The sequence below is a fragment of the Nicotiana tomentosiformis genome, chromosome 4 (assembly GCF_000390325.3).
Source record: "Nicotiana tomentosiformis chromosome 4, ASM39032v3, whole genome shotgun sequence".
Lineage (NCBI taxonomy): Eukaryota > Viridiplantae > Streptophyta > Magnoliopsida > Solanales > Solanaceae > Nicotiana > Nicotiana tomentosiformis.
In genome coordinates this window covers 132,627,340-132,699,428 of record NC_090815.1, presented here as the reverse complement: position 1 = coordinate 132,699,428, position 72,089 = coordinate 132,627,340, and the positions used below count along the sequence as shown (strand labels likewise).

At 39.3% G+C, this 72,089-nt stretch overlaps 2 protein-coding genes and 2 long non-coding RNA genes across 4 annotated transcripts; all 4 read left to right on the top strand.

Moving 5' to 3' along the window:
- Positions 1–15,013: 15,013 nt before the first annotated feature.
- LOC138910538 (uncharacterized) lies at positions 15,014–16,396 on the top strand. The gene has a single exon (XM_070201781.1). The coding sequence runs from the start codon at positions 15,014–15,016 to the stop codon at positions 16,394–16,396; it is 1,383 nt and encodes a 460-aa protein (XP_070057882.1).
- Positions 16,397–16,835: 439 nt separating this feature from the next.
- On the top strand, positions 16,836–19,885 carry LOC138909127 (uncharacterized). Its single transcript, XR_011415668.1, has 2 exons — positions 16,836–19,127; positions 19,673–19,885. It is a non-coding gene; the product is annotated as an uncharacterized lncRNA (long non-coding RNA).
- A 2,115-nt stretch (positions 19,886–22,000) lies between these two features.
- Positions 22,001–29,716, top strand: LOC104096755 (uncharacterized). The gene is made up of 5 exons (XM_070200273.1): positions 22,001–22,922; positions 26,940–27,435; positions 27,539–27,676; positions 27,755–27,933; positions 29,319–29,716. Exons 2-4 carry the CDS (start codon positions 27,217–27,219, stop codon positions 27,815–27,817), a joined length of 420 nt encoding a protein of 139 aa, XP_070056374.1. The 5' UTR covers positions 22,001–22,922; positions 26,940–27,216; the 3' UTR covers positions 27,818–27,933; positions 29,319–29,716.
- Positions 29,717–30,171: 455 nt separating this feature from the next.
- LOC108945249 (uncharacterized) lies at positions 30,172–31,763 on the top strand. The gene is made up of 3 exons (XR_001969385.3): positions 30,172–30,470; positions 30,678–30,759; positions 31,531–31,763. It is a non-coding gene; the product is annotated as an uncharacterized lncRNA (long non-coding RNA).
- The last annotated feature ends 40,326 nt before the right edge of the window (positions 31,764–72,089 follow it).

Below are 72,089 nucleotides of genomic sequence, written 5' to 3'. Positions count from 1 at the left end.
TGCCAGTATCAACCAAGTCAAGGTCACCTAGGTTCATCATTCTTCCTCCTTTTATTCCCTACATTCCTACTCTACTCTAAAAAGAAAACAAAATTACCCGGTTCAAACTACATCCCATGGAAAAGAACCGAGGCACAAAGAAAAACCACAGGGGATTATTACTATCTACAAAGATACTATATATATATATATATATATATATATATATATATATATATATATATATATATATATATATATTTTTTTTTTTTTGAATAAATAAACTAATAAATAAACTGATAGTTACTCCATATAGATGAATTTACTGCTATTTTATGCCATTAATCCAGTGAATATATTAGTACATTCATCCATACATCGAACATAAATCACCCCCACCCCACACTTAGGACTGTGCGTTGTCCCCAACGCACACAAACAAGGTAAAGTAGGGTGAGAAGGACTCCCTTAAGTCAAGGTGGAGGGCTCATCCGCAGTCTGTGGAGGAGCATCTGCATCCATAGCATTCCTATCATCAACAACTGGTGCTGATTCTGTATCAGGTGTTACAGCGACCTCAATAGGCCTGTTGAGTGGAGCCTCGGTGACTATGGGAGGAACAGGAGTGGATGGTCCGGCAGTGGATGATGCAATCAGCTGGGAGATGTCTGTACCTACACATTGAACCAGAGCTCTGAGGAGTAATGATATCTCCTTCATCATCGTGGCCTGCTCGGTCTGAACTCGGCTTAGATCCGCACGAGTCTGTCTCAACTCATCCCTGGTGGCACTCAACTCGACACGAGTCGCTATCAGCTCAGCCCTGTTCTCTTGCATATCTGCTTGCATATGCTCAAATAATTGTTGGACGGTGAGCTTAGAAGACCTTCCCTTGTTCGGCTCTAGAACATGAGTGACATCATATGGTCCTGGAGCTTTAGCCTCAATGTCGTCATTCTCCTTGTCCCATAGTACTCCCCTCTCTGTTAAAAAAGCCGTTAGGGTATTAGCAAAGAACAGCCTCCACTTGTAATTCATCCTGGTTCGCTGCATTTGATCATGCATGATGGCTCCGAAGTTGAGTGGTATCCCCTCTAATAAAGCATATAATACGAGTGCGCGGTAACGAGGGACATCAGTTTTATGTTGGCATGGCAGCAGTCGGTTACAAATGAAATTTAGAGCCACACGTGCTAACGCACTCATGAATTCCTTTGCTATAGAGTGGTACTCCATACTCCCATGCTTCCATTCTGCATCCTTCCTGGTAGGGCATAGGACAGACTTAATGTGTGCATAATCTGGTGTTTTGCATATGGCGTCAAACCTGTCAGTGAGTGTGTGTGGCACCCTTAAGAAGTTATTCAGAGCTTCAGCTGACACATTAATATCTACCCCTCTTACTCGCACAATGTTTCCCCGTGCGTGACGCCAATTGGCGTAGAGCTCTCTAACAATGGTGAGGTTGGCTTTGCCATGACCTTTCAGAATGGGTCCCCATTTTTGCACCTCTCGAATTGACTTGAGAAACTCTGAGTACTTTGTCTTAAGTGGTCCGATGTTTATCGGCTTTTCCGGAATGTACTTCTTTGAAACCAATATCTTCTTATAGGCTCGGAATGCCTTCTCATTAACAAAGTATTTCTCCCAATCAACTCGGTCTATGGGTTCACCCTCGTCTTCATCACTCATGTTGATCTGTAGGTGGTCATTGTCCGAATCGGAATCGGATTCAGATTCTGTAGTAATCTTCTCCTTCCCTTTATCAGTTGGAGCACTCATTCTCGAAGCTTTTCTTTGGTATGTCACAGGCTCTCGTATCTCTATTCCTTTGCTTGGTGTAATACCCTTCTTCACTGTCCTCCGGACCAATGTTTCCTCCTCCTCTTGCTCTGAATCATCACTTAACTGCCTAGGCAGCAGTTCCATTTCCTTCTCCGTCCGCTTCCTCTTTTTCTGTGGATTTGGACCGCCCGCTGCCCTTCCGGTAGGCTTTTTGGGCGGTTGCTTGTTACCATCTTTGTCTTGTTGCTTGGATGGTTTACTCGCTGCTGTCATTTTACGAATCTAAGTACCTGCAATGCAAAGAATTCAACAATTAGCAGATGAAACAGCGAAGTTCAGCTTGAAAGCAATTGCGACAGCTTGCAGACTTCAATTTATTCGTAAAGTCATGCCATTCACTCTTCATGGAATTGTAGCTCATGACTTTCAGCAAGTATGTGATAACTCTCTTCAAAAACTCAATTTCACATAGCCCCTCACTCGACCCCACACTTATTCTCAAGCATACACCAATGTTGCTCGGTTACTCAGACTTCACCGACGCCTAAATTTTTCTCAGGGACAATTCGTCGAACATGTGGTATGCAACAAGTGTGCCTAGTTCATTCTATCAGTTGAGCAGTGCAACTACCCTCCCAAAGTTGGACGAGATGAAGGGAATTATAGTTTATCATCTCTCAACCATTACAACTACCAAGAACGACAGCCCTAAAAATCTTGAAATTGCAAAACCTACTTGTTGCTACCATTGAAGGAGGGAGGAGAGACGAATTAGGAGAGAAGCCAACGGAAGAACGAAGAGGATGATGCGTACCTGTCGCGTTTGAGCTTATTGCGTTACAATTTCGATGAGAGAATTCTGTTCTGCGTTCGTAGGCGTCGCCAAAACGAGACGAGTGGATGCGTCGCAAGAAACGTTTTTGTTCGAATAGGTTATCTTAAGATGTGTTAAAATATATATTACTTACCTGTGCGTGCGAGCTTTGACGCGACGCATCCCCTTGTCTTCCTTCAAAAATTTTCGGACGCGATACGGGCGCGATAGGCAGACTTCACTGCCTTGAGCAATTGGCCCGTCAAAATAAATTTTTTTTTTTGCTGAGGGGGACGCGACGCATCCGCCTCGTTTTCTTGAATAAAATCTATGTCCTACGAAAAGAAAGGAGAAAAAAAATTAAAATAAAAATAAAAAACTAACTAACTTGGGTGGCCTCCCAAGAAGCGCCTGATTTAACGTCGCGGCACGACGCAACATGTTCTTCATGCCTCCACTAAATCCATTGTGGTCTTGTGACGTGCAATGTCACCACCCCAATAGTGTTTTACTCTTTGGCCATTTACCAAGAATGTCGTATTGGACCCCTTATCACACAATTCTATCGCACCATGAGGTTTCACACTAACCACTTCAAACGGACCCGACCATCGAGATTTAAGCTTTCCTGGAAAAAGCTTTAGCCTTGAATTAAACAGTAGAATTTGTTGACCTGGTTCAAACTCACGATGTTGGATATGCTTATCATGCCATCTTTTGGTCTTCTCTTTATACAATTTGGCATTTTCATACGCATGCAATCGAAACTCATCAAGCTCGTTGAGTTGTAGCAATCTCTTTTCACCGGCCAAGTCCATCTCCATATTTAGCTTTTTAATCGCCCAATATGCTTTGTGTTCAAGCTCGACGGGCAGATGGCAGGCCTTCCCATAAACCAACCTGTACGGAGAAGTGCCTATTGGGGTCTTGTACGCAGTGCGATATGCCCATAATGCGTCATCCAGCTTCCCGGCCCAGTCCTTTCTATTCATACTTACTGTCTTTTCCAAAATCTGCTTGACCTCTCTGTTGGAAACTTCTACTTGACCACTCGTTTGGGGATGATAGGCAGTGGAAACTTTGTGCTTGACTCCGTATTTTGCAAGAATATTATTCAGCAGTTTGTTACAAAAGTGAGTTCCCCCGTCGCTTATCAACACTCTTGGGGTCCCAAAACGTGTGAAGATGTGCTTCTTTACAAAGCCTACCACAACTTTTGCGTCGTTAGTAGGAAGAGCTATGGCCTCTACCCACTTAGAAACATAGTCGACCGCCACCAAGATGTATCTGTGTCCGTTAGAATATGGGAATGGTCCCATAAAATCAATCCCCCAAACATCAAAAAGTTCTACCGCCAGTATATTTTGCAAGGGCATCTCGTGCTTCCTCGTGATAGTTCCAGTTCTTTGGCATCTATCACAATTTTTAACGAAGGCATGTGCATCCTTAAACAATTTTGGCCAATAAAAACCTGATTGTAGCACTTTTTGGGCGGTTCTATCCCCGCCGTGATGACCTCCATATGGTGACGCATGGCAGTCATGTAGTATAGCCTTCATCTCTTCCTCAGGAACACACCTTCTCACCAACTGATCTGCACACTGCCTATATAGGAATGGCTCATCCCACACGTAGAACCTTACATCATGTAGGAATCTTCTTCTATTGTCAGCTGTCCATTCTAGTGGCGTTACCCCACTTGCGATAAAATTCACATAATCTGCATACCATGGGGCTTCACCTGAGGTGATTGCCAATATTTGCTCATCCGGAAATGTTTCTTTAATTGACCCTCCTTCAGCTACATGGTTCCGGCTCTCTAATCTGGACAAATGATCGGCCACTTGATTTTCTGTCCCTTTTCGATCTCGGATCTCTAAGTCAAATTCTTGCAAGAGGAGGACCCAACGAATCAGCCTCGGCTTGGCGTCTTTCTTTTCAAATAGGTATCTGATAGCTGAATGATCTGTGTAGACGATGACTTTGGTTCCCACTAGATAGGATCTGAACTTGTCAAACGCCCACACCACTGCAAGCAACTCCTTTTCAGTCACTGTATAATTCATCTGAGCTGGATTCATAGTTTTGCTTGCATAATAAATGGAGTGAAAGATTTTATCCCTCCTTTGCCCCAACACCGCTCCAATTGCTATGTCACTTGCATCGCACATCAACTCAAATGGTTGTGCCCAATCGGGGCCAATGATAATTGGTGCAGTCACCAATCTTCCCTTCAGCTCCTCAAATGCTTTCAGACATGCATTATCAAACTTGAAGGTAACGTCTTTCTCTAGAAGCCTGCACAAAGGGGAAGAAATTTTCGAAAAATCTTTAATGAAACGACGATAAAAACCTGCATGACCCAAGAAACTGCGAATGCCTTTGATGGATGTCGGCGGGGGCAATTTTTCGATCGTCTCCACCTTTGCTTTATCCACCTGTAGACCATCTTTTGAAACCTTGTGCCCCAAAACTATACCTTCACGTACCATGAAATGGCACTTTTCCCAGTTTAGCACCAAGTTCGTCTCTTCACACCTAGCTAGCACTTTATCAAGGTTCATCAAACAACTATCAAAAGAACATCCAAACACAGAAAAATCGTCCATGAATACTTCTACATATCTTTCAACCATGTCAGTGAAAATAGCCATCATACACCTTTGAAAAGTCGCAGGTGCATTACAAAGACCGAAGGGCATTCTCTTGAACGCATACGTGCCATAAGGACATGTAAATGTAGTTTTCTCTTGGTCTTCTGGGGCTATAGCAATCTGATTATACCCCGAATAACCGTCCAGGAAACAGTAGTATTCCTGGCCAGCTAATCTATCAAGCATTTGGTCAATAAAAGGCAGGGGAAAGTGGTCTTTCCGGGTGGCATTGTTTAGTTTTCTGTAATCTATGCAAATTCTCCATCCAGTTACAGTTCTTGTAGGAATTAAGTCATTATTTTCATTAACTACTACGGTTATCCCCCCTTTCTTCGGCACACATTGAACGGGGCTTACCCATTTACTATCAGAGATTGGAAATACAATACCTGCATCAAGCCACTTAATCACTTCTTTCCTTACCACTTCTTTCATGATTGGATTTAGTCGGCGTTGGTGTTCTACACTCGGCTTGTGTCCGTCCTCCATGAGGATTTTGTGCATGCAGAAAGCTGGACTAATGCCTTTAATGTCAGACATTGTCCACCCAATTGCTCGCTTGTGCTCACGTAGCACCCTTAATAGCTTTTCTTCCTGTAATTTAGACAAGTGAGCAGAAATAATAACAGGTAAAGTGTCAGAACTTCCCAAATAAGCATATTGAAGGTGAGGGGGTAGGGGTTTAAGTTCCAAATTTGGAGCTTTTTCAATTGACGGCTTTGGTGGGGGGCCACTTGGCCTATTCAGGGGCTCAAACGGGATTATTCCTTGCATGTAACCACATGATGTATCTAGGATTCCCTTCATCTCCTCAACCTCATCATCCATCTCCAAGCTATCAAACAGCATGATTGCTTTTTCTAAACAGTCGCCTAGATATACACTCGTGTTAAGAAGTTTCTCATCCACCTCCACCACAGATATCATAGAGAGCTCCTCATAGTGGCGGGGGAGTTGGATTGCTTTGTAGACATTGAAGACTGCCTCCTCGTTGTCCACTCTCATAATCATTTTCCCTTCTCTCACTTTAATTATTGCATCGCCAGTAGCCAAGAGAGGTCGTCCCAATATGATTGGAACTTGTTCATCAGCCTCGAAGTCTAGAATAATGAAGTCAGCTGGGAAGATGAATTTTCCAATTTGCAGCAGCACATCTTCAATCACTCCTTCGGGGTAGGCTATGGACCTATCAGCTAATTGCAACATCACGGTGGTTGGTCTCGGAGCTCCCAGACCTAATTGCTTAAACAAGGATAACGGCATCAGATTTATGCTTGCACCCAAATCACACAGAGCACGTCCCACGTTAATATTACCGATTTGTACTGGAATAGTGAAGCTGCCAGGGTCCTTAAGCTTTTGGGGAAGCTTGTTTTGGACCCTTGATGTGCACTCCTCAGTAAGTGCAACCGTCTCGAACTCAGTCAATTTCCTCTTATGAGCCACTATGTCTTTTATGTACTTAGCGTACTTTGGAATTTCACGAAGTACATCCACTAATGGAATATTTAATTGAACCTGACTCAACATGGAGAGAAATTTGTTGAACATGCGATCGTCATTCCTTTTCTGCAATCTTTGGGGGAAAGGTGGTGGTGGCCTTGTAACCTCCATTCGCTCTGAACTTGCATCATCTTCCTTTGACTCTTGTGTTGCCTTAGGTGTCAACTCCCCCCAGGTATAGGTTTTTCTTTTATCTTCCTTGGCGCTTCCTCTAGTTCCCTCCCGTTTCTAAGTGTAACTGCATTAATTTGAGGGTTCTTCTCTGTATCACTGGGAAGTGAGCCTGTAGGTCTAGTATTTTGGTTTGCTGCTAACTGCCCCATTTGCCTCTCAAGATTTCTGAAATCGGTCCTGAGCTGTTGATTGTCTAGTAACAACTTTTTCAGCAAGTCATTCGTACTTTCTTCCATTTGTTGGGGTGGCTTCTGAGGTTGAGTAAAATTCCCTTGAGGCCTATACTGATTCTGTTGACTTCCGCCCCATGAGAAGTTAGGATGATTCCTCCAGTTTGGGTTGTAAGTGTTCCCATATTGCGCATGTTGATTCATAGGACCTCTGTTTTGTTGTCCCACATAGTATATAGATTCAGGATTCGTGGGGCACATGTCAATCATATGACTGTCTCCGCATAGTTCGCAACAAATAGACATCTGCTGTACATGTTGCATTTGTTGTGTTGTCATTCTATTCATCTGATTTGCCAATTTTGCTATATCGGCTCTCATGGCGGAAAAGTCATCAAGCTCAATCAAACCGGCGGCCTTCTGTTTAATTACCCTTCGTGAATCCCCCTCTCCTTGCCAATTATGGTCATTAGCAGTGAAATTATTTAGCAGGAGTTGTATTTCACTATACGGTCTTGCCATGCAACTACCCCCACAAGCTGAGTCAAGATTCATCTTTGATGCTTCATCTAACCCATCAACAAAAGTGTGACCCAATACCTCATCAGTTTGACAATGATGCGGGCAGTCTCTGAGTAGTTTCTTGTATCTTTCCCAAGCTTGACGAAGTGTCTCGCCATCCCGTTGTTGGAACCCAAGAATTTGGCTCCTCAACGACTTTGTCTTCTTAGTTGGGAAAAACTTGATCAGGAATTTCCTTGCTAGATCATCCCAAGTGTGGATAGAGTTCGCGGGCTCCTTTTGCAACCATTCTTTAGCTTCCCCCAACAGTGAAAAAGGGAATAGTGTCAGCCTGACATAGTCCTTGGAGACGTTCGGATAATTGTAAGTGTCCGTGATTTCCAAGAAGTTCTGAATATGCCTCTGCGGGTCCTCATGAGATAGACCCACATATTGTCCTGTGGACTGAATCAGCTGTACCATGTACTGTTTGAGTTCAAAATGCCCAGTGATATCAGGCTTCACAATAGCCTGAGTCATATTCGCAAGATTGGGCCTTGCGGCTTCGATTACCGGACGCTCTTCATTGCCTGCCATATCTATTGGCTGTGGTTGGATTGCGATGTCCAAATCTCTTTCTATTCTCGTTCTAGCTTCGTGTTCCCTTCTCACTCTATGTAATGTTCGTTCGATTTCTGGATCAAGAGGAATGAGGTTGTTTGCACTTCTACTCCTCTGCATTCGAGAGTAAACCCTGCGTTGACACAAACCAGGCAAACTGAAAATTAAAACTTGAAAACAAATATCTAATAAAAGCTTAACTTAGTCACGTAGCTAATTTCTAAGTCCCCGGCAACGGCGCCAAAAACTTGTTGCGACCAAACACACTCACGCAAGTATACGCGGTCGTCAAGTAATAAAGTGACTAAAAGTCGGATGTCGAACCCACGAGGACTTATGATTAGCTATTAACTAAATTAGCCTATCTTAATTATCTAAACAAGAATTAAATCTAAAAATATTTTATTCTAACTAATTAAATAAGAAAAATATAAATAATAAACTTTGAACAGAGAAAGAGCAGATTTTAATGATATCAATGTAATGAAAACGATCTAGGGTTATGGGCTATCTAACAATTCTATTGTATTCTTCAATTGAATTGACCGACTAATTTATCTAGCTTATTGGTTGACAGGGTTAATATTGCTCATAAGAATCTGTCGAGTTCTTACTCGCCTATTCAAGCTAACCTAACGCCTATATGTCTATGGAGTTAGAATCAACAAGAACGCATTTATAATTCCTGTAAATCAACCAAGCAAGGCAATTAGGTATATGTCTATCCTAACCACGAATCCGTTCCCCGATGCCCGAGTTCAAGAACTTGCCCTACTCAATCCTATATGCAATATAGAATTCCCACTTTCGAGTTCAATTCTAGATTCGTAGATAATATTCAATTAGTGATCAAGCAATTAAATAATTAAGTGCAAGATTGAATAAATAAACTAATATGATAAATCAAGAAGTCAAAATCAATATCCGAATAACAATAGTCATGAAAGAACCACAACCCTAGAACGTGAAGTTTAGCTCCACATAGACATGGTAGCCAAACAACAAATCATACAAAGAAACATAAAAATTACTAAGTTTGGTAGGAGAAAGATGAAACTCGATGAATTCCGGCCTCCACAGCTTTGTCGTGGCTTTTTCCCCCTTCCCAATATGTTAGATAACCTAAAAGAGGCGTTTGTAGCTTATATATTGCGTACAAAAGTCGTGGGCCAAAGCTCTCCTATTCCTAGTCCAATTCGGCTTCAGGGATTGATGCTAAGGTGGATGCGACGCATCCAGCTTCACTTCTACTTCCCAGTTTCGCACGCGATGGCGGACGCGATGGCCCAACTTCACTGCTAAGGTTGCATGCAGGATGATGTTTTCCTAGGTTGGATGCGACGCATCCAACCCTTCTTCCTCTAGCTAAACCACCTTTTCTTCATATTTTGCACTCCGAACACCTTAAATCGTCACACATAACTTAATTAGTCATCAAACCAATAATTACACCATGTTGGGTGTTTTAAAGATTAAATAACATCAAAAAGTGGTTAAAGCATGGGCAAAGTAACATCAACACACATCGAAATATGCCAAACATCACGAAACACTAGAACCAGCAAAGGCACCAGATTTTTCTAAGTCCAAATTTCTTCCCGTTAAGCATCTGAAACATACCCGAGGCCTCCGGGACCTTGACCAAACATACCAACCAATCATAAAATACCATACGAATTTAGTCGAGCTCTCAAATCCCACCAAACAACGCTAAAATCACGAATCACCCTCCAATTCAAACTTAAAGAACTTGAAACTTCAAAATTCTACAACCGATGTCGAAACCTATCAAATCACGTCCGATTGACCTCAAATTTTGCGTACAAGTCATAATCATCATTACGGACCTACTTCAACTTCCGGAATCGAAAAATGAACCCGATATCAAAAATTCCACTACCGGCCCAAAACTCCAAAAATTCGACTTTCGCCATTTCAAGCCTAAATGAGTTACGAACCTCCAAAACACAATCCCGACACGCTCCTGTGAGCACCTAATTTTTGCCCTAATATAAAATTACTCCGAAAAAATCCAAAAAAAAATAGCTTTAAATTATTTTTCTATATTTTTACTTAGTTTGCTTTGTACGTATTCATATTTGATGTATTTTTAAGTTGCATTTTAAATCCTAAAGAAAATACAAAAAATATTTTTAACTTTTACATTTTTTAGATTTTAAATGCATAATCAATTGCATTTGTAAAACACTAAAATACCAAAAAAAATACATTAGTAACTCTACATGCATTTTTAGGCTAGTTAATAAATTAGGTCATTAGTCAATTAGTAAGTAAAATATATATAATAGTTTAGCCACACAAATTGATTTAGTCAAGCTCATTTCTTTAGAAGCCCAATTTCATGACCCGCTTGGCCCAACCGTATCCCCCTTCTCTTTAAAACACCCATTTTTTCAAACCTTAAAAAAAGAGGAGAAGAGAAGAGACAGACGAGCTCCCCCCCCCCCCAAATTTTTGGGAAGAACCCGAGAGCCCCCTAAAAAAAGCTGCGCAGCGATCTTCTTCTTCCTCGATGACCCTTAAAACCCTCCACTGAAATCCAGCTGAAACAAGCAAAACACACCTACTACAGTCACAAAATAGAGGAGTTTTGAATTCTTTTGCTTCTTCTTAAAGGTCAGGAAACCAAAATCAACAAAAAAATCAAACCTTAGGCTACCCGAAAATACTTTGTCGATCAGTATCCAAAAGCACACAACCTCTCATCCTTAAGCTCCATTTCTTGCAAAGCTTTGGCGGAATTCGAAGAGGTGCTGCCGAGGTCTTTGGCGGAATTCGAGTTGCCGGTGAGTTTTGGTTTGTTGGTCTCGGTCGAAATTTTCATTCCAGATTTTGTTCGAGTTTCAATGGCATAGATTTCATTCTATTGGAGTTTTAGCTTTGAAGCTTTGTCCGGTGTTTGTCTCTGCTGTGAAGCTTTGTTAAAAGAGCTTTGGTTCGAGGTATCCATTTGCGGTTTTCTGTCCAGTCGATGGTTCGTGTTTGAGTCAAGTTACATTGATGTCCATTTTAGCCGCCACCCCGTCCCTCTTCACTCTTTTATCCTCACTCATACACACACTCATCCAATATCAGCTGGAAGTCCTTGAGAATATATAGAGAATACCTGGCTAGATTTGAAAGTTGAGTTTCAGAAAATTAAGAGAAAAGTACCAGAAAGCAAAAACAGTAAAATTTCAACCAAATACAATTAAAAAAAAAATGTTGATTCCAAAGGATTCTTCTATGTCATTTCTGGATTCTTAAGCTGGATATCTTGCCTGTTGGAAAAAGCTGTTTCTGCTGTAGCATTATAGTTGAGCTCATTTTCGATTTTTCGACCTTTATTTGGTTTCAATTTCCTCTCCTGTGCTATTTTCGAGGTAATCTTCTACTGCCTCATATGGTTTCTTCTAATGTACTGAGATTTGAGTTTTCTCCAGAACTATTCTAGCGTGAGATTGTTATCTTTATCTGCTGTTACTAGTTAGATTTATGCACTTCAATTAGTTCTTAGCACGAAGTAAATTGCTATCTACTCAATGTCTGAAATCACGGTTGATCCCTGATGCATCTGCTATTATTGTTTGGATTCAGTGATTTTGAATTTAGTTTTAACACAATAAAATGCTTATGAACACGATGAATACATATCTATAGATTGGGTCTGGTGTTATGAAGTATAAGCAGTTTGTTTGGTTTGATTCCAGCCTCTGTTTAGCATTCTATGCTTGAAAGGAAAAGGGAAACCAAACATAGATAAAATCAGTACCTCATTGATGGATATGGAGAATGGGAGCGAAAGAACATTAACTGAGATTTAGCTTTTAGTTGAAGTGGCGTAAATTGATCGTATTTTCATAAGTAATCATAGAATAGCCTGGATGTGTAATCTTAATTCTGAATTAGTTTTGTATTCTTTTGTTTCCATTTCATTACCCTTTTGGTTGAAAACTAATACACGAACATGTAGGCTCTAACGTAGTAATTAATCAGTGTATGCGAACAAGTGCAAGCAATTGATTGAATTAAATATGCCAATTCTATGACTGTTCGTAATGATCAGTTCTTTATTTACGACAACTAATTTTCATAACCTATGTATTTGCAAGAATCTCAAACCTTAGAAGAATTATCGACTCTTAAACATCGTAGCTTGCTTTAGGCGCGATCAATAATAGATCATCGAGGTTATGGGTACGGTTTCCGTGGCATAGTCACGATACGTAAACCAATTTGAGTATGCGTTTCACGTGACTCGACCTTACCACTTCAAATAATAATAAAAATTAACATGTTGTAAATCGCGGGTGCGTTTCACGTAACGCTATTCACAATGTGTACAAAAATAATAAGTGCGCGACATCGCGACTTATTTAAATAATATCCATAAATATTAAAAAATGGTTAAAAGGAATAAAATGCACAATAGGTTCAAACATGTAATAAATCAGATAATTAGGCCAATTAATAATAGTTGAGCGACCGTGCTAAAACCACGGAATCCGAGAGTGCCTCACACCTTCTCTCGGGTTAACAGAATTCCTTACTCGGTCTTTTGTGTTCGCAGACCATAAATAAGAGTCAATTTCCTCGATTTGGGATTTAGAGTAAACCGGTGACTTGGGACACCATAAATTATTCCAAGTGGCGACTCTGAAATAAATAAATAATCTCATTTCGATTAATGTCACTTTAATTGAAAAAACTCCCCTATCCCATCGGGAAAAAAGAGGTGTGACAGCTCTGGCGACTCTGCTGGGGACACGAACCCAGAACTTTTGGTTCAGTGTTCAGAATTCGAGCTAAGATGACTGTTATACTTGGCTTTTACTTATTATCTGATTTTTACATGTTTGAGCCTAATGTGCTAAATGCCTCTTTTTACCGTTTTGATATTGTTTGAACTGTATATAAACTGTCACGAAACCATTCTCCTCTCTTAGTCTTCTAAATCTTCTGGGAAGTGCGCTTCGCGTGGCTTCTTTTCTGTTAGAGTCATATCCTAATTTTAGAACGAGGTTCGGATAAGTTGCAAAGCCGGTGAAGTTTCTGTATTCCCGGTACGCTGCCCCCCCTCTCCCCCCAGCTCGAGTTGTCCGCTCGGGTAAGCCAGGTCTAGAACAATATACCCAGGATTTAAACTTAGAATAACATTGTCTCATACCGGATCCCTAGTAGAAACGTTTGTTTGCATCACGTGCATTTGACTTTGGGACTCAACACAAGTGTTGGGTCTGTCCAGGACAGGTGTACCCAAATTAAAAGACCATCCTGATGCATTTTACGTGCTACTTGTGTATTCATTTGTTTCGGCTTGCATGTTGACTGGCTGCTAGAATATGGAAAGAAAATAAAAAAAAAAAGAGGAAAAAGAAAATGAAAAAGAAAAAAAATCAAGAGTGAGGTAGGATAGAAAAATGCCCGGTTTTGATAATCTCGATATTCAAATAGTCTCGTTACTCTGCCAAAGTTTCAAAAAAAAAAAAAATCTTTTCAAAACAAATCATATCTTTCTACGCATCAAAATTGGTAGAACTACGCGGGTCTGATTCTCACCGGATGTGAGATACGTAGGCAAACCTAATCGGTTCCGGCCCCCAATTTTCAAAAATCTAAAAATATTTTCCTTTATTTTCTTCTTTAGAAAGTCTTTCTTTGACGCCCAATTTTTTAAAAAAATTCAAAAATATTTTTCTTTAATTCCTTCTTTAAGAGTATTTGTTTTTTAGAAAATCCCAAAAAAATATAAAAAAATAAGAAAATTTTTAACCAAAAAAATATTTTATTTGCAGGAGTCTTTTATTAGAAAGAGAAAACAAATGAAATCAAAATCCAAAAAAAAAAAAAAAAAATCTACATTATTTTTAGAAAGTCTTTCTCCCAAAAATCCAAAAAAAAAACAAACCATCAAAAGCCAAAAAATATTTTTCTTTCTTATATAGAAGTCCTTTCGGAAAAAATTAGAAAAAAATAAATCAAATTCCAAAAATATTTTCTTTCTGCAATTTATAAGTCTTTCTTTCGTAATTTTGTTTAAAAAAAAAAAATCAAAATCCAAAAAGAGTTAGTTTATTTACCTTATTTCTGATCCCCCGAACTACGCACGATCTGATTCATGTTCCCACATGATACGTAGGCAACCCACATCAGGTTCGATCGACCAAAAAAAATATGAAAAAATGAAAAAATGAAAAAAAATGATGATGATGACAATAAGGACCGAATGAGTCCATTCTAACGTGTCTCTTATTTTGAATCATAGAAGAAAGTTTGAGGTGGTCGGTTTGTGGCAAGCTGGCAACACAAAATCCAAAGAAAAAATGTCATTGACAACTGACATTGAAGCTGTTACGAGTGGTCAAGAGACTCAGGGTCAGAGGGTTCAACAAGAGTCTACTATGGTTGAGGAAAATAGAATACTGAAACAACAAATGACTGAAATGTGCCAAGCATCAGCCAATGGTCAAGGACCACCCCTTTCTTATGTTTTCCCAAAATTCACACCCATCTCGACTACTACCGCTCATGTCTCATTGTCTGATCGATCATATCCATTTGGGTTCAGTCTTTATCCCAACGGCATGACTACAACTGGAACTTCTGTTGCGCGCTCCCAAAGTGTGCCATTGACAACCAATCAGACAATCACTGTTGTTATGCCCGTTTTCACTATCCCACAACCAACAGTGGTACAAAAGAAAAGTCATGAGTCACAATTTGCTACCCATCAAGAACAAAAATACCATTCTCCTGAGTACCACTCGTATCTATTTGATCTTCCTTCAAAGATTGAGAAGCCTACCCGAAAGATGGCACAAGAAGAAATGACCCAAAGAGTGAAAAGCTTAGAACAAAAGTTGAAAAACATGCAAGGGTCGACGTGTCGGAAGAGTATTGCCTTCAAGGATTTATGTATGTTCCCCAATGTTCGTTTGCCACTTGGTTTCAAGATCCCAAAATTTGTAAAGTATGATGGACACGGCGACCCCATAGCTCACTTGAAAAGGTATTGCAATCAGCTAAGAGGTGTTGGAAGAAATGAAGAATTACTAATAGCTTATTTTGGGGAAAGCCTGACAAGGGTAGCCTCTGAATGGTTTATGGATCAAGAAACCTCTCACTGGCATGTCTGGGATGACATGGCCCAGGCCTTTGTCAAACAGTTCCAATACAACATCGATATCACCCCAGACGGCAATTCCCTTTCAAACGTGAAAAAGAAACCAACTGAAAGTTTCAGGGAATATGCCATTAAATGGAGAGAGCAAGCGGCTAGAGTTACGCCACCCATGGATGACCACGAGTTAATCACTGTTTTCCTTCAGGCTCAAGAGCCAGATTATTTTCAAAACATGATGTCCGCAGTGGGCAAATCCTTCTCGGAAGCAATCAAAATTGGGGAAATGGTTGAGAATGGCCTTAAGACAGGCAAAATTATAAGTCAAGCAGTTCTCAAAGCTGCAACTCAGGCTGTCCAGATTGAATCTGATAATTTTAGTGACACAAATGAGAAGGATGAAGAAACCATGATGACAATAAGGTCGAGAAGAGGTCCTAGGAGAACATCTCGAAGGTATGAGCAGCCTCATCAGGTTTCCGATGATTCCCCTGAGCACTACTATCCACCTCAGAACCCACAATACTCTATTGCTCCACTTCAGTATGTTGTCCAGCCACCAAGACACCCCAGAAGGCGAGCACCAGCACCACAAAATTTCCACCAACTTCCACAAAATTTTCAAGTGCCCTATAACCCACATCCAAGCCAGGGGTATAAAGGGGAACAAAGGTTGAAAGATAATTTTACACCAATAGGAGAGTCCTATGCAAGTATGTTTGAGAAATTAAAGCATTATGACATGATTGCACCTATTCCTCCAAATTATGTGGACCCACGTACAAGAAGCTTTGATCATTCTAAAAGATGTGAATACCATTCCAATGCCCAGGGGCACAATGTTGAAAGTTGTCGGGATTTGAAAAGAGAAATAGAAAGGATGATCCAGGAAAAACTGATTGTGATCCAAGATAATGACACCCAGAATATCACGCAGAATCCTTTACATGCACATGATGATGCACACTTTATAGGGATGATATGTGGTGACATGGAGTATGAGAATCCTCTTGGGAACTTGCCGACTGAAATTGGAGAAGGCCATGGTGATTCTGATGAGCAAATTTGTGGCTAAATGTCAAGCTTAGCAATTGAAAAGTCATTCCCTCATCACTAGGAAGGAATCTTGGTAGCTTGTTTTGATATCTTTTCTATTATCTGGGTTATTCTAGGGTGTGATCCAGATTTTATTTGTTTTATTGAGTCAAACCCTTATATCCCTCTATTTTGTTTGTGTGAGTCTTGTCTGTTCGTTTTATTGCTATTTTCATTAGCCGGGTTATTTTAGGGTCGTAACTCGGATTTCAGTTTGTTTGTCTTATTGTCAAATCCTTCTATCCGTTATTCAATGAAATACAGTTTGTCTTTGTTTCATTCTATGCTTAGTTCTTTCGCCGCTAGTTCTAGTGACATGACATGCATTCAGAACTTTTGGCCAGATCTTAGAAAATTGATTTAATCTTGAATCGGATAACCGAAAAAGAAAAAAAATTGAGGTTGAACAAAGAGTCGAAACACTTTGGAATTAAGCTCGAGTAAGTTTTACCTTCAAATCATGGTGAAGATCGATTTTGGGAATGAATCAATTGAAGTTTATTGGTAAGTTTGACATTAAGGGATGGAAAGTGTCTTTCGACCACGATAAACCAAGAAGACAAACATGGTCATCAATGCGGTGATCACGAAAGTATGCTATGTTTGGCGTTCTCGAGGCTGGGAGGCCCTTTTTCTGCTACCCAAATACTTTATACCTTTTGTTACACCTTTTGAGCCTGTGTTATTTTCTTGATCACCCTATTTTGGAATCAAGTTTAGAGTCAAAAGTCAAAAAAAAAATGAAAAGAAAAGTTCATGCTCCCAAAGTACAAACTGGGAAACTCTTAGAAAGTTCAAGTGAAAAAGAAAAAAAGAATATTCGAAGGTCCATGCCCCTAGAAAATAGAAGCTGGGACAGTTTGTTTTGAAAACAAAAAAAAAGAGAAGAAAGAGGGGAAAAATGAGAAAAAAAAGAAAGAAAAAGAAAAAGAAAGAAAGATGAAAAAAAAATAGTTAGTTCAGAGGTTTGAACTACGTTAGACCTGATTTCTTTAAAAGGGATATGTAGGAAGCCTTACACGGTTCGGTCCAACCAAATAAGAATTCAAAAAAAAAAAAAAAACCAAAAAAATTCTCAATATCTGAAACTGGGGCAAAGATTTTATTTCACTTTTGAAAGAGTCGATTCCAAGAGTTGTAAAGTGTACAACCCATCATATTGAGTATACTTAGAGCCTCCATGCCGACCCATCTTTCCAACCCTATCCAAAAACCTTCCAAATAAAGACCTCTCGATATGCCTTCAAGAATGCCAAGAAACGCATGCAAAGAGCAGAAGTTGTCACACGACGTGGAACACTGTCGAGTTGCTCACACAAAGAAAAAAAAGAAAAAAAAAGAAAAAAAAAGAATAAAAAATGAGAGAGTCTTACTAGTGAAAACCCTCACGGGCACTGTAAGATGACGGTAAGCAGAGATGAATAAATGAGAGAGACTTGTTGGTTAAACCCCCTAGGGGCACCGCTAGTCGAAAGTGAGTCATGGAGTTGATGCAAAGGATTGGCACGAACAAGCCCGACTTCAAAGGTCATAAGAATGGTAAAAGGGAAGATTGGATCAGTTTGATAGATCAGGCCGTTAAGTCCAAAATGCATGTCATGATCATTAAGGCTAGTTACCGCAAAATAAAAAAATAAAAAAACTCTTCCTTCTGTCCTTCCGACAGGGGCATTTCTTGTTAATACCGTTTCTTCGCACCATTGTGCCCCTTCACTTTGAGTCAGTCCTTGTCAAAACAAGCAAGAAAAGATTTCAAAATCTGCTACCAGGTTTTCAGTTGCACAAAGTAAATTTGGCAAGCACAGTTAGGTGTTACAGTCAACATGCCTTGAGGATTCATGCAAAGGCTTCCCCCCAAAATACCCTTGTCAGCCTACTTGGCTAAAGCAAGCAGAGATAACCTCGAGGTTAATCAGGGGCTCGGGCTCTCTGTAGTACTGAACAAGGACTATGAAGTGTGCACATCGTGCAAAAGGCTCTTACCAGTTGTGATTCTCTCTGACAGACAAATTGCTCCAAAAGCAAAGCCATTCAAGACATCAGAAAGGTTATCCAAGAAAAGAAATCTCTTTTTTTGAGATAAGGCTGATTGAGCCACAAAACACAAATGGCATTGGGAGCGAAACAATCAGGGTTGATGCAGAAAGTAAGGGTCCCTTGTAAGGAACAACAAAGTCTCCCAGCAGTGCAGCCAGCTACCAATGCAGTCAGTCTTCCAAAAGTTGGATGATCACAAAGTCAAGCCACCCAAGACTCAAGGCCGCAAACCGACCACCACTTTTAAAACTGACAAAATTTTCTTTGTTTGAAACAGGAACAAAGTAGTGCAAGGAAGTTGGTTCAAAAACAAAAAGAAAAAAAGAAAAGAAAGAACAAAAAGAAGAAGAGAAGAGCCAACAAAAGGAAGTTTCTCAAATCTTTGCCTTTATCTGTCTTGCTAGTGTGCATAAAATGTTGCCATTTCTCTTCTCATTTTTCCTCCTAGGATAAAAAGTCTTAGTCTGATGGATTTTCTCCCAATAAAAATCTTAGTCTGATGAATCTTTCTCCTAAGATAGAAAACCTAGTCTGATGAAGTTTCTCCTAGGATAAACGTCTTAGTCTAATGAATCTTTTTCCTAAGATAATAAAAAAAGACCTAGTCTGATGAATTTTCTCCTAGGATCGAAATCTTAGTCTGATGAATCTTTCTCCTAAGATAGAAAATCTTAGTCTGATGAATCTTTCTCCTAAGATAATAAAAAAAGACCTAGTCTGATGAACTTTCTCCTAGGATCGAAGTCTTAGTCTGATGAATCATTCTCCTAAGATAGAAAACCTAGTCTGATGAATTTTCTCCTAGGACCGAAATCTTAGTCTGATGAATCTTTCTCCTAAGATAATAAAAAAAGACCTAGTCTGATGAATTTTCTCCTAGGACCGAAATCTTAGTCTGATGAATCCTTCTCCTAAGATAACAAAAAGACCTAGTCTGATGAACTTTCTCCTAGGATCGAAATCTTAGTCTGATGAATCATTCTCCTAAGATAGAAAACCTAGTCTGACGAATTTTCTCCTAGGATAAACGTCTTAGTCTGATGAATCCTTCTCCTAAGATAACAAAAAGACCTAGTCTGATGAACTTTCTCCTAGGATCGAAATCTTAGTTTGATGAATCATTCTCCTAAGATAGAAAACCTAGTCTGACGAATTTTCTCCTAGGATAAACGTTTTAGTCTGATGTATCTTTCTCCTAAGATAACAAAAAAGGACCTAGTCTGATGAACGTTCTCCTAGGATCAAAATCTTAGTATGATGAATCTTTCTCCTAAGATAGAAAATCTAGTCTGATGAATTTTCTCCTAGGATAAACGTCTTAGTATGATGAATTTTCTCCTAAGATAGAAAACCTAGTATGATGAACTTTCTCCTAGGATAGAAATCTTAGTCTGATGAATCTTTCTCCTAAGATACCAAAAACAAAAAAAGACCTAGTCTGATGAATTTTCTCCTAGGATAATAAGTTTTAAAAAAAAAGGAAAGTCTGAAAAAAAAGGTCAATTTTTAGTTTTCTTAAGTTATCAATATTTAGTTTTCTTGAAATCAGGGGTCTCGCCTGGAAAATAGGATCAGTTTTTAGTTTAGTCAAGCTTATTTTATAGTTTTTCGCAAGCTCAATCTCAAATTTAGGAGACGCACTTCCTAGTTTGGGTTTTTCACATTTTTATTTCTTTAGGAGACGCACATCCTAGTCGAGTCTTTAATTTTACTCTCATTATTGCATCTTTCATCAATATCATAGGTAATTTATAGTTCTGCTAATAACTCACAAATCTTCCTAGTGTAAACTAGGGCAGAAAGGTTTCTTTTGTTTTGTCTATTTTGTTGTAGTAGCAGGCGCCCACTGGAGAACGAGGGAATTAATTTCAGTTTTAAGTCATCAGGCGCCCACCTGGAGAACGAGGGAATTCATTTTAGCTTTAAGTCAACATCAGGCACCCACCTGGAAAATGAGGGAATTTATTTCAAGTTTTAAGTCAGCATCAGGAGCCCACCTGGAGAATGAGGGAATTCATTTCATGTGCAAGTCATCAGGCACCCACCTGGAGAATGAGGGAATTTGTTTTAATTTTTAAGTCATTATCAGGCGCCCACCTGGAGAACGAGGGAATTTATTTCAAGTTTTAAGTTAGCATCAGGCGCCCACCTGGAGAACGAGGGAATTCATTTTAAGTTTTAAGTTAGAAACAGGCGCCCACTTGGAAAACAAGGGAATTCATTTCAAGTTTTAAGTCAACATCAGGCGCCCACCTGGAGAATGAGGGAATTCATTTCTGTTTTAAGTCATCACAGGCGCCCACCTGGAGAATGAGAGAATTTATTTCAAGTTTTTAAGTCAGCAGGCGCCCACTTGGAGAATGAAGGAATTTATTTCGAGTTTCAAGTCATCAGGCGCCCACCTGGAGAACAAGGGAAGTTATTTAAGAATTCAATTCAAGTAAGAAGTAGCAGAAGCTCGCCTCAAGAATGTGAGCTGACAGTCCGAGATGACCAAAGGAAGAAGTCTCAATCCAGAATAAAAAGAAAAAAAGATGTGAATCCAAAATGCAAAAGCAGATGAAAAGATATGGGCTGCTCAAGACATGATTGAAGTCGCAAGCTTTGCATGTCCCATCTTGATCCGAAAAACTGAAGAAGAATGAACTACCACCTGCAGTTAGCATGCATCGAAGTTCAGATCAGAGTCTGCATGAAGAACCAGCCAAAACTAAAGATCAAGCTTCAAAATAACTCATAGATATGAATCTTGTAACTCGTAGCTGATAGGCTCAATTAGTCATTTTCATTTTGACTTTGGTGTAATAAGAAGCTCAGCAAGCAGTAGCAGCGGCAACAACAGTGAAATCATAGCTTCTCGGTAGTCCCAGCTACCTAAATTTCCAGAACTACACTGACCTGATTCCTTTACAGCCAAGGATATGTAGGCAACCTCTGAAGCACGGTTCGGTCAAACATTTTCAAAATGCTTCCCATGGAGTGTCAAACGGGCAAAAATTGCTCATAATTGCTCACTTTATCTTTGTCCGAAAACTCTTCATGTTCTCGAGCAAAGAGGGGCAGCTGTGAGCACCTAATTTTTGCCCTAATATAAAATTACTCCTAAAAAATCCAAAAAAAAATAGCTTTAAATTATTTTTCTATATTTTTACTTAGTTTGCTTTGTACGTATTCATATTTGATGCATTTTTAAGTTGCATTTTAAATCCTAAAGAAAATACAAAAATATTTTTAATTTTTACATTTTTTAGATTTTAAATGCATAATCAATTGCCTTTGTAAAACACTAAAATACCAAAAAAAATACATTAGTAACTCTACATGCATTTTTAGGCTAGTTAATTAATTAGGTCATTAGTCAATTAGTGAGTAAAATATATATAATAGTTTAGCCACACAAATTGGTTTAGCAAGCCCATCCCTTTAGAAGCCCAATTTTCATGACCCACCTGGCCCGACCGTATCCCCCTTCTCTTTAAAACCCCCATTTTCCCAAACCTTAAAAAAAGAGGAGAAGAGAAGAGACGGACGATCCCCCCCCCCCCCCAAATTTTTGGGAAGAACCCGAGAGCCCCCTAAAAAAAGCTGCGCAGCGATCTTCTTCTTCCTCGATGACCCTTAAAACCCTCCATTAAATCCAGCAGTCAACACCACTGAAATCCAGCTGAAACAAGCAAAACACACCTACTACAGTCACAAAATAGAGGAGTTTTGAATTCTTTTGCTTCTTCTTAAAGGTCAGGAAACCAAAATCAACAAAAAAATCAAACCTTAGGATACCCGAAAATACTTTGTCGATCAGTATCCAAAAGCACACAACCTCTCATCCTTAAGCTCCATTTCTTGCAAAGCTTTGGCGGAATTCGAAGAGGTGCTGCCGAGGTCTTTGGCGGAATTCGAGTTGCCGGCGAGTTTTGGTTTGTTGGTCTCGGTCGAAATTTTCATTCCAGATTTTGTTCGAGTTTCAATGGCATAGATTTCAGTCTATTGGAGTTTTGGCTTTGAAGCTTTGTCCGGTGTTTGTCTCTGCTGTGAAGCTTTGTTAAAAGAGCTTTGGTTCGAGGTATCCATTTGCGGTTTTCTGTCCAGTCGATGGTTCGTGTTTGAGTCAAGTTACATTGATGTCCATTTTTGCCGCCACCCGTCCCTCTTCACTCTTTTCTCCTCACTCATCCAATATCAGCTGGAAGTCCTTGAGAATATATAGAGAATACCTGGCTAGATTTGAAAGTTGAGTTTCAGAAAATTAAGAGAAAAGTACCAGAAAGCAAAAACAGTAAAATTTCAATCAAATACAATTAAAAAAAAATGTTGATTCCAAAGGATTCTTCTATGTCATTTCTGGATTCTTAAGCTGGATATCTTGCCTGTTGGAAAAAGCTGTTTCTGCTGTAGCATTATAGTTGAGCTCATTTTCGATTTTTCGACCTTTATTTGGTTTCAATTTCCTCTCCTGTGCTATTTTCGAGGTAATCTTCTACTGCCTCATATGGTTTCTTCTAATGTACTGAGATTTGAGTTTTCTCCAGAACTATTCTAGCGTGAGATTGTTATCTTTATCTGCTGTTACTAGTTAGATTTATGCACTTCGATTAGTTCTTAGCACGAAGTAAATTGCTATCTACTCAATGTCTGAAATCACGGTTGATCCCTGATGCATCTGCTATTATTGTTTGGATTCAGTGATTTTGAATTTAGTTTTAACACAATAAAATGCTTATGAACACGATGAATACATATCTATAGATTGGGTCTGGTGTTATGAAGTATAAGCAGTTTGTTTGGTTTGATTCCAGCCTCTGTTTAGCATTCTATGCTTGAAAGGAAAAGGGAAACCGAACATAGATAAAATCAGTACCTCATTGATGGATATGGAGAATGGGAGCGAAAGAACATTAACTGAGATTTAGCTTTTAGTTGAAGTGGCGTAAATTGATCGTATTTTCATAAGTAATCATAGAATAGCCTGGATGTGTAATCTTAATTCTGAATTAGTTTTGTATTCTTTTGTTTCCATTTCATTACCCTTTTGGTTGAAAACTAATACACGAACATGTAGGCTCTAACGTAGTAATTAATCAGTGTATGCGAACAAGTGCAAGCAATTGATTGAATTAAATATGCCAATTCTATGACTGTTCGTAATGATCAGTTCTTTATTTACGACAACTAATTTTCATAACTTATGCATTTGCAAGAATCTCAAACCTTAGAAGAATTATCGACTCTTAAACATCGTAGCTTGCTTTAGGCGCGATCAATAATAGATCATCGAGGCTATGGGTACAGTTTTCGTGGCATAGTCACGATACGTAAACCAATTTGAGTGTGCGTTTCACGTGACTCGACCTTACCACTTCAAATAATAATAAAAATTAACATGTTGTAAATCGCGGGTGCGTTTCACGTAACGCGATTCACAATGTGTACAAAAATAATAAGTGCGCGACATCGCGACTTATTTAAATAATATCCATAAATATTAAAAAATGGTTAAAAGGAATAAAATGCACAATAGGTTCAAACATGTAATAAATCAGATAATTAGGCCAATTAATAATAGTTGAGCGACCGTGCTAAAACCACGGAATCCGGGAGTGCCTCACACCTTCTCTCAGGTTAACAGAATTCCTTACTCGGTCTTCTGTGTTCGCAGACCATAAATAAGAGTCAATTTCCTTGATTTGGGATTTAGAGTAAACCGGTGACTTGGGACACCATAAATTATTCCAAGTGGCGACTCTGAAATAAATAAATAATCTCATTTCGATTAATGTCACTTTAATTGAAAAAACTCCCCTATCCCATCGGGAAAAAGGAGGTGTGACAGCTCCTAAACCCAAAATCACCTAACAGAGTTAATGGGACCGACGGAATTCCATTCCGGAGTCGTCTTCATATAGTTTCGACTACGGTCCAAATCCCAAGGCTCAAGCTCTCATTTAGGGACTAAGTGTCCCAAAACACTCTGAAACTGAAAACCAATCATCCCGGCAAGTCACAATAGCAGAAAAAGATTTGGAAAAAGTAGTTAATAGGGGATCAGGGCTATTACTCTCAAAACGACCGGCCAGATCGTTACAAGTTTTCATTTGAACATAAAGCTCGCCATATTACCACCCATAATTTTTATTTAAATCATACATGGATATTTTACAAGTTAGTTTTTGAAGCTTCCATAATAAGCCTCCCACACCATTAGATGTCATATACCAAATTCCACAGTATGACTTATGGTGCTTGATTTGTAATTCTTAGCTATCTATTTGGTTATTTTTTCTTTTATCACTTGTTCATTTATGTAGAGTAACTAATAAATCAAGTACCATATTCTTTCTCAGACATGTATCTCTTGAAATATATGCTCTTGAAGTCAAGCGTTCAGAAGAAGTCAAGCATTCTTTTTGAACGTTTCTATGCTCGAGATCATCTTTAACGTACTAATTTTTTAAATTCCAATGAAACCTGAAGGTTTTGCCAGGCAACATGAAAGTGGAACGCCTAAAAAGTACTCTTCGTATTACATTAGAGATTTGGTGTTACTGGTTACAGTACATAAAGTAACAAATTGTGCCCAAATGTTTATCTTGTTATAGCTCATAAACTATTGGTTCTGGAATCTGGTTGTTCTTGTTTTGCTATTATTTTAACTTATGACTAGAATGCAGGTTCATTCTAGGTACATCAATGTTGGTGTTATTATCTATTGATGTCGTGAAATAAGATTTTCAAGTAGCTACATATTAAATCAGCATATGCTACCTTTTTCTGTTCTTTCTTGTTGCGCTTCACCTAAAGGTTGATATAATTTACTTGGAATTTACTTTAAGTTTGTATTTCATTTAAATGTTTGTGTGAAAGTATAAGTGGTGGATTGATATACCATATTAGCATACTTGGTAGGGACTAAATCACTTGACCATTTGGTTAGTTCATAACTGTTCTACTTTTACTTCAGTACATGAAATGCAAAAGGATTATATATTTCACGTATATTTATATAAATACACTCGCATATATGCAATCTTTTAATATATATGAAGTATGCCTTATAAACATGCTTCTGTGATGATTGCTTTCGAGTTCTATCAGTTCAAATGGTAATGGCTATTGACTAATTATATTGGTACCTCTTTTCGTTCAATCTCTCAGCGTAATATTTTCTATATATTTATGTTTATTAGTAAGATGGTACGACCTAAATCACTCTAAGTACTTCCTTGAAACAATAGTGTTGGTTGTGCTTATTTTGCGTTTAGTTTATTTATTTTATTTTTTTTAGGTTGTAGTCATACACATGCTTCAATTGGTAACAATATGCTAGTGGAAAGAGTTACTTTATGCTATATGTGTCTTTTATTTTTTATACAAACTATTATTTAATTATTTTGCTTGATTTAAGCAAATTATTCCAATCATAACCTTGATTTGTTATGAATTGTGCATGCTCAATATCTTGGCAGTCACAAAAATCTATTTTATTCAAGGGGGTATATTATATTTCTAAGATGCCCTTTTACTGATGGATGATTGGTGCATTTCTTTTTTGTCAGTATTTCTTAAGGTAATATACTTTAAATTAAAAGGTTGATGAAGAAGTTACTTACTTTTACAAGAGGCTTCTGGTGTTCTTGTCATACCGCATATTCATAGACTTCCTGAAGTTACGACATTCTTACTCTGCTCAACCAGCAAGTAAAGACGCTTATTAAGACCAAGTAACTATCAAAGCTTATAATTTGGACAAAGATGTATGAAGGACTTGCATCATCGATTTATCTGGTGTTATCTATCGTAACTTAGTCATGCAGTTGTAGTAGCTACCTCCTAGCAGAAGATATTTCAAAAATCAAGTCATGAACAAATAGTGACTTTGATCTATCATTTTGTATGGTTTACCTTCGTGAATTTAATTTCATTAGGGAGTGAGATTCATTGTTCCTGAATCCACAGATTCTAAATATGCATGCTCTGAATAATAGGTGGTCTTTAATGTTTGTCACTATTTACTAAGAATGACATAAACATGGTATTAAGCGGGGGCATATTTATTATAGAAGATATGGGTTCATTTGAACCCATAACTTCCGCTCTTAAATATGTACAAATAATATATTTTAAATTCATTAAATTAGATATAATGTAGTAGAATTTTGAATCTGAACTCATAAAGTTTAAATTCTAGATCCGTCTTTAGCATTAAGTATTTGAGATCATAATCATGAGGAGATTATGGAGGTATGTAAATTATATAAGTACTGAAGTAGTCAAAGTTACGGACATAATGAAAAAGAATACTTCCTACTATCCTTTCAAGAGCTATGGATATCCACATAATCTTATATTTTGTAACAATAGATTAGTAACCGTAAGATGCTTTATGGTAACGTAGGTAATTTTGGTAATAAAATATTGCTAAAAGCATTATATTATATATCTTTTTTTTAAATAAACCTTGTAAGCATATATTTTCCCTTTCTTGCTAGACGGTTCCATCCCAAAACAACAAGGAGGGGGGTTGTTAGGGTTACCCATCGCTTCAATCATCAACTGAGAAATGGCCGAATTGACACCGCCATCCTCGAAGAAGAGGCAAAGAGAACCTTTAGAGATAGCAGGACGGGAACCGTTTTCAGACGTGAAGAGGCAAAATCAAGTTCCTGAGGGTTTTGAAAAGTTGCAAAGAGAATCTTGTGTGGGAGGAGGAGAAGCAGGAGGAGGAGGAGGGAAACCCGAGAAGAGGCCAGAAAAAAGGTTTGTGTGATGTCGGGTATAAAATGGCCAATTATTCCGGATGGAGGCGTAAAGGAGTTGATTCCCAGAGGAGGAGGAGGACGATATTTGGCCGGTTCTTGTCCGTCACGCAATCTTTTTGGAAACTTAGATCTTACTCTTTTGCCGGCTGGCGCTGATGTTTTACAGGATCGCAAAGAGTTCGTCCCATTTTGGGCCTCATACATCCGTCAGTTTCATTTATCCGAGGTTTGCTTCCTTTGAATTCTCCTTTTTTATTTTTCATTATATTATGATCCCTCTCCTTTCTTCCGCTTTGGATAGTTTTCTTCACTGTTGGCTTGTTTGACAGTCTTTTGACATTGATGTCCACCCTGGTTGGTCTCCTGCTTCTCGAGTAACTCCATATCTGGATTTCAGTTACCAGTTCGAGTCACTGATGGAACTGGCTAACCATGCTATCCGCGAATATAATGAAAAAGAGTGCAATGTATGTATGCACCTTAATTTGCTTTCTGTGATTAGTCCCTGACTATCCTTCCTTTAGTGATAATGACTCTCTTTTCAGGTTTACAAGTACAAGGTCTTGAAGATTGAGATGTTCAGACGGCATACCACCGTTATTTCATGACTGTGAAAGTCTTAAATCTCACTCTTGCTACTCCTATCGAAACTTTCCAAATCGGTGCTGCCGAACATGTATTCAATCATAATATAGTTATCCTTTGTTGCCGGCCTAAAGAAGAGGTAATCACCTAATGAGGTTTACAATTTGCTGCCTTTTTTTTTACTTCTGCGTGTGGGGGTGTGTTAGGCGTGTAATAGGTCATTACTTAATGAATCTTTTTGTTTGTTTTTTGAGTTCCAATGGCAATAGGTCTTTTTTTGGTGTAAATAAAAACTTCTATTACCAAGGTGAAAGTGTTACAGCTCAAAAGAAACAGAAAAACAACTATCTATGGACATGCAGCCCCAACCTTAAGCATTCTGCTTATTCTCATACCCTGTTTCGAAACAATCACACAAACTACCAAACACAAGCAAGAATAAGTATAACAACACCTGTCTACTACCACTTCTGCTCAGGGATAAAAATTCAAAGTGTCCAGCCTCCTAAGCAATGTGAGTTTTAATCTTCGTCTGCAGCATAGCTCTTGAATGATCATGCAATAGGTCTTTTAGTTACTCAACCTTTGTAGGTTTTGGTATTTTGAGATGATTATGCTTTCTACTGGGACAACTATTTGCAAACACTAATGATAGGATGGATTTTGGGAGAAGCCCAAACAGAATATGCTTTACCATGGGCGTGTATGGTATCACGTAGGAAATCATTTTCCAGTATTACCTTGAAATTGGGGAGCATGCTTTGAACAATTAAAATATTTTCCACCTAAAAAGGGTGGAAAATGACTACCCATAATTATAAACGAAAGTCATGTTTCTTTACGATTCTAAAGTCTTTTTTCATATTACTTGTACTCATAACACTGCATGTGATTTGACAGGAGAGTCCGATATTTCTCCGTGATTTATTTCATGTTTGATCTTTGTCTGGATAGAAATACAAATGATTAAAATATTATAACCAAAAGATCTTTCCTCTCCAAAAAAAAAAAGGATAACCAAAAGATCTTTGATTCTCATTTCCCCCTTATGCTCTTGGTGTCATAGACTACTTAAGTGAAAATCCCAAATTTGCATCACAATAAAAATTATGGTGTTAATGCTTGCAAAAAATACAAAGTTGAGTTTTGGATTAGGATTTCGTGATTATTTGTGGAGTACATATGACTGGAAATGGTAATCGTTGGCATTTGTTTGCTGTGGACGATGCACTTCCACTTTATAACTAACTTTATATTTCAAATAAAGGGAATACAATGGTTAAGTTAACGAATCCCAGGAATATTAATACCATTTCTGTTAAGTTAAACACTGATGGGGGGATTCTCTTATGGTTTGAATGTTCTGAATCACACTCGTGAAGAACTACTTGCTATCAAGTTTGGTTTGCTGCTTGCACTGCACCACAAGCTGTTCCCATTGGAGATAGAAACAGACTCCACTCAGGCTTTATCACTATTAGAAAACGTTTCTCCTATTTATTGTTATATCATATATGATTGCAGGTTGTTATTGCACAGTTGGATAATCCAGTACCAACATAGGGCAGGAAACAAAGTGGCACATATTTTGGCGAAGGAAGGATCAAGGTAGCCAAGCTGGATTGGAACCAACCATTTTGCAAATCCACCTTGCAGTACTAAGGCAACTTCCTTAGCAGATAAGCTAAGGATCATTTTGTGTTAAAAACCTATTGGAAGATATTTGTAATTATTTGGCTAGCTTTGGGATGTTGCTAATATACTCTACTACAACTAGTAATGATGATCCCAACGGGACATCTAGTTTCTGTGATGCTTCTATTACTCCTAGGAATGGTGATCCCGATATCGGATTTGTTTCTCGCTCTTTGTGGAAAATTGTATACCAATTATTTGTTGTGTTAATATAATTTGTTGAAGATGCAGCTCTCTAAGTCATGTTGGTACTATTCATGTTATAATGACGTGTAAAGGTGACTTCAACTTAATTTTTTTTTTCTGTTGCGTTTTGTGGGAATTACACCTTTGTTTACAAAATTATTATGAATTTAACTTCTGTGAGCTATGATACCTTGATGACTTATAACAATAGGTGAGTAGTATAAAGTGTAGTAATTTTAATTTGGTAATCTAAGGAATGAAGTAAATAAAATGTTTTAACTGATTAAAGTTTACTGGTAGTGTAAAATCTTCTTGTACTATCATTCTATCAATATATACAAATTAAATCATTCATCGAACCAATGCATTTCCTTTCTCTTGCCTGTGAGATCATTGTTCGGATTTATACAGTATTGAAGCATTCACTGACCACAATTACAGTAATTAGCAACAAACATGAAAATTGAGACTTGATGGTACAAAGTAAAAACTCAGATGCAATAATACTGGGAGGTGAAAATGTACGACCAAAAACAGTACAACACCATATGAATTTGACCATAGCTATTCTATTTGTCTTGCCTATGCTCTCTTGTCACCGGTTGCGTACGACAACTCTATTGGAAGATGGTCGATCAAGGGCATAATTGGTATTTCACTTTAACCCATGCTTTGCTTAAGTGAAGAAGGCATGTTAAAAGCCTCACCAACTTCTTCCGTCTTGCATCATCATCAAACAAATATACTGTAATGTTCCATTCCTGCCCTCTTACCGTGATTCAACCGTTCTCTCAGGTTTATTCTTCTCTTACTCCATTTGAATTTTATTACATTTATTTATTTTATGAATTTTTATCTCATCTAAAACCATATGAATGGAAACTGCATCTCATTCTCACTTCTCTTTTATTAATTAGTTACTATGTCATCCATCCTATTCTCCACCCATCTTCCAATGGGAACTTTTTGACTGATTGATTTCAAACTGGGTTAAATTGCAAGGTAAATTGGTGCACTACATATTAGAGTGGGATAAACTTCTTCTACTCTAACACTAGCGAGAACCCAGTTCAACATTTACTCAGTAATTTCTACTTCTCTCTACGTAATTCCTTATATACTTTAAAAACTGATCCACATTTATCTATTACTACTTAATGAGTTACTATTGCTTAATTGGATTTGTTGCGAAATAATCGAGTCACATCAATTTTCGATTTTTCCTTTAGCGGGTTGGGTCATGTTTAAATGGGTGTTTCTAATCTTTTAAATAGTTGGGTTGCAAAAGAAATATGAACAATAATATTTAATATGCCCTAAAGTGTAGAGTGACTTTTGAGTTACAATTGACAAAATATAATAATTTTGCAGTTACAAAATAAGGTAAAGTGACTTTCATAAATAATTTCTTTCGGTGACCTTTTGAGAAATGGACTCGGGATGGTTTTAATATTTTCTAATTTGTTATTATAATAGTTGAAGTGTTATCCTTTTCGGGTCTTGCTGGATCAAAGGAATACAACTTTCATTCAATATGTTCTTTCTGTCGCATTTCATTTTTAATGTGTTATTTCTGAATTTTAAAGTAGCATCATTCGTCCTTGTTATTTTCATGTTTCCCCTCTCTCTCACACAAATTGTATTTGACAGTTGAATGAGCTCATTTTAATCAGAAAGAAAAATTCTATCTTTGCCTATGTGCATCTTAAAATTATACTAACTGATGTTCAGAACTTTTATTCGTAGTTTTATTTTCTACCCTCCAAATTTAGTTGTCACATTCACTCTCATGTCTCTATCATGCGAGTTTGGCTAAGATATTTTCTTAATAATTTGTTTTGTATCTGTCTTTAAGGTTGATATTAGTCTAGATATGAGCTTTCAAGGAACAGGGTCGCCAAATAAAGCTTGATGTCATAATACTGGATGTTAATTTTGTTGTTGATGTAAAAGTTTGTGTATCGACGCGTTGTCATCTTTTACTGGAAGTTTTCAGGCTCCTTTTCTTATTAAAGCTAAAATGTCTTGCATTGTTTACTTAAGAAATTTTAGCATATTTTTAATATAGTACTTTAAAGATGTCTCTAATGTTTTCGTAAAATTTGTATTGGCATATATCATATTCCCATAAGTCAACCAATTAAGAAACTAGTTTTGATTAGTAGCAAAATCGCCTATACTTATGCATAATTCGTGTGAAACAATGTGCAGCAAAACCTAATGTGATCTTGATATTTACTTAAAAACTATTATTTTTTCTTTACTTTACTGTTGAAAAACAGCATTTAATTGATTCTTCTTAACATATAGGAAACTTCCCTACATTTTACGGAGAGAGGAAAAAGCATCAAGTTAATGACAAATACATACTTCCATTCAACAGTATATACAAACATAGGGAGCTTTAAATATGTTAACTTAGGAAAAAAAATTAAATATCTCAAACTGAAAAAAAAAGAAGATACTTTATTCCTGCATCACTTTGAAAACATATCAAAGTTATTAGATCAGTAACACATCTGTTTACCCGAAAAATCAGATAACATTAAATTTGTGTATGATTCTAAGGATATGCGATATAACTCGACACAAATCGTATAGAGAAATAGAGATACGAATGTTCTTGGCTATGAGAACGGAAATAGCGAGCCAAGGAATAAATATATGAAGTGATCTTTTGTTACAGTGTATTGTGCCCCTGCTCTTACAAGGACCCCCTCCTTTTATAATAGAGGGATCCTACTTCATTTATAATAAAATAAAGCATACAGTGGAGGACCCATGATAAATTGTCTCTTCCTTGATTCCCGCCAACATTCCCTTTCTTAGTGCGATTATAACAGCTCTTTTCTGTGAGGTAGACACCGGCTCGGACTCGTTATTGGGTCGAGCTCTCGGTTTTGGATCGAGTTCGACCTCCCGGGTGGGCGTAGCGTATTTCTGACCTCGAAGCAATGCCTTGCGGATCGATTTGGTCACGGGCTCGAGAAAGGTATCGAGCCGAGTCCTCGACCAGCCTTCGGACTCGAGGCTCGATTGTACTGCCTTCGAAACTCATCCGAAAATCCCACTCAGGTTGATTATCATTCGAACTCGATCGAACGTAGGAAGGCCGAAATCTATTTCGACCGTATACAGATAGTCCCCTCGTTTCTCAAGAAGGATATGGTGAGAATCGATATAAGTTTTGACGGTTCGATCGGGTTATAAGTTGACTTTTTTACAGGGCTCGATCATGACGTATGTGATAGATGTCCCATCGATTTAGTCTTTTCAAGGTATTTAATGCGTGTCAGTCGGTGGTCGGCCACTTCTGATATTGAACTGTCACGATGCAAGCCTATAAATAACCCTTCCATCTCATATTCACCACTTTTACATCTTTCATTCTTACAAATTTCCTTACCCTTTCTCTCTTTTCCGCCGCTTGTAGAGCCATCTGTATCAATTTTCCATCTTCATTTGCCTTTCTTTATCTTATATAAATGGCCAAAACTTTGAAAACTGTACCTCAGAAGGAGAAAGCTTCTTTTTACGGCCGTCCGGTGATAAGACGCGGGTGGAGCCGCCTACCTATGAGTATGTTCCCGACCCGTGTACTCTGAAGATCGATTTTAAGGTTGAGAATCCTTCATATGTTCCGGGTCGATGCGAGCATGTGTCGATGTACATGTGCTCGATAGCTGAGGGTCATCTCGAGGCTGTGAGAAAAGACTGCGACTGGGGTCTCGAGGTTGTGTTGCAAATTCCCTCCCCTGAGAGAGCGTAATCACCCATGTGGAGAGGTTTTTAAGTATTTATACTTACCCCTTCACGTTGGGTCCTGTCGACCCGGTGATCATCGATTTTTGCAAGAGATATCAGGTCACCCGCGGTCAAATTCATCCCTCTCTATGGCATATAGTAACCTTACTCCGTTTCTTCTCCAACAAGGCTGGGGGCTGGAGTTTTCCCTGAGTCACCTCATACGACTGTATCAGCCTCAAATATTTTGAGGACTAATCAGGCTTCATCGTCGGGCATAGAAGGCTCTGATGTCGAGCATTGACGAAGATAAGGATCGAGGTTGGATGGGCCGTTATATCCAAGTGAGGACCCGCGACCTAATTCTGGAAGAGAAGATGCCGTTCCACGAGCAATGAAATTTCGACCGTAAGTGATTTTCGTACGACGTTGCTTTTCGTATCTTTTTCCGATTTTATATGATATCTTTCTCCGATATACAACTACTCCTTGGATTCCACAAGAGGATTGGGTTCGGAAGTTAGCCTCGACTTCCACTTATGCCGAATGCACTTGGCGTGATTTGGCAAAAGGTAGATGGGAGGCCAAGAATCATGGTAAGGTTTACATTCTCGTGTTCTTCGGAATATTTTTTATGCTCCACTCGTCAATGATTTCCTTTCATGAAGGTGTAACCAAGGATGCTGCTTTAAGGCCTTCGAGCGGTGAAGAAGGAACCAAGTCCCCGGTTTCGAAACCGAGGAAAGATAAGAAGCGAAAAGTTATCTCTCGGCCAGAGGAACTCAAGCCCAAAACTTGAAGGGTGAGGAGGAAAGCAATCGTTCTTTCGATGGACTCGGTCGAACGACTGAGAGAAGAAGAAGAAGAAATAGATGATGCCTCAGCTTTGGTGGTCCGATCTGCGAAAGCTATCGAGATCGCTAGAGTTTCTAAGCCGATGGCGGCTGTACTGGTCGGGGCTGATTTCGGTACCCCGAGTCTCGATCAGAGCATCCCGAGAAATTCGCTTGGGATCATGACAGTGGGTCATTTGCCTTCTCTTCCAACCTTTTCTGAGGAGTCGTTAAAGGAGGCTCGAGAGTTGAAAACCCCCGATATGGGTGGAGGCTCTAGTGTAGGGGACCCTTTTCGGGATTGCTTTACTGGAGTCGATGACGCCTCCGATATTGGTGATGCTTCCCTTTTCCTAGAGGAGTCCCAACGTTTCATTTCTCGGGTAATGATTTTACAGTACTTGATTTCTTCGTTCTTTTCCAAACTTGACTTGTGTTCTCTCCCTACTATGTAGGCCATTAGTAGGTTTCGAGTCGACCTCAGCCAGTGCGAGGTCGAGCTTCAGAAGGTATCAGGGGAGAGATATGCCCTGCAGCTTCTTTGGAGCCAAAATGACGAGGCTATAAAGGACCTTCAAGCAGATTTGGCCAAGGCTCGTGAAGAAGAGCCTGAGCTAGATAAGCAGGTGAGCCTAGTTCTGTTAAAGTATGGGTTTGCCTCAACTGTGGAAGTTAACCCTTCGTTATCTCAGCTGCAGCAAAAGGTTGAGAAGATTGGGTTACTTCGGGAATAAGTCGATCAAATCAAGCCTGAATGTAATCAGTGGAAGGAAACTATCGACCGCCTGGCTGCGGAAAAAGAAACCATCTTGGCCAAATTATTATCGGCTGATGTTCAACTTTGAAGCGTCAGGCAAAAGGGTTCGGCTCAGGCTAAGAGGATCGAGGATCTTGAAACACAGCTTGCTGAGGCCAAGGCGGAGGTTGAGTTGTCGAAAGCCATGGCGGACAAGTCCATTGCTGTGTATCGGGCTGATGCCGAGGTTGCTCAGATGGAGGCACGAGAGGCGGTGGATACTGCCGACACTCGAGCACATTGGATTGCCGAACTTGCTAAGTGTCGGTCTCGGAGAGAGACCCTTGAGGAGATACATGCTCGGGGTTTCGATCTTGCTGAAGAGATAAATAAGGCTAAAGAGCTCGAAGATGAAGCCTTGGCTTCTAATGGCGATGATGGTGATGGTAGCAAGAGTGGATCCGAAAACTGGGAGGAGCCTGATAGGGGAGAAACCGCTTCTGAGGATGACTAGGAAGCTTAGTCCTTAGCTTTTTAGTTTGTAATCAATTATGTAGATAATTTTGTATATAGACAACCTTGCCGACCTGCTTCTGTTTTGTGAAGTCTTTATACATGCCTTGCGAATTCTTTCATAGAGATTTAAACAACTTAGCTAAATTTTGGATTTCGTAGCCTGTATAATCGAGCGAGTGCTTATTTCTAATTTGAACCAAACTTGAAGTAATGTAGCCTGTAGGCGTAATGGTCGAGTGAGTGCTTGCTCGAATTCGAAATTGAGGTAGTCCGTAGGCGTAATAGTCGAGTGAGTGCTTGCTCGAACTCAAAATAGAAGTAGCCCTTAGGCGTAATGGTCGAGTGAGTGCTTGCTCAAACTCGAACTGGAAGTAGCCCGTAGGCATAATGGTCTAGTGAGTGCTTGCTCGAAATCGAAATGGAAGTGGCCCGTAGGCTCAGTAGTCGAGTGAATGATTCGAACTCGAAGTGATGTAGCCCGTAGGCGTGATGGTCGAGTGAGTGTTTGCTCGAACTCGTAATAAAAGTAGCCCGTAGGCTTAGTCGAGTGAATGATTCAAACTCGAAGAATTGTAGCCCGTAGGCGTAATGGTCGAGTGAGTGTTTGCTCGAACTCGAAATAAAAGTAGCCCGTTGGCTTGGTCGAGTGAATGATTCGAACTCGAAGTAATGTAGCCTGTAGGCGTAATGGTCGAGTGAATGTTTGCTCGAACTCGAAATAAAAGTAGCCCGTAGGCTTGGTCGAGTGAATGATTCGAACTCAAAGTAATGTAACCCGTAGGCGTGATGGTCGAGTGAGTGTTTGCTCGAACTCGAAATAAAAGTATCCCGCAGGCTAAGTAGAGTGAATGATTCGAACTCGAAGTAATGTAGCCCGTAGGCGTAATGGTCGAGTGAGTGTTTGCTCGAACTCAAAATAAAGGTAGCCCGTAGGCTTAGTCGAGTGAATGATTCAAAATCGAAGTAATGTAGCCCGTAGGCATGATGCTCAAGTGAGTGTTTGCTGGAACTCGAAATAAAAGTAGTCCGTAGGCTTAGTGGTCGAGTTTATCTTAATTCTGATTGGATAATAAATCTCAAAATAGAGGAATTTTTCTTGGATATAAGATATCGGTAAAGAGGAGGACTTTCTTTGCAAGTCATTATATATGTGTTCATGTTTCGCGTCTGGGTTCGGGCCAACTATATGAGCATGGTTCGTTTTGACCATTTTGGCTCTTACAACTTTTCCTACTGGAACCCCATTGTTGCGAAATAACTTTCTTACATCAGAACTTGATATATTTGAGGGCTAATGCCCCCCCCCCCGGTATTCGAGGTCGATTGTACAGAGGCCTCAGATACTGTTGTAAGTGCAGCATGATCATTGGTTGCCTCATTAAAAACCTTGCCAAAAAACCCTTTTAGGATAAAACCGGTCTAAGAAAAAAAGAGTGCAACACGTGCTTTCAGGCGATGAATCCATCTTAGCTCTTGTTCGGACTTCTGCAGGGGTCATATTTGAAATGTAAATGAATATGGAAGGGTAGTATCGTTTTAGATGTGACACATTCCAATTGCTTGATAGCTGTTTGCCGTTTATAATGCCGAGCCTGTATGATCCCTTTCCGACGTTCTCGAGAACCTGATATGGTCCTTCCCAATTCGGTCCTAGTTTTCCTTCGTTTGGATTTCCGGTATTGATGGTGACTTTCCTTAATACTAAGTCCCCGGGCTTGAAATGGCGGAGCTTGGTTCTTCGACTATAATATCTTTCGATTCCCTGTTTTGGGCGGCTAATTGGACGAGAGCAGCTTCTCGTGTATCGTCCGATAATTTGAGGCTCGTATTCATAGCCTCATTATTTGATTCTTCCATCGTGAATCAAAATATGGTACTGGGTTCGCCGACTTCGACTGGTATCAATGCTTCGGACCCATATACTAAGGAGAATGAGGTCGCCCCGTACTGGATTTTGACGTTGTCCGATATGCCCAAAGGACTTCGGGCAGGATTTCTCTCCACTTTCCTTTAGCGTCGTTCAACCGCTTCTTTAGGTTTTAAATGATAGTTTTGTTCGTTGATTCGGCTTGTCCGTTCCCACTGGGGTGGTATGGTATTGATAATAACCTTCTTATTTTGGGATCTTCGAAGAATTTTGTTACTTTGCTGCCAATGAATTGTTTCCCATTATCGCATACTATTTCGGGGGGTATCCCGAATCGGCATACGATATGATCCCAGATAAAGTCTATAACTTCTTTCTCTCTTATTTTCTCGAACGCCTACGCTTCAACCCATTTAGAAAAATAGTCAGTCATAAATAAAATGAATTTGGCTTTACCTGGGGTCGATGGTAGAGGGCCGACGATATCCATTCCCCATTTCATGAACGGCCATGGGGATAAGACTGAATGAAGTTGCTCTCCGGGTTGATGGATTATTGGCGCAAACCTTTGATATTTGTCACATATTCGAACAAAATCCTTTGCATCTTTGCCCATATCGATCCAATAATACCCTGCTCTGATTATTGTTTTCCACAAGTGCCTTCGTGCACTTCCCGTAGGATGTAATCGGTATCTCCCGGACCCAAGCATACTTCTAATGGTCCGTCGAATGTCCTTCGATATAGCGTTCCATCCGAAGCCAAAGTGAATCGAGTAGCTTTAGTCCGTAGGGCCTTAGAATCTTTAGGGTCCGATGGGAGCTTTTCGCTCTTTAAGTATTCAATATACTTATTTCTCCAATCCTAGGTTAAGCTTGTAGAATTTATCTCGGCGTGACCTTCTTCGATTACTGATCCTGAGAGTTGAACGACAGTCCTCGAGCTCAAGTCACCTTCCTTGACCGACGATCCCAAATTTGCAAGTGCATCAGCCTCACTGTTTTGCTGTTGCGGGATATGTTGTAAAGTCCATTGTTTGAAATGGTGCAAAATGACATGTAGTTTATCCAAATACCATTGCATTCTATCCTCTCGAACTTCGAAGGTTTTGTTTACTTGACTTACCACCAATAAGGAGTCACATTTGGCTTCAATGACTTCTGCTCCCAAGTTTTTAGCTAACTCGAGGCCTGCAATCATGGCCTCATACTCGGCCTCTTTGTTGGTCAACCTAGTAGTTTTAATAGATTGCCTAATAGTGTTACCCATGGGTGGTTTCAAAACTATGCCTAGCCCGAACCCCTTCACGTTCAAAGCCCCGTCCATAAAAAAGATCCATACCCCCGATGATGTACCTGATTTCAACAGGAGTTCTTTTTCGACTTCGGGTACGAGGGTTGGCGTGAAATCGACCACGAAGTCTGCTAAAATTTGAGACTTGATGGCCGTACGGGGTTGATATTCGATATCGTACCCACTGAGTTCGACGGCCCATTTGGCCAATCGGCCTGATAGTTCGGGCTTGTGCAAGATATTACAAAGCAGGTAAGTGGTTAATACGCATATGAGGTGACATTGAAAGTACGGTCTTAACTTTCTAGAGGCGCTTAGTAGTGCAAGTGACAATTTTTCTAGGAGCGGATATCTAGTTTCCGCTTCTCCTAAGGTCGACTCATATAATAAACGGGGAATTGCGTACCTTGCTCTTCTCGAACTAGGACACCGCTTACGGCGAGTTTCGATACTACCAAGTACAAGCAAAGTTTTTCGTCTGTTTTTGGCGTGTGAAGTAGTGATGGGCTCGATAGATATCATTTTAGTTCCTCTAATGCTTGTTGGCATTTCGGGGTCCAAGCGAAATCGTTCTTCTTTTTGAGTAGAGCGAAAAATTTGTTACTTTGATCTGATGATTTCGAAATGAATCGGCCTAAGGCTGCAATCCGTCCCGTTAGACTTTGTACAGCTTTCACGCTGTCCACGATGGTGATGTCTTCAATGGCCTTGATTTTATCAGGGTTAATCTCGATTCCCCGATTTGACACCATGAAGCCGAGGAACTTGCCCGAACCGACCCCGAAAGCACATTTTACGGGGTTGAGATTCATGTTGTATTTCCTCAAAATCTCGAACGTTTCCTGCAAATGGGTCAAATGGTCCTCTGCGCGCAGGGACTTAACTAGCATGTCATCAATATAAACTTCCATTGATTTACCTATTCGTTATTCGAACTTTTTTTTACTAGGCGTTGGTAGGTAGACCCTGCATTTTTTAGCCCGAAAGGCATCACATTATAACAATATGTTCCATATTTGGTGACAAATAAAGTCTTTTCCTGGTCCTCCAAGTTTATTTGGATTTGATTATACCCCGAATTGGCATCGAGAAAAGTGAGGATCTCATGGCCGGCCATGGCATCGATCATGGGATCGATGTTGGGAAGCGGAAAAGAATCTTTGGGGCATGCTTTTTTCAAATCCTTATAGTCTACACACATTCTAAGTTTGTTCCCTTTTTTAGGCACTACAACTACATTGGCTAACCATTCGGGATATTTCACCTCCCGAATGGACCCTATCTTGAGAAGTTTGGTTACCTTGTCCTTTATGAATGCGTGCTTTTCCTCGGACTGGGTTCTTCTATTTTGCTTCACCGGTCTAACCCTAGGGTCCAAGCTTAGCCGATGCATCGTTATGTCTGGTGGGATCCATGATATATCTAAATGGGACCAGGAAAAACAATCGATGTTATCGATAAGAAATTGAATAAGTTTCTTCCTGAGTTCAGGGCTCAACCCCGTTCCCAAGTATTCCTTTCGCTCGGGCCGGTGCTCGATTAGTGTGACTTGCTCTAGTTCCTCAATTGTTGATTTGGTGGCGTCAGAGTCATCGGGAATCATGAAAGATCGAGGGACCCTTTGATCATTATCTTCTTCGATCTTCTGGTTATCTGGCTGGGTCGAAGCCGACATCTGTGATTGCTATTTGGTGTCCCATTCTCCTTCTGAGCCAGATGCCTTTATCGGCGAAGGTGAGGATATTGATTTCGCTTCCTCGACGGTGAACATTTCTTTGGCGGCTGGTTGTTCTCCGTACACTGTTTTGACGCCTCTCGATGTTGGGAATTTGAGGACCTGGTGTAGGGTCGAAGGTACAACTCTCATGTTGTGGATCCATGGCCTTCCGAAAAGGGCGTTGTATCTCATGTCACCTTCAATCACGTGAAACTTCATTTCCTGGATAGTTTCGGCTACGTTTATTGGTAGGATTATCTCGCCTTTGGTGGTTTCACATGCCATATTGAATCCGTTTAGAACTAGAGTTGTGGGTACGATCTGCTCCTGCAGGCCAAGCTGTTCTACGACCTTCAATCTGATGATGTTGGCCGAGCTACCTGGATCGATCAACACACGCTTAACTTTAGTTTTATTCATGAGTACGAATATTACCAGTGCATCGTTATGAGATTGAATGACTCCTTCTGCTTCTTCATCGTCGAAGGAAAAAGTCCCTATGGGTGCGTAATCTTGAGTTCGAGATCGCTTTTCCCTCACAATCGATGTTTTAGTGCGTTTAAGCACTGGTCCCTGAGGGGTATCGGCGCCGCCGATGATCATGTGAATGACATGCTGTGGTTCTTCTTGCTCGTTTTGCTTGCCAAAATCCCTATTTTTAAAATGGTTCTTCGCCCTATCACTCAGAAATTCCCGAAGGTGCCCTTTGTTAAATAAGCGGGCTACTTCCTCTCTTAGTTGCCTGCAATCTTCCGTTCTATGGCCATGGATGCCATGATATTCGCACATTTGATTGGGATTCTTTGGGCAGGATCAGTCTGCATGGGTCGAGGCTATTTAGTATCTTTGATGCGTCCGATAGCCGACACGATGGCGGATGCATCAATGCTGAAGTTATACACTGATAATCATGGTGCTTCAATAGGATCGGCATATTTATCAAAGCCGCTCTTGCTCATAAGTCCCCGAGAATTTTTCCCTCGATCAATTCTTCGATTCTTCCGAACTGTATTGCGTGTTGAACCGTTGTTCATCCGATCTGCGACGTACGGTTGATATCGGTATCTGTTCGACCTTTATTCTCTGTCGATCTCCCTTTGGTTTTTAGTAGCTATCCTGTTCTGATGCACGGGTCCATACGGATCTCCCAACTGGTCATCTTCGACCCTAATTTTTGATTGATATCAGTTGTGTATATCTGCCCAAGTTATTGCTGGATACTCGATCTAATTTTGCTTCAGCCGATGTGATGCTGTTGAACTTTGCTCGTTCAACCCTTGGGTGAAGGCCTGTACGGCCCAATCGTCTGTGACTGGTGGCAATTCCATGCGTTCTATTTGAAATCAGGATACGAATTCCCTCAGCATTTCATTACCCCTTTGCTTTACTTTGAAGAGGTCTGATTTCCTTGTTGCAACCTTTATGGCACCAGCATGTGCCTTTACGAACGAATCTGCTAACATGGCAAAAGAATTGATGGAATTTGGCGGTAGATTGTGATACCAGATCATTTCTCCCCTCGATAGGGTCTCCCCGAACGTTTTCAACAACACAGATTCAATCTCTTCGTCCTCTAAATCGTTACCCTTGATGGCACATGTGTAAGAGGTGACATGTTCTTTAGGATCAGTCGTACCGTTATATTTGAGAATTTCGGGCATACGGAATTTTTTGGGGATTGGTTTTGGGGCCGCACTCGAGGGAAAAGGCTTTTGTATGAATTTTTTTCGAATCCAGCCCTTTTATCATTAGCGGATCTCCCGGGATCTGATCGACCCTGGCATTGTATTTTTCCACTTTTTTGTCGTTAGCTTCGACTCGTTTTGTGAGTTCCTCGAGCAATTTAGTAATTTCGGGAGTGGTCCCCGATTCTTGACCGTTGGATTTCAATATGGCGGGCTCCGTTCTGGGGGTGATTTCTCGAAGCGGATTAGGATCCGACCTGCTTTGTATATGAGTTTGGCTCTGCAACTGAGCTATCGCTACTTGTTGGGCTTGTAACATATTGAAGATCATGTGCAGGCTGAATCCGATTTCTCCCACATTATGGGTGTCTCGAGCTACGGTTCGGGTGCCGCCGTGAATCCTTTTTTTCGGTTCGGAACGTTGGTTCGCCTCAAGAGCCACTTGCGAATTGACATCTAACGGTACTTCGGCTCGAATTTCTGGTACTTCGATTCCAGCCTCAGTGCCATCGTCAAGTGGCCTTCCCGCCCCGGGTACCAAGTCATTGGTCTCATCTTGAAGGCCGGCTTCGTGGTCGATAAGTAAAGCCATTGCCGATTCGAAGTTGTAAACTGGCGTGTACTGCAGATTTATATCAAACAACCACTATTATCCTTAGCCCCATGGTGGGCGCCAAACTATTTACTCAAAAAATTAGATAACGTTAAATTTGTGTATGGTTCTAAGGATATGTGATATAATTCGACACAAATCATATAGAGAAATAGAGATACGAATGTTCTTGGCTATGAGAATGGAAATAGCAAGCCAAGGAATGAATATATGAAGTGATCTTTTGTTATAGTATATTGTGCCCCTGCTCTTACAAGGATCCCCCCTCCTTTTATAATAAAGGGATCCTACTTTATTTATAATAAAATAAAACATACAGTGGGGGACCCATGATAAATTATCTCTTCCTTGATTCCCGCCAAGATTCCCTTTTCTTAGTGCGATTATAACAATTCTTGTCTGTGAGCTCGACATCGGCTCGGACTCGTTATTGGGTCGAACTCTCGGTTTTGCCTCGAGTTCGACCTCCGGGGTGGGCGTAGCGCATTTTTGATCTCGAAGCAATGCCTTGCGGATCGATTTAGTCACGGGCTCGAGAAAGGTATCGAGCCGAGTCCTCGACTAGCTTTCGGACTCGAGGCTCGATTGTACTGCCTTCGGAACTCATCCCAAAATCCCACTCAGGTTGATTATCATTCGAACTCGATCGAATGTAGGAAGACCGAAATCTATTTTGACCGTATACAATATCAATATAGATACAAAGTCAGAGAAGATAAATGAAAAGCAGAGCAACAAGCATGACAAATCAAATTCTTGGTAGGCAAATCCAAGAAGCTAATGAGTCCAATTAGAACTATAAGTAATCCTAATAGACAAAATTTGTCTGGTGTCTTACAACAAATTTTGCAGCTTCATCCAATAGTGATTGTTGAATCGCAAGTTTATGTGAGAAAGTAACATAAAAGAAAATGAAATTGCAAGGATATCTTTGAAGCCTCATTCACTTTATTTTATTTTGTGATTTTTTGGTAATAACAATGTTGGAACATCACTCTTTTATTCAAAAAGAAGTTTAAAATCTCAACGTTCCCTTTCTCTTAAATCTTCAGTAGTTTTCTTTCAAGGGTTTATTAATATTGTGTCAACCATTATGGTATATTGAAATTTAAATATAGAGAGATGCAAAGTTGAAATATTTGTTCGCTATTTTAGTATTTCATTGTCATTGATAATTTCAGATAAGAATATCATAGTTTAAAAGAGTTAATCTTTATCAAAAGAAAAGGAGAACATATAGTTTTGAGTTAGAAATATTGATACAAATGATGGTGACTCCTGTCTTGAAAATATTACTACATGATAAGATAGATTTGAATTTCGTTACAGGAAAAATGAATTCCCATTTGCGGTTGTTATCTTTATTATCTGACAGCACCACTTTGATTATGAAACTTTTTGTCTAATTTTGTAACAACCCGACCGGTCGTTTTGAGAATTAGAGCCCCGATCCCCTAATATCTGCTTTTTCCATATTTGTTTCTACTTTTGGGACTTGTCAGAGTGATTGGTTATGGAATTCAGAGAGTTTTGGGACACTTAGTCCCTAGTTGTGAGTTTAAGTCTTAGAGTTTGGACTGTAGTCGGAACTGTGTGAAGACGGATCCGAAATAGAATTTCATCGACTCCGTTAGCTCTGTTGAGTGATTTTGGAGTTAGGAGCGCTCCCAAAATGTGTTTTGGAGGTCTGTAGTAGATTTAAGCTTGAATTGGTGAAGGTTAGTTTTTCGGCGATTTCGACCGATAGTGGAAATTTTGATATCAACCTCGGAATGGAATTTCGAAAGTGGTTGTAGGTTCGTAGTGGTATTTGTAGCCTGTGTGTAAAATTTAAGGTCATTCGGATTAGATTTGACGTGTTTCAGCGTCGTTTGTAGAATTTAAAAAATTTTAAATTCTTATGCTTGAATCCGTGCTTAATTCATGATTTTGGTGTTGTTCGATGTGGTTTGAAGGCTCGACTAAGTTCGTATAGTATTTTAGGATTGGTTGGTATATTTGGTTGAGGTTTCGGGGGGCCTCGGGTGTGTTTCGGATGCTTAACGGAATGAACTTGGACTTAGAGGAATTTTTGGAGTTGCTGGTTCTAGTGTTTTCGCACCTGCGGTGGGGAGTCCGCAGATGCGGCCTCGCAGAAGCGAGGCTGGGATCGCAAGTGCGCTTTAGGCCAGGGAGTCTGTGGTCGCAGATGCGACGAGTGAGCCGCAGGAGCGGAGCCGCATCTGCGGAAGGGCAGTCACAAATGTAGAGGTGAGAAGGATCCATGGTTCCGCGGAAGCGGGCGATTGAGCGCAGAAGCGCATCCGCAGGTGCGGACTCATGCGCACAGGTGCGGACCTAGCCCAAGTAAGTGGACTTCGTACATGCGATGGATTGTACGCAGGTGTGTGACCGCAGGTGCGGAAATCGCTGGGCAGAAAAGAGGATTTCGAGGGTTTGAAATTTCATAACATAAAATTCGATTTAGAGCTCGATAGGAGACGATTTCTCGAGGGATTTTGAAGGAGAACTATTGGGTAACTAATTCTAACTCTATTTTAATCATAATACATTAATTTATTGTTGTTTTCCTCGTCTAATTAAGGAAATTGAGGGTAGAAGTTTGGAAATGGGGGAAAAGGTTCCCCAATTGAAAATCTGACGTTTGAATGAGAATTTGACGTCGGATTTAGATGATTTTTGTTCGAGTGAATTCGTGAGTGAATGGGTGTTCATAATTTTTAATCTTTACCCGATTCCGAGACGTGGGCCCGGGGAGACTTGTTTTGGCCGTTTTTCCTAATTTCACGCTTTAGCTTCGAATTAATTAGCTAAATTAGTTACGCGTAGTTATATTTACATTATGCAACTAATTTGAATAGATTCAGGCCATTTGGAGTCAGATACTCATGGCAAGAATATGATATCGAGGTGATTTGAGCTGTTCGAGGTAAGTGGCTTGCCTAACCTTGTGTTGGGGACTTTTCCTTTAAGATGTTTGATATTAATTGATGTGTGGGCGCCGTGTACGTGAGGTAACGAGTATGTACATGGGCTATTTATGCAAAAATCCATTTTTTCCTTTCTAATTCATAAACTGCTTTTCCTTATTAAATTGCACTAATACGTTTAATTGTGTAGCTTAGATTAGAGGAGCATGCTTACGTGTTTTAACTGCATATTTGACATTCTATGCGCCATGCTTACTTAAGTCCATACTTTCCTTATCTGTGTTCAGTATAAACTATATAACTCGATGCCATACCTGCCATTTTATCTTGCGTTACATATTTAAATTGGGACTACAGACGTATTCCGGGAGATCCTCCTGTCTTGCATATTTATTTTGGGACTACAAACATATTCCGGGAGATCCCCCAGCACTGCATATTTTCTTTGGGACTATGGACGTATTCCAGGAGATCCCTCAGCACTGCATATTTATTTTGGGACTACAGACGTATTTCGGGAGATCCCCCTGTACTGCATATTTATTTGGAACTACAGGACGGTATCCCGAGATATTTCTCACTGTGTTTACCTTGTTCTGAGCCGAGGGCTCCCTTAACTGTTAAATTTTTAAGGATTTCTTTAACTGTGTTACCGTAAATTTTACTTATATCTTTTACTGTTTAATTTATGATATTTACTCCGGTAGAGCCTTGACCTGACCTCGTCACTACTCGACAGAGGTTATGCTTGGTACTTACTGGGTACCATTGTGGTGTATTCATGCCCTTCCCTGCACATATTTTCGTGTGCAGATCCAGGTGTGAGCTATCAGCCTCGGGGTTAGTGCGTGCTGCTGATTTTAGGAGACTTCAAGGTACTACTGCTTGCGTCCGCAGATCTTCGGAGTCCCCTTCTACTCCCTCGCCTAGAGATTTTTTTTATTATCTTCAGACTTTTGTATAGAGCTACATAGATTATAGCAGCTTGTGACTTAATAATATTCCGAGTATTGGAAAATTATTTTGTATGTGTCGAGTGGTACTATTCTTGGCTATTCACAATTTGCTGTTTATCTTTAAAATATTGTGTTTTCTTTTTATGTTTCGTAATATTAGACTTACCTAGTCGTAAAGACTAGGTGCCATCACGACACCTTACGGAGGGTTAGTTTGGGTCGTGACAAATTTAAGCCGAGACATCAATAAATATTTTATGGATGCTGCATGAGCAGCATTAGTAATGGAGAAAAGGAATATACATCTTATCATGGAGTACCTGGAGCTTAGTAAGGAATATACGTCTCTTATATATATCTTTTTCGGGTATTAGAGTACCTGGAGCTTAGTATGGATCTCTGTTTAACAATCTGTTAACTGCTTTATATAGAGTGCATTAATCAAATAGCTCTTATAGCTTTCTGACACCTAACCCATTGATTGTTGTAATAAGAGATTGTGTGTGTGCTCCTAGCATTCTACTTTGGATTGTGTGTGGATATGAACCTTAGGCTACAGTCTGGTCTGTAATTCATTTTCTATTTCTAAGAAGTTTAGCCAAATTCAAATATATAAGGATGTGAGGAAGAATTGCGCACGGGTAAAAGAATAGCTATATCTTAGTATTTTCTATATGTCGGGAGAGGTAGGTAATACTAAAGAATCAATGAATGAGCAAAAAATAACTGATCAAATATAAGAAAGTTTGTCTATTTATCTTTTCAAAAATAAAATAAGAAAGAGTAAATTTTGCTGTCTTAGATATGTTAGATCTTTTCTTGTTTTTCAGTATTTTATACTTTTAGTAACAGAAAAATCTACTAGATAACCACATCAATTCTTTTGCTTCTTGTACAAAGAGATGATGGGCAAACAGATCTTGTACTTCTTGAAAATATATAGGTGCGGAAACGATATACTTACTTATGCAATGAGACATGACAAAAAATTGAAATGAAATCTATTAACTCGAAGAAATGAAACTTTTTGAAACAGATAAAGATGGACCACATAATACTTAAAGAATGACTTAATATATATATATATATATATATATATATATATATATATATATATATATATATATATATATATTAAACAAGCATATAAATGCTTAATGTTTTCAAGCATGCTTAGCCAATGAAAGTTGATTATTTAAGGAACTAACAACTTATATGTTGACAAGTGAGGCTTGCTCAGTTGGTTAAAACACCCCCACCTACGACTGTTGGATCCTGGGTTCGAGTCACCTTGGAGGGGAAGCGTGAAAACACTATAGATCCTCCTAATTTGGGAGAGATTTTAAAAAAAAAAAAAAAAAAAAACTTATATGCTCTTTTAAATATTTTGCAGGGATATGGACAAAGGCAGAGGCTAACTGATGCCGATTCTGGAGCATGTCTTGAATGCTAGATTAGAGGCCATTGATGCATATAGTTTTGTGTTGTGTAAGTTAAATGGGACAAAACAGGATGTAATACTTAGGGTGCTTCCTCTCTTTATGGGTGCACATTTCCTCAAGAAGCTCACATATTTTTGATATTTCTATGTTACTTTTATGCGTTCTTTTACCGGTGCTTCTTCACTTTTTATTAAGTAAAAGTAAAACGTGTTAATGTATTTCATATTTTTTGAATCAATATGTCGGGCCCGGGCACACATCTAGTTATCATATAAAAATGAGTATTGACATGCAAATCGAACGACTCAACACTCTTCGATGATCAATAACAATTGGCAAATGAGCATTTGTAACTAAAAATGTTCTATATCCATCATTGCATATTTGCATTTCAAAATTAATTAACATATATATATATATATATATTAATTAAATCGAGATAAATTTGCTCGATGCAAATATGTCACGACCCCAAATTCCCTCCGTAGGATGTCATGATGTCACCTAGTCTCTAAGACTAGGTAAGTCTATCAATACAGAATAATAATAAATAACTGAAATAAATAAACTACAATTCAAACAATTTCAACTCCCAAAACCCGGTAGAAATAAGTCACAAGCTTTTAAGAATTTATTCTCAATGTCTCTATATATCAAGGTCTAAAGAAAAATAAGGAAGCAACATAAAAATGATAGAAGGGGACTCCGGAGTCTGCGGACGCTGACAGATATACCTCGAAGTCTCCGTGCGCAGGTAACTCACTGATGTCTAGGCTGGTAAGATGTACTTGGATCTGCACAAAATGATATGCAGAAGCGTAGTATGAGTACACCACAGCGGTACCCAGTAAGTGCCAAGCCTAACCTCGGTAGAGTAGTGACGAGGTCAGGTGAGGCCCTACTAAAATATAATAATGACATGATAAAATGTTTAACAATAAAGTAAAATAAAATGACATTGGAAATAAATCAAGTAGTATGTCACCATTTAATTACGCCAAAATAATGACAAATAATATCTCGTGAAAAAAAAAAACAGAATTTCCTTTCAACTTTAAGAAAATCACAACAACTAATCAAGACAACTACGACCATAAATTGTGATGACCCATAAGGTCATCTTATGTCTTAGAACTCGAATCTGAGATCTTAAGCCTTACAAATCTCATTTTACCCTCCTCGATTTGCGTGCGCAGTCCGGACAGGTTTCCGGAAAGCTTTTATGTTGAAAACTAATAAAAATAAGAATTTTTGCCTTAAAAAATTAATTTTAGTTGATTTCGGTCAATATTTTTGGTAAACGGTCGGAATCCATGCTTCAACGGTCTCGGTGGGTCTGTATCAAATTATGGGACCTGGGCGTACGCCCGGAATCAAATTCAGAGGCCCCTAGCTCAAGTTATAAATTTTTGATGAAAATTAAAAGTCTGAAAATTAACTGTTTTTAAGAATTGATTGATGTTTGGCATTGTTAGTGTCGGGTCCGTATTCTGGTTCCGGAGCCCGGTACAGGTTCATTATGATATTTAAGACTTGTCTGTAAAATTTGGTGACAAACGGAGTTGATTTGACGTGATTCGGACACCGTGTTGAGAAGATATGAATATTAAAGTGTTCTTGAGAATTTTATTTGATTTGGTGCTAAATTCGTAGTTCTAGGTATTATTTTGGTGATTTAATCGCGCGGGCAAGTCCGTATGATGTTTTTAGACTTTTGTGCATGTTTGGTTTGGAGCCCCGATGGCTCGGGTGAGTTTCGGATAGGCCACGAGATGTTTTGAACTTAGAAAAGTTTGCTGGTATAACTGAACCTGTTGCAGGCTTCTGATCTCGCAATTGCGAGATCAGGCATCGCAAATGCGAGCATAACAGGGTCTGCAATTGCGAGGATTTTATCGCAATTGCGATCAAAAGCCTGGGCCAGCAGTTCTCACATTTGCGAGGTTACCTTCGCAATTGCGAAGGGAGTCTGGGAAGGGCAGGTTCGCAAATGCGAACATCTACTCGCATTTGTGAGGTTAAGTGGTCGCAAATGCAACAGTTTCCTCGCATTTGCGAAGGCAGCGGAATTGTGAAGGGCATCGCAATTGCGATTGTTCCTTCGCATTTGCGAGCTTCGCATATGCGAAGCTCAGGTCGCAATTGCGACACCTGCAGCTGAGTAAAAGGGGCTTAGAAGGGATTTTTCATTCATTCTTCATAGTTTCAAAACCCTAAACCTTAAAAGGCGATTTTTCAAAGACCAAATCTTTCCCAAATCATAGGTAAGTGATTCCTAACTGTTTTCTTTTAATCTTTTACATCTTATAACGATATTTAAACCTAGAATCTAGAATTTATATGGTGAAATTAGGATTTTTGAGTAGAACTTAGGAATTTTGAAATTTGAGGATTTAGACCCCAATTTGACGTCGGATTGTAAAACTAATTACATATTTGGGCTTGTGGGTGAATGGGTAAAAGAATTTTGGTCCGAACCTCGGGTTTTGACCAAGCGGGCCCGGGGTCGTTTTTTGACTTTTTGGAGGAAAATTTGGAAAAATTTAACTTACGTAATATAATTGATTCCTTTAGCAATATTTAATATTATTAAGTCATTTTTGAATAGATACGAGTGGTTTGGAGGTGAATTCCAAATAAAAAGCTGTAATTGAGAATTAAGTGGCCTTCGGAGCGAGGTAAGTATTGTATCTAACCCTGACTTGAGGGAATTAGGAGCCTTAGATTACTTGCTAAGTGAAATCCATGTGAGCGATGTATATGTGAGGTGACGAGTACTTATGCGCCGCCAATTACCTGTTTTCCATGTTTCTCTGTTTTTCTTATATTGTCTCATTCCTATGCCTAATTGCTACGTGTTATACTAGTGTTGTTCAATTTATTGTTCTTATCATGTTTACGGATTTTCTAGTGATAGTTGAGTTTTTATCTCAAAGTTGAGATTGATATTACGGAACCAAATGTTGAAGTAAGGTTTGTACTTGTTATTCTATCTCCCTATTGTTATTTATGCATTGCATTATGGTAAGGGAGAGTGTTAATGCACGAAGGTTGATGGCGTGCCATATTGTGTGTGTTAATGCACGAAGGGTGATGCCGTGCCATATTGTGAGTGTTAATGCACGAAGGGTGATGTCGTGCCATATTGTGAGTATTAATGCACGAAGGGTGATGCCGTGCCAAATGCACGAAAGGTGATGCCGTGCCATATTGTGAGTATTAATGCACGAAGGGTGATGTGGTGCTATGATATGAAAGTTAATGTACGAAGGGTGATGTCATGCTGTTTCTATTAATTTTATGGTGAGATTGAGAGTAAAAGCACGAAGGGTGATACTGTGCAATTTTTCTTACTGTATTCACTATTCCTATTGATTCATGGTATATTGACTGCTCCGGTGATCATTCTGTTGTAGTTCTTTATCTTGTATTCCCCTCAGTATGTTCCCCTCTCGACACTTCCTGTTTAGTTCTTCATTTCTGTTATTTGTATATACACTGTTAAATTGTACATGTTGATTTGTAGGTACCTTGCCTTAGCCTCGTCACTACTTCATCGAAGTTAGGCTCGACACTGACTAGTACATGGGGTCGGTTGTACTGATACTGCACTCTGCACTTTCTGTGCAGATTTTGATACCGGCTCGTGTTGATCGAGATTTTTCTATTGGTCCACTGTCCGGAGACTCAAGGTAGTTTTGTTGGCGTTCACAGACCTTGAAGTCCCCATCTATCTTTTCTGTTCTACTGTTTCTTTCATTCAGACATTTGCATTTCTTTCTGACTATTACTTGTAGTAAATTCTAGAATGCTCGTGAATTGTGACTCCAGATCCGGATGGTAGTAATTAATACAGTTTTGTGATATTCCGCACTTATTATATTTCATCTTAGTTAATTATTGTTAATTAATGAATGCAAATAAGGAATTGGTTTATTGATTCTCTAACGTGGGCTTGCCTAGCAAATGAAATGTTAGGCGCCATCACGGTCCCGTCTATGGGAAATTTTGGGTCGTGACAGTTGGTATCAGAGCACTAGGTTGCCTAGGTCTCACGATTCACGAGCAAGATTAGTATTGTCTGGAGGATCGGTACGGAGACGTCTGTACTTATCTTTCAGAGGCTATGAAGTTTAGGAACAAGTTTCACTTCAATTCTTCTCTGTCGTGCGATTTTGCTTTCTCAATACTTATTAAACTCTTCTACTATTATTCTCTCGCATATGGAGAGAACACGTACCGCTTCCTCAGTTGAGCAGCAGCCAGAGCCTCTAGTGGCAGCTCCTACGTGGGGCAGAGGTTGAGGCCGAGGCCGTGGCAGAGGCAGAGGCAGTGGCAGGGCTCAGCCTAGGTCCCGAGCAGCAGCCCCAGCAGTGGAGCCTCAGATTGAGCTCGACGAGGAGGTTCCAGCCCAGACTGTTCCTGCCGGACAAGCTCAAGTTCCGGAGGGGTTCATTGCTACCCAGTACTTCAGGACGCTTTTGTCCATTTGGTGGGCCTTATGGAGAGTGTGGCCCAGACTGGCGCATTTCCCATGGCACTAGCAGCCACTCAGTTTGGAGGATGAGCCCAGACTCCCACCACTCCCACTGCGGAGCAGATAGCTCCCCAGTATCAGGCTCCAGTAGCTCAGCTAGTCGGATTAGTTCAACCGGTTATTGCGGCACAGGCCGGAGATGGGCCAACTATGTCTTCTGAGGCTTTATAGAGATTCGACAGGTTTACCAAGCTCTTTCCTGTTCACTTCAGAGGATCTCCAGGAGTATCTTGATAGCTGTCATGAGGTTCTACGGAACATGGGTATAGTGGAGACTAATGGGGTCGATTATGCTGCATTTCAGATGACTGGTTACTTCAAGAAATGGTGGAGAGATTACTTGTTGACCTGACCAACTGGATCGCCTGCTCTTACTTGGGACCAGTTCTCTCAGCTCTTCATGTAGAAGTTTCTACCTATCACATTAAGAGAGGAGCGTCGCCATCAGTTTGAGCGTCTTCAGCAGGGCAGTATGACTGTTACTCAGTATGAGACCCGTTTTGTGGATTTTGCCCGTCATGCTATTCTTCTGCTTCCCACCGAGAGAGAGAGAGAGAGAGAGAGAGGGTGAGGAGGTTTATTGATGGACTTGCTCAGCCTATCAGATTGCAGATGGCTAAGGAGACTAGGAGTGAGATTTCTTTTCAGGCGGCTACTAATGTCACCAGATGAGTCGAAATGGTTCTTACTCAGGGAGGTCAGGGGTCTGACAAGAGACCTCGTCATTTCGGTGAGTTCAACAGTGCCTCATCTAGAGGTAGGAGTACTTTTGGTAGAGCCCATCCTCCCAGACTGTTTCATTAAGCGCTCCAGGCATCCCACGGTGCCTCAGGTGGTCGTGACCCTCAGATGCATTATTCCGACCAGCTAGCCTACAGTGCACCACCAGCTGCTATTAATGCACCTCCACTCCAAAGTTATCAGGGTAGTTATTCATGCTGACAGGGTTAGTTTCAGGGTCAGCAGTCACAGCAACCGAGGTTATGTTATACTTATGGTGATCGGAGGAACTTTGCTAGATTTTTCCCTCGGGCAACGGGAAGCTCACATCATCATAGTTCTCGTGCCATGGTCCCGGCACCAGTTGCTACACCACCTGCTCAGCCAGCCAGAGGTAGGGGTCAGGCAGCCAGAGGTAGAGGCCAGACTATTAGAGGTGGAGGTCATACCGTTATAGGTAGAGACTAGCCAGTTAGAGGCCGTCTCAGGGACGTAGTTCAGGGTGGTGGGGCCCAGCCTCGATGTTATGCTTTCCTAGCCAGGCCTGAGGTTGAGTCATCTGACGTTGTTATCACATGTACTATTTATTTGATTCGGGGTCTACTTACTCCTATGTGTCATCCTATTTTGTTTCATAGTTGGTTGTGCCCTGTGATTCCTTGAGTACTCCCGTGTATGTGTCCACACCAGTGGGAGATGCTATTGTGGTAGATCGTATTTATTGTTCGTGTGTGGTCACCATTGGGAGTCTTGAGACTCATATAAATCTTCTACTTCTCGACATGGTTGATTTTGATGTCATACTGGGTATGGATTGGGTGTCACTTTATCGTGCTATATTAGATTGTCATGCCAAGACGGTGACCTTAGCCTTGCAGGGGTTGCCTCGAATAGAGTGGAGAGGGAATCTTGGCCGTTCTACTAGCAGAGTTATCTCTTATGTGAAGGCTCGACATATGGTCGAGAAGGGTGTCTAGCATATTTGGCTTATGTCCATGATTCTAGTGTGAAGGTTCCTTCCATAGATTCGGTGCCGGTTGTTCGTGAGTTTCCAGAGGTATTTCCTGCAGACCTACCGGGGATGCCACCCGACAGGGATTTCTGCATTGATTTGGCTCTAGGTACTCAGCCTATTTCCATTCTGCCAAATCGCATGGCCCCGCCAGAGGTGAAAGAATTGAAGGAGCAGTTGCAAGATTTGCTTGATAAGGGCTTCATTAGACCTAGTGTCTCGCCCTGGGGTGCATCTGTATTGTTTGTGAAGAAGAAAGATAGATTGATGAGGATGTGTATAGATTATAGGCAGTTGAACAAAGTCACCATCAAGAACAAGTATCCATTGCCGAGGATTGATGATTTATTTGATCAGGCTCAGGGTGCCATAGTGTTTTCAAAGATTGATTTGAGATCTGGCTACCATCAGTTGAGGATTAGGGCATCCAATGTTCCTAAGATAGCTTTTCGGACTCGGTATGGGAATTATGAGTTTTTAGTGATGTCATTTGGGCTGACAAATGCCCCAGCAGCATTCATGAAATTGATGAACCGGGTGTTCAAACCCTACTTGGATTCCTTTGTGGTTGTGTTTATTGATGATATCTTGATCTACTCCCATAGTTGAGAGGAGCATGAGCAGCGCCTTCGGATCATTCTTCAAACTCTGAAAGACAACCAATTATATGTTAAGTTCTTAAAATATGAGTTTTGGTTGAGTTCAGTTGCTTTCTTGGGTCACGTTGTATCAGTAGAGGGTGTTTAGGTGGATCGTAAGAAGATTGAGGCAGTTCAGAACTGGCCTAGACCCACATCAGCTACAGAGATTCGTAGTTTCCTAGGTTTAGAGAGCTATTACCGTCGATTTATGGAGGGGTTTTCATCCATAGCAGCCCCGTTGACCAGATTGACCCAGATGGGTGCCTCGTTCAGTTGGTCAGACGAGTGTGAAGCGAGCTTTCAGAAGCTCAAGACTGCTTTGACTACGACACCGATATTGGTGTTACCCATAGATTCAGGATCTTATATAGTATATTGTGACACATCCCGTATTGGTATGGGTGCGGTATTGATGCAGGGTGGCAAGGTTATTGCATATGCTTCACGTCAGCTGAAGGTTCACGAGAAGAATTACCTTGTTCATGATCTAGAGCTGGCAGCCATTGTTCACGCGCTGAAGATTTGGAGGCACTATCTTTATGGCATTCCATGTGAGGTATTCACTAATCATCGGAGCTTGCAGTATTTGTTCAAGCATAAAGAACTCAATTTGAGGCAGAGAAGGTGGTTGGACCTATTGAAAGACTATGATATCACCATATTGTATCATCCCGGGAAGGCCAATGTGGTGGCCGATGCTTTGAGTAAAAAAATCAGCTAGTATGGGTAGCCTTGCATATATTCCAGTGGGTGAGAGACCGCTTGCATTGGATGTTCAGGAATTGGCCAACCATTTCGTGAGGTTAGATATTTCTGAGCCTAATCGTATTCTAGCTTGTACAATTGCTCAGTCTTCTTTGTTTGATCGCATCAGAGATCGGCAGGATGACGATCCTAATTTACTTGTCCTTAGAGACACAGTGCGGCACGGTGGTGCCAACCAGGTTACTGTGGGAGATGATGGAGTTTTGAGGATGCAGGGTCGTATTTGCGTGCCTAATGTGGATGGACTTCGTGAGTTGATCCTCGATGAGTCCCACAGTTCCCGGTATTCTATTCATTCGGGTGCCGCCAAGATGCATCAGGACTTGAGGCAGCATTATTGGTGGAGGCGAATAAAGAAGGACATAGTTGCCTATGTAGCTCGGTGCTTAAATTGCCAGCAGGTAAAGTGTGAGCATCAAGACCTGGTGGTTTACTTCAGAGGTTAGATATTCCTGAGTGGAAGTGGGAGCGTATCATTATGGATTTTGTTGTTGGACTCCCACAGACTCAGAGGAAGTTCGATGCAGTTTGGGTTATTGTGGACATGCTGACTAAGTCAGCGCACTTTATTCCTGTGGCAGTTACCTATTCCTCGGAACGGTTAGCAGATATTTATATTCGTGAGATCGTCCGTCTTCACGGTGTGTCCGTGTCTATCATTTATGATCGAGGTACGCAATTTACCTCGCACTTTTGGAGGGCAGTTTAGCGTGAGTTGGATATGCGGGTTGAGTTGAGCACAACATTTCATCCTCAGACGGACGGGCAGTCCGAGTGTACTATTCAGATCTTGGAGGATATGCTCCGTGCTTGTGTTATAGATTTCGGAGGATGGTGGGATCAATTCTTGCCCCTTGCAGAGTTCGCCTACAACAACAACTACCATTCGAGCATTCAGATGGTTCCTTATGAGGCATTATATCGTAGGCGGTGTCGGTCGCCAGTTGGGTGGTTCGAGCCGGGAGAGGCTCGGTTGTTGGGCACAAACTTAGTACATGATGTCTTGGATAAGGTCAAGATTATTCAGGATCGACTTCGTACAGCTCAGTCCAGGCAGGGGAGTTATGTCGACCGTAGAGTTCGTGATGTTGCATTCATGGTCGGGGAGAGAGTATTACTTCGGGTATCACCCATGAAGGGCGTAATGAGGTTCGGAAATAAGGGCAAGTTGAGCCCTAGGTTTATCGAACCTTTTGAGATTCTGGAGAGAGTGGGAAAGGTGGTTACAGGCTTGCGTTGCCACCTAGTTTAGCAGCTGTTCATCCGGTATTCCATGTGTCCATGCTTCGAAAGTATCACGGCGATCCGTCCCATGTGTTAGATTTAAGTTCTGTCCAATTGGAGAAGGATTTGACTTACGAGGAGGAGCTAGTGACAATTCTAACCCGAAAAGTTCGCCAGTTGAGATGAAAGAGTTACCCTTCAGTTCGAGTGCAATGGAGAGGTCAGCCTATTGAGGCAACTATTTGGGAGTCCGAGTCCGATATGCGGAGTAAATATCCCCACCTTTTCACCAGCTCAGGTACTTTTCTATGTCCGTTCGAGGACGAACGGTTGTCTTAGAGGTGGAGAATGTGATGACCCAAAAGGTCATCTTATGTCTTAGAACTCGAATATGAGCTCTTAAGCCTCACAAATCTCATTTTACCCTTCCCAATTTGCGTGCACAGTCCGGACAGGTTTCCAAAAAGCTTTTATGTTGAAAACTAATGAAAATAAGAATTTTTACCTTAAAAAGTTAATTTTAGTTGACTTCGATCAACATTTCTGGTAAACGGGCCCGGATCCGTGCTTTGAAGGCCTCGGTGGGTTCGTATCAAATTATGGGACCTGGGTGTATGCCTAGAATCGAATTCGGAGATCCCTAGCTCAAGTTATGAATTTTTGATGAAAATTAAAAGTCTAAAAATTAACTGTTTTTAAGAATTGATTGATGTTTGGCATTGTTAGTGCCGGGTCCGTATTCTAGTTTCGGAGCCCGGTACAGGTTCATTATGATATTTAAGACTTGCCTGTGAAATTTGGTGAGAAAAGGAATTGATTTGACTTGATTCGGATGTCCAGTTGAGAAGATATGAATATTAAAGTGTTCTTGAGAATTTCATTTGATTTGGTACTAAATTTGTTGTTCTAGGTGTTATTTTGGCAATTTGAACGCGCGAGCAAGCTCGTATGATGTTTTTAGACTTGTGTGCATGTTTGGTTTGGAGCCCCGAGGGCTCGGGTGAGTTTAGGATAGGCAACAAGATGTTTTGAACTTAGAAAATTTTGCTGGTATAATTGAACCCGTTGCAGGCCTCTTATCTCGCAAATGCGAGATCAGGCATTGCAAATGGGAGCATAACAGGGTCCGCAATTGCGAGGCTATCATCGCAATTGCGATCCGAAGCCTGGGCCAGCAGTTCTCGCAATTGTGAGGTTACCTTCGCAATTGCGAAGGGAGTCTTGGAAGGGCAGGTTCGCAAATGCGAAAATCTACTCGCATTTGCGAGGTTCAGTGGTTGCAAATGCGACACTTTCCTCGCATTTTCGAAGGCAGCGGGATTGTGAAGGGCATCACAATTGCGATTGTGCCTTCACATTTGCTAGCTTCGCATTTGCAAAGCTCAGGTCGTAATTGCGACACCTGCAACTGAGTAAAAGGGGATTAGACGGGATTTTTCATTCATTCTTCATATTTTCAAAACCCTAAACCTTAAGAGGCGATTTTCCAAAGACCAAATCTTCCCCAAATCATAGGTAAGTGATTCCTAACTCTTTTATTTCAATATTTTACATCTTATAACAAGATTTCAACCTAGAATCTAGATTTTTATGTGCAGAAGCGTAGCATGAGTACACGACAGCGGTACCCAGTAAGTGTCAAGCCTAACCTCAGTAGAATAATGACGAGGTCAGGTCAAGCCCTATTGGAATAATAAAAGACAAGGTGAAATGTTTAACAATATAATAAAAATAAAATGACAATGGAAATGTATCAAGTAAGTAGTATGTAAGTAGTATGTCACCAATTAACTACACAAAATAATGGCAAATAATACCTCATGGAAACAAAATAAAATTTTTTTTAACTTTAAGAAAATCACAACAATAATCAAAGGCAATTGCGACCATAAATCAATATCAACAAGGACACTACCGAGGTACCGCCTCATAGTCCCAAATCATAAATAAATTCACAATATCTCATTTCCTTATATCACAGCGGGAGCCTTCACATTTAATTTTAAAGAAAAATAGTTTTCCCGAAATAGCATCCCGCGTTTTAGCCACTCTTATCACACCACATGACTTCTAGTAGTTCCCCTACTAGCCACGCATATCTAGCCACCCTTATCTCACCGCATGCGTTTCGACACCCAGACCTTATACCACCGCATGCGTATCAATATCACAATATATCACAAATTTTCACCTCAAGTGCTCAAATGATTCAATTTGCCAAAATAAACAACATCAACAATAATTTCTACAACAGGGAGCTCACTGCTCAATCACAATGAGTACAAAATCTCACAAAATATTAAAAAATAAATAACTCAGCAAAAATAATATTTCAAAATTTTTAATACGTTGCCTCCGTACCAAATTTAGAATATCAAATACATGATATTAATAATATTTACATTTAAGAAATCAACCTTCAAATAATGCATAGAATAAAAGAAACCAAGTTTCAACTAAACAGGTAAAACAATTAGCAGGAAAATGTCAAACAAGCCTAAAGTATAAAAATTAGATCAATGACGAAGAATATAACAAGATAAAATAATTTAATTAATTTGAAATAGTGATCTACACAATTTAAAAATATAGTATTCTACATTTAGCCCGTGTACACACTCTTCATCTCGTGTACACAACTTTCATCACATTACAATTATCACATTAATACCAATCCCATGGGAAATTTTTCCCACACAAGGTTAGACAAGTCACTTACCTCTACTTGCTCTAATTTAATCCACTAGTAGGCCTTTTTCTCAATTATCCAACTCTGAATGGCTCGTTTCTAGCCAAAATAATTCGATAAAGTCAACAAAATTTATTGGAATCAAGTTCATCAGAAAATAATACATTTTCAATAAAAATCCGAAATTAACTCAAACATTGTCCGCATGGCCCACATCTCGGAATCCGGCGAAAGTTATGAAATCCGACAATCCATTCAATTAAGAGTCCAACCATATAAATTTCACCAAATTCCGACATCAACTCGACCCTCAAAGCTTAAGTTAAAGTCCTTGAAGATTTCTACCATTTTCAACTCAATCTTTACCCATTTGAACTCAACAATCTTTCCACAAACCTTATTGGTATGTGTATGTATAACTAATACTCTCACACCCAAGAATCATACTCTTAATTACCTATCTTTTAGTCCAAACCCGAAATTGAAGAATTGGGGAAAGAAATTCATACCTCTTTGAAGCCCTGACAAGATCCTTGTGAAATCTTCAAACTTTGAACAAGAATTGATGGATAAATGATTAAGTCTTCACTTTCTCTCTCTAAAATGGTCTCACCTCTCTCTAAAATATCAGATGAAACCCTTCAAAATGACCCCTAATAGTGTTTTATAAGAATGGGGTCGAGTTTATAAAACCCTAAAATATTAAGCCCCGAAACACACACTACGGTCGCATATGCGACCGCATAATGCTTTTGTGGCTCGCGAAATGGCCGCGAAATGTGGCCTCTGAAACTGGGCAAGGCTGCCTCAGTATGCGGTCTGCAGACCTGTTCTGCGGTCGCATAATGTATCGCATAACTGATCTGCGACCGCATAATGCGCCGCAAATTTTTCTCCACACTTTCCCCTCTCCTGATCCACTATACGACCATTATGCGGTCCACAGAGTGATTCTGCGACCGCATAGTGGTCGCTGAAATGGCCCATTTTTCGGGAAAAAAATTCATTTACACATCGGTGCATTGTTCAACCCAAAAGGTCCGAGCACCATAAAACCTTTGTACTAATTAATCTACCTCAGCACTACAAAACCTTTTCAACTTAAGTTTTAAACCTTCGAACTAAATGTTCCAAATCATTTCAAACCTCACTGGACCTAAACCAATTACTCCGGCAAGTCATATATCAGTTATAAAGTACAGAATGAGGAGTAAATAGAGAAACGGGGATACAACTTTTAAAACGACTGGCCGGGTCATTACAATTACAAAGAGCGAGAGTGAGAAAAATAATACTTAATATATATATATATATATATATATATATATATATATATATATATATATATATATATATATATATATATATATTAAAAGAATAAAGTTTGCATTGTGGTTAACTCAAGTGTCAAGCTACTATAAAGCCACTTGGCAATCTTAAGGAGAGTTTGTGGGAGACTGTCAAATAAAAAAATATCACTTAAGAACTATAAATGGAATCTCAAGTCCCTTAGTGAAATGTCGTTCGCCTTTTTTACCCTTTGAAAATAGATTTTATATTGGACAAAATTGTTGTTTAATTATTTTAATAATATTTATGTAACACCCCGAAAAATTTCAAAGTGTTTTAAGACCATTAAGAAGATTGGCGAGTGCTAATTATATTAACTCGGGTATGAACAAGACTGATAATTTGAATAATATCAATTGATCATGATAATATATGTATGAGGTGCATTAAGAATGGTTTATGGTTTAAGAAGAGCCTTGAGGCTAAGTCAAGTTGAAAATTATATGATGGGATAAAGTTTTAAGTGAGTTCGCAAAAGACCTAATTTGAAACGAGTATAACTATCAAGATATGAAGAGTTGTATGGTGTATAACCTATCAAATTAAATCTATTTCTGTCTAGTTTCCCACTCAGCAAACCGTTCGTCATTTGAATATGTATACAAAGAGTTATGGCCGTTTTACTGGACCTGTGTCATATGCGCGTCCAGATGCGCGGCCGCGCTTATTTGAGACTTTCTGCCTCAGGTGCGCGGCCGAATGTGAAACCACTTGCCCAGGTGTGCGGCCGCGCACGTAGGAGCTCATTTAAAACCCTTAAGGCCGGGTAGGGAGAGGGGTTAAGTCATTTTTGAGCTAAAACCTGATAATTTAGAGAGATGTAAGAGCTTTTAGAGCGAGAAGGAGTAAACCTAACATTCTAATCATCAAATCTTGCACCAATCTCCAAGAATCAAGGAAGCTAATCATAAGATCTTCGTCAAAGAGGTAAGGTTCCATACCCTAGTTTTTAATTTCGGGATTTGGATTAAAAGTAGGTCATAAGAAGTATGATTCTTGGCTGTGAGAATATTATGTATACATGTATGGATTTATTATGGAAATATGAGTATGAATCAAGTATTGAAACTCATGGTATAGTGATTGGAAGCCATAAATTCTCAATTTAAATGAATACCCATTGTAGAAATTGAAAGGTAATTATTTGATGAAATTTTGTTGGTTGGGTGAGAATTGTTGGTCACACATGTGATGTTAGAATTATAAGTTGTTAAAGAATGATGGTGGGATGAATTGTTGGTAAATGATGGTAGTTAAAAGAACGAATTCTATGGTTAAGCAATGTATAAATGGATGCCTACTAGGTGTTTGATAAAATGCTTAATTGACCAAATCTGGAAATTTGTTTACTAATATTGGTCCAATTAAATTATGTTGATGTAGATTGAAGTTGTAAGAGTAGTGGGAGTTTTTAATATCACTAAAGAGTTGAATGAAGAAAGCTTGATTTGTGGCAATCTTATTATCGAGGGATTTTTAAGGAAATCATCAGAATTTGAGCCGTTCGGAGGTTGATACGCGCGGAATGAAATTTCCGGAGTATTGATTAGTTTGCTCGACGTTGGGTTCGTCTTGTTGAGGTAAGTAACTCTTCTAATCTTGGAGCTGAGGGTATGAACCCTGAATTATACGTGTTATGTGTTTGGTGTTGAGGTGACGCACATGCTTGGTGACGGGAGTGTGGGCGTACACCATGTGAACTGTGATTCCGTTATTCCTGTGGTACTATGTAGTTACCTGAACTTATCTAAAATTATAAAAATCTCTACGTACTAGAGCTATTGAGCTGAAAATCATGTTAAAATCATGCCGAGGCTATATGCTAGTATTATTGAGACCCACAGAGGTCATATTTTTGTTGAATTTGTTTAAAATAAAATTTGAAACTCAGTCATGTTCATTCATTTCATATCATCTCTCAGTCTCTGTTGCTATTTATTGATTCATCATATCATCATTTTGGGCTGATTGTTCATAACATTGTGAGCCCGATAGACTGGAGAGATTGATGACTGAGTGAGGCCGAGGGCCTGATGGTGAAGATATTTATGGGATCGGGCTGCGCGTCGTAGCATGTTTCATTGATTTATGCCATGATTGACTTGTTATAGCGCTTGGGCTGAAAGAGCCCCTCTAGAGTCTGTACACACCCCCAATGAGCGCAGGTACCTACTCAGTGCGAGTGCCGAGCGATTTGGGAGGCATGAGTGACTATGAGGCATGAGTGAATGTGAGGATTGAGTGATTGGGAGGACTGAGTTATTGAGAGGATTGAGTGACTGGGAGGACTGAGTGAATTGATACTCTGATAGTATGCATATGGTTTTATCACTATGTTGTATTGCATTGGCATGCACATTGACATGTAGGCATAGAGATGTATTTTCCTCATGCCATTTGAAAATGAAATATCCTATTGTGGAAGAAAGTTTTTGGAAAAAATCATAGTTTTCAAACTTACTCATATTTTGGTGATTTCAGTGAAAAGAATTGAGTTTTACTATTATACTTGAAAAGAAAATATTTATTTTCCGAAAACTTTGAACGAGCTGAGCATTTTATTATTGAATTATTCTTTGTGTTGCCTTAATTTTATTTTTATGAGATGTTACTAGATATTGGTGTGGACCCTGACCTTTGTTCCAGCTCGTCACTACTTTCAACCTAAGGTTAGGTTTGTTACTTATTGAGTACACGGGGTAGGTTGTACTCATACTACACTTCTGCACCTTACGTGCAGATTTTGGATGTTGATGCTGCTATACAGGGCGGAAGATGGATCTGAAGACGTATCGGTATTCCAGTCATTGCTGCCTCTTGTTCATGGTAGCCTTAGATTTATAAAAATCTGTTTATGTACATTTCGAACAGATGTTGTATTTATTTCATACCAGTTTTATAATTTCCAATCATAGAAGCTCATGATTTGTACTACCAGTCCTTGGGAAATGTATATGATTCAAATAATTTCTTTTACTTAATTGTTTTGTTAAATATTATTGGAAATTGTTAGTTGCTAATTGACTTACCTAGCGGGTTGGGTTAGGTGCCATCACGACTATTCGAATTTTGGATCTTGACAATTTAGGACTCTAAAATCAATTAAAGTTTTGCTTACTAAATCTTTCCTTATTTGAACTATTATTTTGAAAGTCTATTATTTAGAACTTTAAAATTGATTAAATCTTAACCTTATATAAATCCTCTCCGTACATCAATCCTTCCGTTCTAACTTTTTAAATTTGTCGGCGGTTTCATTCATCCTTTGAGATTTAAATGATATCAAATCATTGTGTTCTCAATTAGATAACTAAAATAGATATATTATAATATTATATTTTATTATAAGATTATAACTTCGAACAAATAGAAACTTTCGTACACTTAAATTTGTATTCTTTTTTTGTAATTAAAATTTTATTACCACTTGAAAATATTTACATGTATAAACAAAACTCCTAAGTTTGGACATAAGGCCCCAAACTCAGTACAAAGCTAACTCATTCTATCTATATCTTCATTCAAGCTATGGGTAAAAATTTAAGTATTGCATTTCCTTTCTCATTCGTATATGCATATAGCCTCTACAATGTACTTCTTGAATTACTTGTCTTGTGATGTCTCCACTACTTCTCCTCTCTTGTTGAAAGATTCTGTGATTCCTTTCTATACACAAATGATACACTGCTCCTGCCATACTAATTCTATAAATCTCAGCTTTTGATCCCTTACCAGTTACATGTTTTGTGGCCCACTCAACTTCTTCCTCCCAACCACATACCTTCCTTGTTATCCCTTGCCATGCTAGTAATTCTCCCCATATGTCTGTTCAGTATTTACAAGTAAAGAAGAGATGTTGATGATCCTCCATCTCCTGATCACACAAGGGACATATTTGGTTAACTTGTATCCCCCATTTACTTAATCTGTCTTTGGTATATAATCTTTCCTGAATTGCTAGGTAGAATTTGAATATTCATTTCGGGCATCCTTTGTTATTACAGATCAATCTTCTCCAACTTGCTTTTGGGAATTCCCCTCGCAATTGGTTATAGATGCTTCTGATGGTGTATGTTCCTGCTGTTAGAAACTTTTCTTTCTCCAAACCAGCCTCATCCAGATACTTTGCAATATGTAATATCATATGTACTATCCATGAGGCTTGATCTCTTCCACTGTCCAAGGAACCCTCCCTTTTATATAGTATGCATGCACCCATTGTATTCATAATTTATCCTTCTTTTTGCATACATTCCATAAGTGTTTCAGCAAGGCAGCTTTGTTCCACACACTCATATCAGTGATGTTGAGTCCCCCTGTTGATTTTGGTCTGCACAATTTGTCCCACACCACCAGAGCTTTCTTACTTGCATTTGTATCCCCTGTCCAAAGAAACTTTCTACATATGGATTCAATAGATTGAATGACTTTCTTTGGTAAAGGAAATATCTGCGACCAAAAGGATTGTATTGCAATCAATACACTCTTTATCAATTGTAATCTCCCTGCATAGCTCAAAAACTTCATAGTCCATTGTTTCACTCTCTCCAGTATTTTATCCAATAGAGGTTGACATTGAATAACTGATAGTCTTTTTGAACTCAAAGGCACTCCAAGGTATCGAAAGGGAAGTTCACCTATTGTAAAACCAATTTTCTAGAGGATCTCCTGTTGTGCATCTACTGATACTCCACCAAAGTACACACAACTTTTGTTTTGGTTTGCAACAAGTCCTGAAGCTTTTGAGAAATTCTGGAAGCATTTATACAACAGCTGTATAGATATCACATCTCCTTAACATAACAAGAGCAGATCATCTGCAAAACTAAGCTGAATGATACTCAATTTTTCACACCTAGGGTGATAGTTAAAATCTGGCTGCTCTTTCAGTTTTTTCAGTATCCTTGTCAAGTATTCCATTGCTAAAACAAAAAGTAGTGGAGACATTGGGTCACCTTGTCTCACTCCTCTCTTAGCTGCAAATGGTTCATTTGTCTTCCATTAATAGTTATGGAATATGATATTGTTCTAATGCACTCCATGATCCACCCTATAAACTCTTTAGGGAAGAATAAGCCTATAAGTACTTGTTCCAGGAATATCCATTCAAGGGAATCATACGCTTTCTGCATGTCGATCTTGATCATACATCTAGGCGAGATCCCTTTCTTACCATAACCCTTTACCAACTCATGGCTGAGTAGGATGTTATCTGTCAAAACTCTGCTGGGGACAAAATCTGCTTGGCTATCATCTACCAAAGTATCCATCCCTTGCATCAATCTACTTGTTAACATCTTGGAAATAATCTTGTATAGTATGGTACAACAAGAGATTGGCTTGTATTCCCTGATCGAAGCTGGATTCTTAACTTTGGGGATTAAAGTAACTGCTGTAGTGTTTATTGGCTTATACAACTTTCCTGTACTAAAGAAGTCCAGTACTGCTTCTACAATCTCTTCATCAGTGATATGCCATGCTTTTTTAAAGAAATATGCATTGAAACCATCCCCTCCAGGTGCTTTCATGTCATCAATCCCTTTCAGGGCTTGAATTACATCCTCTTTTGTAAAAGGAGTAACAAGTTATAGCTGATGACTTTTAGTAAGAACTGTTTCATTCTTTATCCATCCAGGGTGAATAGCAGGTACACTTTGACTTGCATTCCCTGGTAGCTGTTTGTAAAACCCAATTACTTCATCTTAAATACTTTTTGGATTTGTAAGAACATTTCCATTACTACCTATGAGCTTAGTTATCTGATTCTGCACCTTTCTACACTTCATGCTAGCAAAGAAATATGCACTATTTGTATCCCCCAATTGCAGCCATTGTACTCTGAATTTCTGTTTATAAATTGATTCTTTAATCTACTCCCATTTCTCAAATTCTAACAGGAGGTTGTTTTCCTCTTCAAACATACTGTTTGGGGTATTGTAATTCCTCATTCTCTCTTGTGTATCTTTCAGTTTCTCTCTGATGGAGCTAATCTTCTCTGTTATATTCATAAATTCCGTCCTATTCAAATTCTTCAAAGCTGATTTTACAGTTTTCAAATTCTGCCATATAGCTGCCATATTTCCTTCATGTAAAGACCAGTTAGCCTCTACTATATTCCCAAAATTAGGATGATCTTCCATACAATTGTAGAATTTACAAGGCCTCTTCTTTTTATCACAGTTTCCCTCAACCTCTATACCCATTGGAGAATGATCAGAGAACAATGAGTCCATCACATGAACTTGTAAAGGAGGCATAGTAATCATCCAGTGGTCATTCATAATTGCCCAGTCTATTCTACTAAAAATATGTCCATGTATATGATTTACCAACAGTTGGTAATTCTGTCAAACTACAATCTTCCATCTAAGCTCTAAAGTCCTTAGTTTCATGATCCTGCACTTCTCTACCATGAACTCTATCTTCAGCCCCCAAAACTGCATTGAAATCTCCATTATCAACCAAGGTCCCATAACTTGGCCCTCCATGTCCCTAAGCATATCCCATAAAGGTTTCCTGTCATGAACAATATGCAGTCCATAGACTGCTGAGAAGTGAAACTCCTTGGTGATGTGATGAACTTTAACATGTCCATGGATAATCTGAGCAGACCTCTCCATGACTGTAAAACTTATAACATTTGGATTGTAAAATACCCATATCCCACCCTTGCACGAAGTTGACACACTATGACACCAATTCCACCCCCGGCATAATTGATATCATAGTCACCTTATTTTCCTTCAAAAACACCCTTAACTCCTTGTGCTTAAACACTTTATTAAAACCCCTTACATTCCATGTCACTATCATTCTGATACTTTGGAATGATTTTGTGGTAACATCTCTGTCTCAACCCCTCTACTTGAACTACATTCTGCCATTTCAATTCCTTTGAAGCTTTGTTCTTGACCTGCTTCAACTAAAGTATTAAAACCATTAAGAACTGTTATATGCTGTCCAGATGTTGGTATTTTTTGCCCTTTTGCTGCTGATTTACTCTTCACTTGTTTCCATACATTCCCACCTTCCACAATTTGATTTTGTATACTGTGGTTCTCAGCATTCTTATCTGGCATCTCCCTTTGAGCTAGGTTCTGTAATTTACCTTCAACATTAATAGGCTTCCATTCTGTCCTTTTTTTTGGGGCTTTCATGTGCTGTTGTTGGCCTATCTTGTTCTCCACCATCGCTGCTTGGGGCTATTGTTTTTGGAAATTATGACCAATTTGCATACACCTTGCATAATATGTGGGTTTCCAGTCATACCATATTTTCTGCTCAATCATTCTTCCTTTTGGATCTTTTATTTTGATGACATTTGGAAGCTCCCTGGTTACATCAATCTCTACAAGAATTTGTGCATATGAAATCCTATTTGCATTTGATGTACAAGCATCAACATATATGGGTTGACCCAAACCACTCCCAATTTTACTTAATGCATTTGCACTCCAACAACTCAATGAGAGATTAGGCAGTTTTACCCATATTGGAATTGTCTTCAGGTCTTCAGCATCAAAATTGAAATCTGCAGTCCAAGCCTTGATAATTACTGGTCGTTTGCTCAACATATGAGGTCCTGAGTACATCATCAAATTCCTCTCTTCCAAACATAAAAAATTAATCACAAAATACCCAGCATTGTGATAATATACTTTTGGTTTTGCTGTGAACTCCCCTTGTGCCGCTACAAACCTCTCCATAGCCCCAATTGTAGGTGAGCCACCAACAACATATGCTATTGCAGCATATTTCCATTTTTCAATCTCACTGTCAATATCCTCTTGTACCAATTCCACAATCGTCTCTCCCTCAACAATCGCAGGAGGTATAAAAGTCAGATCTATACCTCTTGCTGCCATTTTGTTCTCCTCAAATAGCGCTGACCATGCCTTTCCTCCTGGCTGTCCTGGTTCCAGTTGTAGCATACATTGTGCTCCCCCAATGTGAGTTACTGTTTCATTGGCTTTATCACTTTGAGCTTGCTTCAATATTGGATCTATCCATTTAATCTGCATCTGCCCTGTTTTCTTTGAGCTCAGATCAGTCTGCATGTGTACCGGAGTTATCCATGTGGGTGCTGGGGTTCTGGTACCTTCACTTCGCGAAGGAAGGGTTGGCCAAATCTCCGAATTATTTGTTGTACGTTCCTTTCTCTTGGTGCCTGTTGGTTCCTCAGTCATTTTCCTTGGGTTAGTGATGGAATTGCTCCCACTTACCCTTGTCTTTATCGATAAACTAGCAATATTGCCTCCAGTCGCTAGGGTTTTTGGTGTTACCTCCGAATTACGTAGTGTTTCTGAGTTTCTTCCCTCCATGAAATTGTTGTCTTCCTCTATCAATTGTTTTGTAGCTTTTGACGGTCGAACTCGTGCCCTCCCCATTTACGGTGAGCGCAAGTTAGCACTTCACGCTAAACGTGCACCGAGAGAGACAGGAAGGACCAAGGAAGTAATATTTCTTTTTAATTTGTATTCTTAAATCTTAACTCAACAATTTTCTTTAGTTTCTATTTCTTAACTCAATAATTCTTTAGGATGTGTATTGGTTAAAATTTTAATTTTGTTGGGTACAAATTTTGTAGTGATTGATGCAAGATTTACGAGAATATTTTACTCGTTAAAAATGTATTATACATTAGATAATTTTTTTATTTAATTATAATCTTGATATAGAGCACTTTGAAGTTAACTAAAATTTTGGATATTAAGTATTTTCGGTAGTAACTCCTAACATTTAATTAAGAATTTAAAATCGAATAAGCTTTACTTATATAACTTTTCTTACTTGAATTGAAAAAGTAACTATAACCCTTAATCTAATTCATACGCAAAGAAGAAAACTGAAAATTCAAATTCAATCCACTATTATCAAGATCTAATGACCTGAATTGATATCATTATGAAAAGTGCCTCGTGAATAAAATTGACCTCAACTTACTGATACCTCCAAAAATTGGTTGGTGAAATTGTTGATTGAAATAAATATACAAAGGCTGACATTGTTAAAGCAAGGATCTGGTCTTCGTTATGATGCTATTACAGGATATCATCCAGTAACTATCAGTTTGGTTTAGGCATTTCAAGTTTATTAAGGATACATCCAAGTTTTGTAAGAGTATTGAAGAATAAGAATCTATATCTATTTTAATAGCACAATTTACCGCAACTCGCTGATGTCGTTAATTATTGAACTATATGCATGGCGGTGGGAGAGTATAACTACTAGCTCATGACGTTTTTGACACGAATATAGATATATGTTAAAATTTACTAAAATTTTAATAAATATTAAATTTGAACTCATAATTTTAAAAGTATAATAAATTCAATAATAACAACCTTAAGATTGCACCCCTCAAATTAAAGTTCAGTATAATTTTATATGGATCGACTTTTGGCAATATGCTTTGACACGGTTCATGTACTCCAGGTTTACTGGTCAAGTCTAATAATAAGGTATCAAAAGACTTTCGTGGGGCAAGAATTCTTTTTTTTTTAAATAAAATTAGCTAAATATGATAGGTCAATATTAATAACTCTTGCACTTTTTTCTTTAATTTATTATTTTTATAGAGCATTTTTACTAATGTTAATGTTATTTCTTAGAGTTTTATATTCAATTATATGGGGTACACGCGCATCGCGCGTACTCTAAGACTAGTTATATTAAAAGCACGAAAGTCTTTAGAGAAATGTCGTCCGCCTTTTTTACCCTTGAAAAATAAATTTCACACTAGACAAAATAGTAATTTTATTATTTTCCTAATATTTAGACAAAATTATTAACTGAGTTTTATGTATTAAAATTTTCCTTATTTAGACTATGTAATACTCCAAATTTGTAAAAGTCATTCATATGTAATTGGAACAAAATCACTCCTATTTCTAATCATGGAAACAAACAAGATCCTACTTATATTAGAAAAGCACATATACAAAAGAATGACCGAGAATGAGTTTTGCTACAACTCTATTGCCTTCTCAATCGTTTTGCTTTATTGACATTATATTGGTTTGATTCATGGTTTGATATCATGTGATATTTGAAGCTTTGGTTAATGGGTTATGTAGTCTTTGATTCATTGCGTTTCTTATGTGATATCTAAAATTTTGCTATATGTTGTTATACCTTATATTTATGGCTCTGATAGACGTTGTGATGACCCGATAGGTCATATTTAAATTTAATAATTATTTATATATTCTAAAACCTCAAATAGCACTATTCATTATCCCTCAACTTGCGTGTGTAGTCCGTATAATTTTTCGAAAAATTTTTACGTTAAAAATTGATTAAAATGTGAAATAGAGCTTTAAAACTCAATTGGGTTGAGTTTGGTCAACATTTTGAGTAAACGGACCCGGATCAGTGTTTTAACAGTTCCGGTAGGTCCGTATCGTGATTTGGGACTTGGGCATATGCCCGCAATTGAATTCGGAGATCCCTAACTCGAGTTATCCCATGTTATCGAAATTTTTAAGTTTAAAGGTTTAATGACTTAAAAGATTTGACTAATATTTGACTTTGTTGGTACCGGGTCCGTATTTTGGTTCCGCTATATTTATGACTTGTCTGCTAAATTTGGTGAGAAAAGGAGCTAGTTTGGCCTGATTCGAACGTCCGGTTGTTAAATAGAAATTCTAAAATGTTCTTACAAACTTCATTTGATTTGGAGTTCGATTCGTAGTTCTAGGCATTATTTTGGTGTTTTGATCATGCAATCAAGTTCGTATGATATTTTTGGACTTGTGTACATGTACGGTTTAGAGCCCCGAGGGCTCGGGTGAGTTTCGGATAGCCTACGATCGTTTTGAACTTTCGAAAAATCTGGTTTTTGAGCTTCAACTGTCATCTGGTGCATGGTGCTTCGCGATCGCGAAACCATTCCCGCGATCTCGAAGAGGAAATTGTGAGCCGTGATTTTTACCCTTCGCGTTCGCGAAGAAAGGCACGCGATCGCGGAAGGTTAGCTCCCAGTTCACCGCGAACGCGTAGAGTTGATCGCGTCCGCGAAGAGGAAATGAGGCACAAGATGGGGCACTCAAATTTGTTCTTCGCGTTCACATGAAGCGGTCCGTGATCGCGAAGTCTGCGGGGTTATGCTTCGCGTTCGCGTATGGGATGTCGCGTTCGCGTAA

What these genes read in the sequence shown, in the direction of transcription:
- LOC138910538 (XM_070201781.1), top strand. Translation starts at nt 15,014, where the DNA reads ATGGCACAAGAAGAAATGACCCAAAGAGTGAAAAGCTTAGAACAAAAG.
- LOC104096755 (XM_070200273.1), top strand. Translation starts at nt 27,217, where the DNA reads ATGTCGGGTATAAAATGGCCAATTATTCCGGATGGAGGCGTAAAGGAG. An exon ending in GTCAGTTTCATTTATCCGAG is followed by an intron (nt 27,436 to 27,538) that starts GTTTGCTTCCTT and finishes CTTGTTTGACAG; the next exon opens with TCTTTTGACATTGATGTCCA. An exon ending in ATAATGAAAAAGAGTGCAAT is followed by an intron (nt 27,677 to 27,754) that starts GTATGTATGCAC and finishes CTCTCTTTTCAG; the next exon opens with GTTTACAAGTACAAGGTCTT.